The following is a 63648-nucleotide window of genomic DNA, read 5'->3' on the forward strand; positions in this document are numbered from 1 at the left end:
ATACCTTCCTTTTCTTGAGCTTTTTCAGCAAGGCAATATCCTTTGCTAACTCTTGAATGTCCTCTGCAGTCATTTTGGGAGCTTTCCTCTTGGTGCCTGCAGCTTTTGCTCTTTGCCTTTTTTCCCTCATCTCCTTCTTCCTCACCTTCCTATCCTCACGTTTAAGTTTACTCTCTGACCACGATTGAGTTTGTTTACTCCTCGTACCATCTTTATTCTTTGTGGGCCATTTTCCAGTTTTCTCAAAATGTCTCAACTTCTCCTGTCTTGCCTCTTCTCTTCTCTTGTCCCTAAAAAAAAAGAACATATTCCAAAGCAATTAAGTTTATTTAAAGGTTTTGAAAAATCAAAAAGACCTTGTGAAAGAAGGATATGTATATCATGCTTGCCATTGTAAAATACATGATGGTTTAGAGTTACACCCATAATTTAACAAATTTTACTAATAATAAACACTTTAATTTTAAAGAAAAGTAGATAATTTTTTCTTTCACTAAGACACTTCCCAAAATGAGAAATGCTTGAGTGATGGCATGGGAAAAAAACATGAGTAATTGAAAGTTTGAATATGGAAAAGGTGTATTTCAGTCATAGAGCCAACCATAAAGTTTAAATAAATATGAAACAAATTAAACAAGGAAAATGTCACTACTTTATGTAAGAAAAAATGCATGTAGGAACATTGAAAATTATTGTCATTATAGAAATAAAGTTCCTTCAGTTTAATAAATGGCAATGCCTATTAACATGACTCACTAAGATAAATACCAACTTCTCTTTTTAGTCTGAAATATTAACTTCATGCCAAGCAAGACAAGATTACATTAACTGCATTCCAAATTGTTGCAGGTTATTGTGATGAAACTGGCCCATAAAGTGGGACTGGGGGAGAAACAAAGGCACATGGAAATATAATTACAACAACTATTGACTAACAACTACATATGAATTAAAGGGATGGAAAGGACAGAGGAGACATGTGGCCATATACATTCCACATGAGCTGCCTCATGGCATTCTCTTTTGTCTCGTCAATGTCAATAACTTCATGCAGCAATTGCAGGAAACTTGCTCCAAGCTGCAAACGATAAGCCAGGTTTTTTAAAAAAAGGTCATGACTGGAGGTGAGTCATGGATACTATGACCCTGAAACAAAAGCTGTCTTCTGAACAGTTGGTTAACGAGATAAAAGCAAATGCGACGAGGTAGCTGATGACAATTCCAAAATTGCTGATTGTCTTGAAGGGTGAGAGAGAGTACTTCCAAGGGGACTAAGGCCTCATTGCCCGAGGTCGGCTATTTTTCTCAAAATATTGCACAGCTGGATCCTTTCCAGATAGACCTCGTGTTTGGAGGAAATGATAAAAGTGGCATTAAGATCCTTTAAATTAATTAATTAAAGAAAATTAAGATCCTAATCTTCATACGAGGTCTGTTCAAAAAGTATCATGACTTTTTTGTTTTTTCAAAAATTATTTATTCATTCATGAATATCTATTTTTTCCCCTTCAAAGTTATCCCCATTAGATATTATACACTCGCAAATACGTTTTTTCCAATCCTCAAAGCACTTCAAAATATCAATTTCTGTGATCTTGTTTAGCTCCTCCCCTGATGCAGTTTTTATCTTGTCTATCATAGCATAGCGTCGTCCTTTAATGGGCCTCTTTTAAGTTTTGGGAACAAAAAAAAGTCACTGAGGGCCAAGTCTAGGGAATACGGTGGCTGCAGCATCATTGGTGTGCTGTTTTTGGCCAAACATTTGCACACAAGTAACGATGTGTGAGCAATGGTGTTGTTATGGTGCAAAAGCCAATATTTGTTCTTCCACAAATCCAGGCTTTTGTGGCGGATTGCTTCGGACAAATTGCGCATAACTTACAGGTAATATTCCTTATTTACCATTCTACCCTGTGGCAAGAACTTATGATGCACCACACCCCAGCAATTGAAGAAAACTGTTAGCAAAACTTTCACATTCGACCAAACTTGGTGCTCTTTTTTCCTTCTTGGCTGGTGCTGCAGCTTCCATTGGGATAATTGAGCTTTAATTTCCACGTCATAACCATAAAACCATGATTCCTCACCAGTTATGACCCACTGGAGCAAATTTGGGTCATCGTGGATAGAATTATTAGCAATGTTTATGCGTTGCTGTTTTGGCCGAAATACAGCAATTTTGGTACAAATTTTGCGGCGACCCGTGTAATGCCCAAATCATTGGTAAAAATTGAATGGCACAAGCCAATCGATATGTTTAGGCCCTCAGCAACTTCTCTCACGGTGATTTGACGATTGGCCAATACTATTTTCTTCACTTCATCAATGTTTTCATTTGTCGTTGACGTGCTCGGGCATCCGGCACACTCTTCGTCGTTCACATCTTCTCGCTCTTCTGAGAACATTTTGTACCACCAATAAACGTTGCTTCGGTCCATTGTTGCTTCTCCATATGCCACAGTCAACATTCGGAATGAATCCGTGCACTTAGTGTCGTTTTTCACAGAAAAATTTGATAGATTCTTTGATCCATTTTTTGGAACAGGCACAAATCAAAGACAAGCCATAACACATCAGAGCTAAAAATATGCCTAAAATTAACATAACATTCAAAACGGCCAAACTTTTCGGCATAAGGAAGAGACATAAGTACCATGCATAACACCACAAAAAAATCAAAAATACAAAACCCGCGGAAATTCAAATTTTGCGATACTTATTGAACAGACCTCATACACTTAATTCAATATGCAAAAGTCAATAATAACTTCCCAAGTATGCCAATAGGTGATCAAAAATAGCTTTATTGAGCATCATAATTACTGCTCATAGAAAAACTCTGAAAGTTTGACTTCAGTCCTATGCATATATGGTCACCAATAGATTGCAAAGCAGAGGTAATTCAATTATTAAATAATCCACCATTAGTGAACCCAACCACAATTTCATCTCTTCACATTCTTATTTACCTGGTTGCTAGCTTAGAGTGACAACATGAATTCAAGGTGGTTATAATATAATAAGCATTTTAATTTTGAATTCATAGATATTAAATGGCGAAACATTATAACCGACATTAATCCCATTTTACACAAAAACAAAACTTCTACTCTGACATTTTATAAAAGCAGGTGATTTGTCATGACACTGGAAATCATACAATAACCCATGCAGGTAATTTATCATGTAGTATCTCGGTTTTTGGCTAAATGAGGATAAGATTAAGTACCCATCGATTGACCATTAACAACCCATATACCTAATCTTAACACATGCACAAATTCCTGCACACCAAATTTGCCTCCATTACTTGAATTCACATCAAATGAAAAATTTGTTCAACTGCATGTCTGATAGGAAAATCTTTGAAAACATGCGTTATTGTTTTACCTGTAGGCAATGCTGTTAGATTGAATGTCGACAGGTGTGAAGCCTGATACATCTTTATTCTTTAACTCTGGCATTTTTGGTAGATGCAACAATCCATAGCTTGTAGCCATTTTTCCAATATCCAAGTCTGTTAATAGAGAAAAACAAATGTAAAAATAAAGAAAACATGCATTACACAAAAAAGGGTTTTTGAATCCATTATTATAATGTTATTTCAATTGGGAGCTTCAATGAATAACCATTTATTACACACAGAAATGGAATAATTCTATGGCCAATTCTATGGAAACCTGTGATCATTAAGACAACGAAATTGTCACTATAGAAGGTTGTGTGAGTGTGAGACAATTGATTCTGATCAAAAATTGAAGGCAGAAGACATGCAACCATGGGAGAATGATGAGATTAAAGCTCCTCTCTGCACCAGATAAAGTGAATTCTTGGCAGCACAAATACAAAGGGCCCAGAATCCTGGATTCCCCAACCAAAAAACCTGGTGGGACTGCACCTCATAGTAGATATTAATCACTTCAAATTTTGTCCGTGAAAATCTATTGCAAAATAACACTGCATTTCATCAACATGGTGGAGAAAAATTAGCAAATGCTGTTTAATTTCAAGTAAAATCAACATACAGGGTCCGTACAATGAGAATCAGCCCTGGTTTGGTGTAGCCTCAAAGGAGCGATGGATGGGGGTCTGACCAGTCGGCTTGGTAGAGGGGTCCCCCAACACTCAGGTGCACTTTAGTTCAGTCACCTCCGGGCATGCGTTGAGACAGGACGTGGATTTTCGTGATGTGTGATTGATTGTGGTGTCGTTGCGCCAGCATGGAGAGCACCGTCAAGCAACGCCACACTGTGCAGTTTTGTGTTCAACTCGGGAAATCCATGTCGGAGACCCTTGAACTCATTAAACAGGCTTATAGGGATGATGCCTTAAGCTGCACAAGAGTTTTTGATTGGCACAAAATGTTTAAGGAAGGCCGGGAGCTCGTCGAAGACAAGCACCGCATTGGATGCCCGACGACCGCTCGAACCCATGCTCAAGTGGCTAAAGTGAAAAAAGTTTTGGACTCTGACAGGTGTTTAACCATCGCTCTCATCAGTGAGGAGACCGGCCTTTCAGTCGGAACCGTCCAAGCCATTGTAACAGAGGATCTTGCGATGAGGAAAGTGTGCGCGAAGCTGGTGCCGAAAGTCTTGAGCGAGGAACAAAAACTGTCGCAGGTGAATATTTCACAAGAAATTTTGGACTGCATCCAGGAAGATGAAGATTTTCTCGACAATGTTATTATCTCAAAAGATAGTTCAAAAGGCGCTCAAAGGATATTGGTTCAACCCCATTGAGGCGGTTCAAGCAGCGACGACGAAGGCTCTTAACAGTATTCCGGAAACCAACTGCCAGTGGGCTTTTTAAGGAGTGGCAGACGTGCCGAACTAAGTGTATCGATACAGGAGGGATGTATTTTGAAGATTATTAAGTAATTGTAATTATAACTGCAATAAATTTTGATTTTTGGAACCAGTCCCGATAATTATTGTACGGACTCTGAATGCATTAAAGCCTCATTATTTCAGAACTCCAGGGACTGAAAAAATTGGGAAACTGAAATGTTATTCACACTCAATATAAACACAGTTTGAAATATTTCTCTAAGTTTTCATTTTGATCACTAAAGTCTCAACACATTTTACCTCTCTATTACACCCAACACTAGGAAAAATTAAGCAGGAAAGGTTGTAATTTAGTTTTCTCTATACATTTGGAAAAGAAGCATCTGATGCTTTGAGTATTTAGTAAAATAATATCAAATGAACAACTATATGTAGGTTTGTATAGGCAAACTGGGGGCATCTATCCAATGGTCTAAGCTCATGAAATTAGCTTAACTACCCTTTCTACAGCAGATATAGAATAATTGACTTTCTCTTATCCTACTCTCACATCTGTTGAAGAGAGATAAGTGACAGGTTCTGCTTCTGGAACTGCAGTAAGTTTCTCTTTCATTACTACTAACAGAGGGGAATTGTCTGTGGGGTCAAAATTATGATTGTTTTTCAACATTCCCTTTAAATGTTCTCCAAGGCATGAAACTCATATTTAAATCAATATTAATGCTTCCTCCTTTTACAAGATAATATATTTTCCTTCATATATGATTTTTGCAATCCCCAGAGCAATTTGTACCACAATTATAATGGCTCAAAAAAATAAGTTCTTCATGAAATTAACATGCATCTTATGCATAATCTCATCAATAAATCAATAAAAGTGAAAAAAGTCATAGAGTAACAGTAAAGTTTTAACATTTTTTCTTTGCTGCCATTATCAAGCTAGTCATTCACATGCATTTCACAAGAAACAGTTAACTAACTTAAATGCCATATAGGATATTTTGTTGAAATCATATGGATTTTTGCTAAGAGTAAATATTGTGATAACACTATAACCTTGAAGTACACTAAAAAGACCAAAATGACTACTATGAGTACTGAGGTTTCAAATTATATGCATTATTTATTTTTCTTTCTGAAATATGCAAAGCATACTCCTTTTCCTGTGGAAGAACCCTTACATACAATTGTTGACCCTTGAGCAGAATACATTTAAAAATATTTCAGTTGTGTCACAAAAGATCTTTGAGAGGTATGGTAAGCATTTCACAACTTCAACAGTTTTTGTTGTTTACTTATTGTGTGTAGACCATTCCTTCCTCCCTTACCTCAAAAGGCTACTCAATCTTCCTTCATCAATAATCCTCCCATTGAGAATTCAGCTTCAACTGCACAATGAATCTGACCTCTCATTTGCCTACCTACCCCAAACATTGTCTGAGTGAATAAATACGGAGGGAATAAATTATTTACCCCTGTACAGCAAGTAACTATATAATTATTACAAGACCTGCCATGATACCCCATCTCTCCTTGAGAGAGGCATTGCATTAAGCTGGTTGACCAATGGCATTTCACACCACAAGCATACTAAAAATTAATAACAAGCCATTCAAGGTGTAATATATTGAATTCATTTGTGTAATATTCAATACTAATTCACCGTGACTACTGGAATACGAGAATTAATTTTCCGTTTTGGGGTGGAAGGTTTTTTTGCAAGAAAAAAAATAGCAGCAGGGTGATGTCTTCAGCATTCATAAAGTTTTACATTATGGAAATACAAATGGAATGCAATGTTTTAAGGAAATACGTAAAGGTAATGGCATGCTTTGAATTTCTTAGTAGGCATATTTCTAGACAAACATTTAACTATCAAGAACAAACTATGCTTTAGGGGACTACTTTCATTTTGAAATTCAACACATTTTAAGCAAAATCAATATAATTTTTTTCCAGAACTGAGGTTTCACAACATAAAATTGAACAAAAATAATAATCTTAAGTCCAGCTAAAACAATAAAATCACTAAAAATATACATTAAAAAAACCATTACGTAAAATATATTACCTTTGACCCTTAAAATAAGGTTACATTCATGCTTGCTGTAGGCTTGAATAGCAGACACAAATGCTCGATTGGCTAAGTCATAATTTTCTCTTTGCTCACACTGAATACGATGGCAAGTCTGCAAAACCTTTTCCAGCATTAACTTCTTGGGCATTTGAATTTCCTTCAATTTGACCTGTAAAAGTCAGAAGATACTTTTTTCAGTTTCCTATAATCCTAGGTTATTAATATGTATATTGGCTTCTTTAAACTATTTAAACATCAATATTAGTTCATCAGGGAACTATTAAAAGTAATTAAACAGAATAAATGAATGTGAAACAATTTTTTTAAGTGTCAGAGGCTATTCAAATATCCCACATTCAGTAGCAATATATTTTTTGTTATTTTTCTCACTGATCCCCAATGCATAAAAATATTTTTTTATCTCCACCACATTTGACTCTGTAAAAAAATTAATCTCTTTGGCCTAAAGTTATAATTAAATATTAAACAATAACATTAATTAATGGCATTATCTACTATAATAGGTAGCTTTAGACACACACATTTCCACACTTCAAAATTAAGGCCATCAATAGTAAACTTGAACACAAATTAAAATATATAACCACAGGTGTTCGTTTGGCATTGAATATTTATTCCATTTATTAAAATTATAAATAGATAGCGGCTTAGAACCCAAATTTTGCTCTTTTTCTCTTGAAATTTAATTGTAACATTTTCCAATATTTTATGGGGTTTTTCCATTTAATGATACAGCAAGTGTTTGTATGAATGAAATATTTTTCAAATGTGAAGGTTAATTCCCTATCCCCTCTGCACATGAACCTTAAAACTCTATTGCTTCATTATCTCTCCATATGACATTAAAATCATGTATAATTACATTTGGGCAATGAAAATTTTGCCACATTCTCTACTACCCAGGCTGTCATGGATTTTTTCTACTTTGTCAAACCAAAACAAAGAAATCCAGCAGCTAGGGTTGGAAAAAGAAATATAATTCTCTTCCAAAAGGAAAATTTTCAAGCAATTAAGGTTTTCCTTGTGAGGAAACTAGAGGATAAACCTCTGCAGGCTAAATTTAAAATATCCACACGAAAGTATAACCATTGTATATTAAAAAATTAGAGAAATATAGAAAACACATTACCCAAAAAAATTGTGAACCACCTATCCATCAGACAGAGAAGGGACTGTCGAAAAAGTTGATAAGAAGGGTCTGATAGTTCTTTTGAATGTAAATGTTAGAAGTATCATTTGTTTAAACTATTGGTTTTACATCTCCAAAAGTGGGGAGGCTAATAATCACTTTTTGAAAACACTAAGAACAATAAAATTGATAATTTTAAGTAAAATTACGGCCTTGATAAGAGACACTCCTTGTTGTACTAAATTTGGATTATTCTCAATTATCCTCTGGAATGATCCAGGTATGTATTCAGAACATGCTATTATAAGTAGAAATAATAATATTTTCCTTTCTGTAGGAAAAAATGTGGCTCAAGGATTCAAAAACCGTATGCATGCAGCACCTATTGCACCGAGCATTAGAAAATGACAGTCAATAGTTTACAAGAATTGCCAATCAAAATTTTCAAATATGAAACAATCATTCTTACCTCAAGAGTAAAAAACATACCCATGTTGCAGTTAAAAGAGCATGATGAAAATAAGCCAAAATTAAATGCAGTTCACCAAGCTAAGTTAGACAGCTGTGATGAATGCATTTCTGAATCTTTCCTAGTCATGAATCACAACTTGACCAGACACATACCCTGAATTAAAAATTATTTAAGACAAGGCATTACTTACATTTTGATTAATTTCAAGAAACTTTATGTACGTCATCTCAGATGGAAGAAGGAAAAGCAGGGCTGACCCAAAATTGCCCATTCTTGCAGTCCGGCCACATCGATGCACAAAAGCAGCAGCAGATGTGGGAGGCTCATACTGAATCACCCAATTCACCTGAGGTACATCCACACCTCGAGCCATGACATCAGTACAAATAAGGAACCCTGCAATGATGGTTAAATACATTTTTTTAGGTTATTTTTCAAGATATGACCCTCAATTGACACTTTCTCATTAATGAACTTATGGGAAGTATTTTTGTATGTCTGACTCATTGAATAAACATAGAGAAGAGAACTTAAGCAATACTCATTGAGGAAAGGAAAAAATAAAATAAAGAACTAAGAAACAAGATAGAGGCAGGGTCTGCCTAAAAAATTTGTGGAATGATTCTTTCCTACTGACATGGATGGCTGGAGTGGGAAAATTTGTGGTGTGAAAGCTGGTAGGAGGTAACGGAAAAGGAATGCCACCCGAATCAGTTGTCTGCAGACCATTACAGGGTGCAAATTGCAGCTAGATTGGACCCCCGTTCACCGTCACATCACAAATTCACGATATCATGTTCCATGGAGCAACAATACATACAAGGGTGGTTCCAGAAGTACCCAACCCAACAAAGAAAACCCAGAACTTTCGGGAAAAAATTTATTTATTTTTCAACATAATTTCCTTTCAGCTCCTGGATGTCCATCAACAACACAGTGCAACAAAAATGGGCAAAAAGTTAAAGATGTTCAATTTTCAAGATGTATTCAGAAGAGCAGAACTCATGACCAGTACCCAGCCAAAAACACAAAATAGCAATGCCGCCCCAACCATTCTATAGCCTGAATGTGGTATTGACGGACTTTTTTTCCCAAGAATAGCCAGCCATTTTGGAACACTAGATAACGTCAAAGAGGTTGTGACCAAGTCCCTGAATGAGGTTAACCATGAACTATGTTAATGAATGATCCACTGGATTTATTCACTACTGAGCTGTTTTGATCAAATATGCATATGCATTTCCCATACATATACAGGAGTGAGAAATTCAATGGTTGAAGTTAACTTTATATGATAATATTATAATAACTGGTCATAATACATGATGGTTCAGTATAAGATTGCATACCGAAGTATCCAAACATAAATATGAAATTCCCTTTAAACACGACAAGTACCTAGACCTACAAGTCAATTTGCTATTTGAAATCTTCACACACAGGATCTTCAATTGATTTTCAAGCTAATAATTTTGTGATTGCATGTTCATTGGGATGAGAAAAATTTTATTTTTAGTAATATGCTAATATGCAGAAATTAAAAAAAACTCAAAAGTGATGTTAACATTAAGCTGATAAGCTCTTATGAAAATAGGAGTGAAGTGGTGAAGAAAAACAAAATATTGGGAATGAGAATATCTTAATGACAAAAATTGATCATAATGTTTTCACAATATGACTCACTTCCACAGTAATATTAGCAAAAAAATAATATATATAGATGAGGATGATTACCTGAATCAGCTTTTCGAAATGAGTCGAACACACCAAAACGTTTCTGCTTCATTTTTCCATGAATACTGAATATTTTATTCCCTTTCATAAACCTGTGGTGACAACCAACATCATTAATGACATTGAGGAAAGAGTTCTGAAAAAAACCTTAATGTAAAACATTGAAAATAACTACTTATCAACTCATTCATTCCACGGCAAGAAAAATAAGATGTGTATGGTGAAACATACACGAGGTCTGTTCAAAAAGTATCGCGAATTTCGAATTTTCGAGGGTTGCCTATATTTGATTTTCAATTTTTCTGTGGCATTTTGTCGGCACCTATGTCTCTCACTTATGCCAAACAGTTCGGCCATTTTGAATGTTTAGTCAATTGTTGACAGCTGTTTTGCTTGGACGTGTTTTTGGCTTGTCATCAATTTTTGCCTGTTCCAAAAAATGGATCAAAGAATCTGCATTAAAATTTTGTGTGAAAAACAAAGTTAAGTGCGGGGACGCATTCCGAAGGTTACTGTGGCATATGGAGAAACTACCTTGGACCAAAGCAATGTTTATCGGCGGCAAAAAATGTTCTCTGAGGGCCGAGAAGATGTGAACAACGAAGAGCGTGCCAGACGCCCGAGCACATCAACGACAGATGAAAATATTCATCAATTAAAGGAAATAGTATTGGCCAATCGTCAAATCACCGTTAGAGAAGTTGCTGAGGACCTAAACATATCAATTGGCTCGTGCCATTCGATTTTTACCAATGATTTGGGCATTACAAGGGTTACCGCAAAATTTGTACATAATTGCTCAATTTCAACCAAAAACAGCAACACATTAACATTGCTAATGACTCCGTCTGCGATGACCCAAATTTGCTCCAAAGGGTCATAACTGGTAACGAATCATGGTTTTATGATTATGACGTGGAAACTAAAGCTCAATCATCCCAATGGAAGCTGTACTACGAGCCAAGACCAAAAAAAGCGTGTGAAGTTCGGTCAAATGTGAAAGTTTTGCTTACAGTTTTCTAAGATTGCAGGGGCATGGTGCATCATGAGTTCTTGCCACAAGGTAGAACAGTAAATAAGGAATATTACCTGCAAGTTATGCACAATCCACCACAAACACCCAGATTTGTGGAAGAACAAATATTGGCTTTTGCACCATAACAACACCCAATGACTTTTTTGTTCCCAAAACTGAAGAGGCCCATGAAAGAACAAGCTACGCTACAATTGACAAGATAAAGACCGCACTGAAGGAGGAGCTGAACAAGATCACAAAAAATGATTTTTTGAAGTGCTTCGAGGATTGGAAAAAACGTAGGCACAAGTGTACAATATCTAATTGGGATAACTTTGAAGGGGATAAAATAGATATTCATGAATAAATAAATAATTTTGAAAAAAACACAAAAGTCATAAAACTTTTTGAACAGACTTCGTACTATCAGTAGTCTAGCTCAAGGAAATACCTCCTATCATATACATACCTACACACATATATAATATATATATATATATATATATATATATATATATACATATACTACCTTGATCAAAAAGTTCCCGGAATAACCACCGTGTGGCGCTCCCATCGTTCCGATTTGAGTTCTGTTTCTTTTGTTAAATTGGTACATCTGTTGTTGATATTCCCTTTAAATCTTAGTGTCATAACTTGACATTTGCAAAAGTTACGTAGCCAAGAGTACATCTATCTCTGTGTGTGTTGGCGATTTTTTACAATTTCAGAAATGGATTTAAATTTGCAACAACGAACTTGTATTAAATTTTGCGTAAAAAACGGATTTAGTGGCGCACGGACGTTGGAAATGTTGGAAAAGTGTTTCGGCAACGATTCTCTAAAAAAAACGGTCGTTTACCAGTGGCACGAGCGGTTCAGAACTGGTCGTGAGTCAATCGAAGATGATGAACGCAGTGGCAGACCATCGACATCGAAAGTCGGTGAAAAAATTGATAAAGTAAAAGAAATGTTGGTCAATAACCGCAGATTAACCATCAGAGAAATAGCGGAGGACTTGAACATTGCCTATGGATCCGCCCAAGACATTGTGGTTAATGATTTGGGTTTCCGTCGTGTAGCATGCCAAAAGACCTCAATTTCATGCAAAAAAGAGACCGTGTTGACGTCGCAAAAGACATGATTTGCGAGGCTGAATCCGATCCCACATTCATCAAAAGGATCATTACTGGAGACGAGACGTGGGTTTATGAGTACGACACGCAATCCAGACATCAGGCAAGTGAATGGCGTTCACCAAATGAGCCGAGACCAAAAAAACCACGTCGTTTTCAGTCAAAAAAGAAGGCAATGCTGACGGTTTTCATGGATTACAACGGTGTAGTGCATCATGAATTTTTGCCAGAAGGCCAGACAGTAAACAAAGAGTATTATTTGGGCGTTATGAGACGTTTGCGTGAAGCAATTCGCCGAAAGAGACCAGAAATGTGGGCAGAAAACTCGTGGATTTTGGACCATGATAACGCACCGTCGCACAGTGCTATCATTATTCGTAATTTTTTGACGAAAAATGCAACAAACCATTTAAAAAACCATTACGGGGAACGCGTTTTAGCAGCCGAGAGGAATGGAAAAATCGCAGGAAGCACTGATGGACATACCAAAAACCGACCGTAACTTTTGCAAATGTCAAGTTATGACACTAAGATTTAAAGGGAATATCAACAACAGATGTACCAATTTAACAAAAAAAACAGAACTCAAATCGGAACGATGGGAGCGCCACACGGTGGTTATTCCGGGAACTTTTTCATCAAGGTAGTATATATATATATATATATATATATATATATATATATATATATATACATATATATATATATAAATATATATATATATACATATATATATATACATATATATATACATATACACATATATATATATATATATATATATATATATATACATATATATATATACATATATATATACATATACATATATATATATATATATATATATATACATATATATATATATATATATATATATACATATATATATATATATATATATATATATATACATATATATATATATATATATATATATATATATATATATATATATATATATATATATAAAAAAACACAGATGTAGATTTTTAGAATATAGAGACACAAAGAAAGGACACTCACAATTTGTTATTTTATGTTTCGACAGCACGGCTGTCGTCTTCAGAATCTGATTCTGAAGACGACAGCCGTGCTGTCGAAACGTAAAATAACAAATTGTGAGTGTCCTTTCTTTGTGTCTCTATATTCTAAAAATCTACATCTGTGTTTTTATATATTTGTGTGTCGCCGATGAGCGTTCCATTTCGAAGATATTATATATATATATATATATATATATATATATATATATATATATATATATATATATATAATACATATATAATATGAAATGAATATATAATTAATAAATGAACATGCTATATCCATAATTAGGCAAATCCAGAAAGCACCTAGTACTGTAACTTGAACTATTATGAACATAATACTCACTCCATAATCACTTTTGTGAAGTACTCCACACATGCACAAGTTGGAAAGAAAATTATAACTTTACAAGGACCTTTTATTCCCTTTAGAAAAGTTATTAATGTGGCTAGCTTGGCCTCAGATTCACACACTGCATAATAGTTGTCCAAGCTGGATGGCGTTCGTGTAGTTTCCTCTACTTTCCCATCTTCATGCTGTTCAAGGACGAAGAATGCATAGACATTGAGTATATGGTAAAGGAAAAACAGGTAAGGAAACAAATACAGATGATCATAAGGGATAAGTAAATTTCTATAGAAAAAATATGATATATCCAGGATCCAAACCCCCAGATTTCTCATCTGCCAGCATGGAAATATGAACGGCAAGACAAATTATGCTTAAATTTCTTTAAATTATGCTATCATCACATAAAATAACATGGACGAATAATTGACTAATTTGCAAGTTAATCATTTTAATATTGATAAATACTGCTTTAAAAAGCCTATAAGAAAATAACACTATGATAATCAAGTAGGAAGCTATATATCCTGCCACATACACATGCAACTATATGCCTTCCTATGTGAGCTGTCTTACTTCAAATTTTCAGCACCAGCTCTTTCTTATTTACATTTTCTCGGACTGATTTTATTAAAAATATTTTGTTTTCAATGATTCATGATTATATTAAATTTGTAACACATGAAAATACACTTATAAAATATTTCCCACCAACCACAATTTTACAATTTTTTTCACTGACCCCTTCAAAAAAGTAAATTAAGGGTTTCACATTATCCTGAATTAACAGTTTGTCAGCATAATTAATTCCTGAATAGTTATGAAATGCACCAACAAAATTTTACGGTCCAGAGATGAGAATGTTAGAAATCTTGAATCGCAACTTATTACTAAGTTCCTTAATGTCCACACATGATAGTCTCGAGTACATTATCTGAACTAAAATTTAGTAATCATCAAAGAATATATTACTGTCATTCTTGATGAGGTTAGGTCAATGTTCTCAATAATGACAGAATTTGCATTATTTGGGACATATCAATTGAAATATAATATATGAATAAATTAATTAAAGGGAAGCATTTTTGTCAGGTGAACCACTTTTTAAATGAGAAAACCAAGCACTGGCAGAGTGGGAATATTATGAAACTGCATTCCATTAAAAAATAAATAATGAGGATATATTTTTTTAAATTAATACTATAGTAATGCTGTCGTTTATGACATTTTTACAAATTCTCCAGCTAGAAAAATATTTTGACCCATAGCCAAATGAATACTACTGACCTCAGTTACAACACCACCTGACCAATTACTCCTTTTATCCCGAACAGTGACCTCCACTGGATTTCGCAAACCTAAGCGAATAAGTTGTCCTCCATCCTTAATGCCAGTGGCCGAGAATAGAGCAGTTCGACGAAGTCGTGGAAGCAAAGGAAGAACGGCACACACGCTTTTCTCAAGTCCACTTTCCAGCAACCTGTCTGCTTCATCCAAAATCAAAATTGCCTTCATGTGCATGAAAATAAGTATGAAAGATAAAATAGGATTAGTCAATAAAAGGATTACACAATTAAAATATTCTAACCGTAAGGTAATATAGGAGCTATTGAATGAACAAATCATACAATAATATCAGATTAATCAAAATTAATTACAGATCATTAGAGGCCATTATCCATCAGGATCAAGTTTTAAAGCAAGTTGTTTTATTCCACAATGAACAGATCCATATATTCAGGGACAGTAAATATTCCAATCACAAAAATAATATAAACCTTAATTAATAAAATTTCGTCTAAGGCACAGAAAAACAATCTGGGCACTGCTAATAAAATTATTTCATAAATTTATTTATTAAATAAATGCATTACAATACATACAGATGCTTACAGGAGGCATCGATTAATTTTTGTGAACTCAAACAAATCAGTTCATAAATCATCATATAACAGCTCATTACACTTCTTTCTTTTCCTTAAAATCATGGGGTTTGGGAAAACTGTGATTGGATTGCAATAAAACAAGGGTATAAAAAAAGCAAAAAATTGCATGCAATAACTATGCAAAAACTGCTTCAATTATCATCCCCTGATACTTCAATGAAATCATCAAAACAAATCCTGCTTCACATGAAGACTTGTACAACTTTTGGTGCCAAGAAAATTTAGTCTCCTCGACAAACGCAGGAAATTTTGCCATGCAGGGGAAACAGAAAAAGGGTTAAAGGCAAAACTCGGGCAGGTTGGTTCTGGCCATAAACCCAACAAATGGTTATGATATTTGGCTCGTAGATTAAATCCATTTTTTGTAATTATCCTGTTTCATTGAATTTATGATGGTTTGAAAATGCCATGTACATAATAATAACTTAATTTTTCAAAATAAGCCAGTTTCATTTTTCAATAGAGCCTCCTTTAATTTCTCGTCTTCCTTGTTTATTCATTTTGAATCTGATGATACACTTCATCACTACTAAATTATAACAAGTGAGCATTAAACATCAGTTTATAAAAATGCAGCATGCAACAAAACTGATGTTTTGGATAATCCTATCAGTTTTAAAAAGAACTATTTTTTAGTTTTAGCTATTGATACTCCATTCAGTGGAACATTGTGACGTTTTATTTCAAACAATGCAAAAAATAAGAAAATAACTTTAAAACTTTTACAGAAGGTAAAGGGCATATTTCATGTATTCTGGGAGCTTATGGAAATGTTCTCCTCTCAGAAAACCAGCTCTAAGAAAGTAAATTCGAAAATCTCAAAGGAGGGGACAGAAAGACTATAAACAGAGGGCTTATGAAAAATTGGAAGCTGTGTCATAGCATTTCTAATAAATACAGCAATGCTCTTATACTGAAATTGTTTAGCTTTTCAGTTCAAACAAAATTGCAACAATTTTAATTATTTTTTTCACACTGGCATTATCTTCCTTAGAAAAGCTATAGGAACTTTTCACTCGAAGTATTTGATAAGTGAACTTTTAAATCCTAACTATTCTTGTATTATGTGCACATTAACTGCTAACTGTACTTATAATATTCACACAGATCCTTTAAATCAGTACTGAACTGACAAGTCTCACCAGCTCTTTAACAGCTGAAGGCAGGCCACTAATATTTCCATGATTTATCAGCAGATCCTCCAGACGCCCAGGAGTGGCAACAAGAATATTGCAACCTGTACCCTCCTGCAACCGCTTGGCATCTGCCATCACTGAAGCCTCACCCCCTGCCCCACCACCAACCAACAGACTATGCGATGGCTTTCTTGCAGTAGAAGGAAGACTATCTAAAAATTTGGAAAGGACTTCCCATGTTTGGGTGGCCAGCTCTCTCGTTGGTGATATTATAATAGAAAAGACTTCTTTAGGTCGCAAGTCCGCAGTCCTCTTCTGAAATAGAATTAAAGAAAAATTCTCTATACGCCTGCTTTCATGACAACTTGCGTAAATCCAGAGTATAATAGCTTTTAAGATGTACTTACAATACACATCAAATCACCCTTGTGAGAATAATTACAAGGAAATTCTAAGATTCTAATTCTAAGATAAACAATTCTAAGATTATTACATAAGGTATCTAGAGCGCAAATAATTTGCAATATATTGTTGTGAAAAAAATTGCTGCACGATAAAAAAACTATTCCCATATTATTAGTCGAAGGTAATGCAATTCAAGAAACTAGACTATACTCCAATGCCTTACCTGAATCATTTCAAGTAGTGGTATGAGAAAGGCCAGGGTTTTACCAGAGCCTGTGACTGCTTCTACAGTTACATCTTTGCGCTGAAGGATCAACGGGATGCAAGCCGCCTGTAAGAAAATTAAATAAGGACCACTTACGTGAGAGAAAACTAAGCCAATGCCATTAAAAAAGTGAACACAACGTTAACATCACGCGAAAAAAGTAGGATAACATTAAAGAATAATAATTGTTGATGATTCCATTAATATGGATGTATGTCATTCATACGAAGTAGACAGTGACAAAATATGCGCGAAAACTATTTGCATACTTGACACAAAAAAATTCATGTGACGAAGAAATTCAAACCTGAACTGGAGTTACTGATGGTAAACCCATATGATGTAGAGCCTTCAGAATTGGAGGACTTAGCTTCACTCGTAAATCTTCCCATTTTATTGTCAATTTACCCACAACGGAATAGTCTGCCATTTCTTACAATTCTTTCAACCAAAAAATGCGATGAGTCCAGAACGCATTTCTCATAACATATTATAGAATTCCAATTAACAGATAACTTCAAAAGTCATTATTTCCAGAATGATAACTTTGTCTCACAGCCACACGCCCCATGGCCATGTGAGTTTTGTTGTTGATAGTCGTATTTCAGATTTTTCATTTTGAAGAAATGTCCGTTATCGCCAGTAGATGCCAGTAGATTCGCTCATAGCGTAAGTGCTAGGTGGGATTCAAATTACGGAAAAAATCAACCAAAATCAATTCATCATTCAGACCTATTTTAACCGGCTCATGCAAGTCGTATTACAAAGAATTTGTTAAATACTACGAGATATAATAATTTTTAAATTCAATAGTTAACGTTTTCAGTGATACCATAAAGTTACTCATGCAACGTGTCGTGTGGAATTCACACATAAGCGTATGAGGGCTAGTTTCTTTCCCTGTTTTGCCTGTTGTCTCCCAATAAGATCTGGTACCCGAAAATTCACATAGCTTTGGTGAATCTGAGTGTGCCCAGAGGTACCCTCTGGAATCGAACCCGAGGCTCCCAGTCAGTCTCTCTACTCACTAAACTACCACGTCCCTCTTGACCCTAAGGAAAAAATTGGTGCATTTCTCGAATTAAATTCGAATAATATATCATTCCTTCCATTACATAAAAAATATTCAATGAGAAAATGTTTTGAACTGGGAGGGAAGTGTTCTCTGTAACATTAAAATATTTAGTATAGATTAGATAAACATTGTTGGGACGCGGTAGTTCAAACTTATAGAGTTGGGCTATTGATCGGTGGGTCTGGGTTCGATTCCTGGCCGCCTCTGGCCCCTCCTGGCCTCCTGGCCCCTCAACTTAATCCAAGTTCCGTGATTTTTCGGGTATCAGAATTTTCTGGAAAACCATACGTTGCTCAGGGAAAGAAACTAGCTCTCCCACCCTGATGTGTAAATTTCCAGGCAAAATAATAGACAAATGAGTTATTTAGGTTATAAACTGCAGACTTCGCTCATTTAACTTGAAATTAGATTCTTTCCAACTTTAAATGGTATTTCGCCAGCAAAAACTTTCTGACAAATACAATTTGTGTCCAGAAAGTAATGCCATTTTTGTATTCAACGTATTTATTGAATGTATCATTGCAAACGTTTGATATTCTTCGAAGTAGTTCCCTTGGGCATCCACACACTTTTTCCAGAGATTCTGCCACGCACGGTACTCATCCTGGAAGGTTTCAATGGGCTTCACTCCGCCCAAAACAGATTCCTTTCAGGACGGTCTTGATCTTCGAGAAGAGAAAGAAGTCGGCCGGAGCCATGTCCAATTTCTCGGTCACCACTTCGTGTGCGTTTATTTTGGGCGCACTGATAGTTCCTGCAATCATCCGGGCACTCAACTGACGGTCAAAATATTGTATATCAGATCGCGCACACGGGCCAAAATTTTGTGGATCATACTGGTTGACGGCCTTCCAGCGAGTGATTAGTTGACCACCTCTTCCCGATCTTCCTTAAACGCTTTCAACCACTTCGAAACTTTCGAATATGATAAATCACAGTCGTCGTAAGCTTGTACAATCCATTCTTGGGTCTCCGCAAGATATTTGTTCAATTTCGAACATAATTCTATCTCATAACGTTGATCGAGAGACGATTCTGTCACGTTTCGTGACACAGGCACTAAAAAGGGGTGCGCAGAGAGAGTAATCCTGACACCCCTACTGCTCGAAGAAGACTGGCGAAGGCATCGCTTTGAAGCTGAGAGTCCTCACCACCAAATCCAATCGCTCGGAACGCTCCGCGACCATTTTAAGTACCAGTACAAAATAATTGCGTTACTTTCCGGACACACCTTGCATTGATGACGATCAGCAGCTGATAAATTTAGATCATCCATTCGGAAGTACTTAGTTAGCATAGAAGCCACCAGATGCCATTGATCATTAGTGTCATATACATCTCAACAACCGTGAAGCTCATCATTTTTCTGCGACACGAGCAACAAGGCGATCCCAAGTGTCAATTGTGTCAGGTAAGTAATAGTGACCCCCCTTAATATGACAATAACCGTGGTAATTTCATCATTCAATGCTAAATTAATAATTGGACAAAATACATTTCATTGGCTGCGATTGTTCCATTGCAAGGAGACTTCATTTTCGGATAAATGACCACCGATATTTGATCGATAGATCTGACTTAACGTGGTGAGAATCATGACAGTTTATACACGTATGATATTTTTAATTGAAAATCGCCAAAGAGATTTCTTGTTAAAATTCAAATCACAGCATTTGAGTTTTTTGGGAAGGCATATCAATCCGCCTTTCGAAAAATCTATTTATTAAAACCAAAACCTTGTATCACGTTGTCTGTCTTGACGAAATGTTTTCCTGCTCTGGCTTTTGTCGGCTTGCAGTAATGTGCTGGAGTTGTTCATATCTACCAGGTTAGAGCGTCAATTTGTGCCAATTTTAATATTCTATTAAATAGAACCATGGGTGATTTCCAGTGAAAATATTGCATCATAAAATGAAAGCAAAAACTACTGTTAACGACCCGGGTGAATTCAGTGACATATGCTAGCTAACTTCCGTTCGCTCCAGAATAAATGCTCCGTCGGGGGATAGTCGCCATGGAAATCAGATACAATTGATAAGGCTTTCAAGATTATGGACACACCCAATTCCTTTTATTCTTTGAGCGCTGCAGCGCTAAAGTGCGCTTTATTCATGCCCTGTTTCAGGCTATACATGTATGCTACCCATTTTCTAACATAATCAAAAATTACTCAGGGAAAATCAATAGTGGTTATTTTAATATTATTTGCATAATACACGTGTAACATTATTAACACATTCTTTATGTTAGCTTTTTTTTTACATTACGTACTCTCTATATGAATAATGGAATCTATACTCAAAAATACGTTTTTCGGGGTGGTCAAAATGCATATTTTTAGGTTCATTGATCGAAGATTCTAGATTTCAATTCGAACTCATTTGCTAATGACTAATATATCACGCGAATAATAGTTGGAATAGTGGGCCCTATAGATGGGCTTATTGACATAATATTTTAAATTAATTCATCATTGCATGAAAAAAATATCTACTACGGCACAAAAACATTACTTACCTTTATTGAAACTTTGGCACCTGATTAGGTTTCGCTAGTTTTTTAATGTTTGTTGTTAAATTTGTCACTGAAAGCAGCGGAAAGTTCTTTAAATTTGAGTCAGTTATTCATGGGCTTGTTTTAATTTTAACCAATTTCATGGATGAAAATGCTTGTTCACATCAGTATGTCGTTCCAAAGCTACATTTGTAATTTTGCATAATTTCTTAGCTCTTGGAAATGCTCACTGAGTAATAAATGCCAGAAATTAATTATATCAGAAGCATTTTGGTCTGGAAAAAGCTCATCAAATTTCATTTTCAAGAGTGATTTCATCAGTTCTATTAGTATGTTATTAGACATCTGCATTACGTTTTGTTCACCAAGTGAAAATGGGTTTATAAATATGAGCATGCAGTCTTCTCCGTTAGTAAAATCATGAAAACGACTTTCAAAGGATTCTTGCAACATCTTGATTTTTTTTCAACACATTTAGTCAAACTGCTATTATCCGCAGCACATTCACTGAGATCTTTCAAATGTGGAAATTGACTTAATCCTTATTTTTTTAACTGAGAGATGAACAGTTTTAATTTCGTTTTAAATGAACTGGTGCTATTTACTAGGTTAGGAAATAATTTATCCATACCTTATAGTTTTAAATTTAGATCATTGAGATGGCTAGTAACATCAATTATAAATTCGAAATCAAACAGCCAGTTATTGTCAATTAATAGGGTTCTTTCATTTTCCTATTCCAAAAAATTAGAAACGGCATTTTTTAAATTTCCAAAATCTACCCATAATCTGACCTCTGGAAAGTGACGGCACTTCACAAGGATGGATAAGTACACCATGTTCCAAATCTAACTATTCACAGTATTCTCTGAATTCTCGTCTGTGCACGCTCTTGCTCAAATTTTGTCCACAAATTTCACAACGGGCAACATGACGCGCAGCATATTTTAAGTTTTCCCATAGAGTGCTTCCTGGTGCATAATGCAGTAATATTTCAGTACAGGACGATTTAAAAAAATTTCACGCAACGTTATATTTTACCATTGATTTTGCTTATCATTGATAGCGCTTCGTCAGGACACACACTGATAAAATTATCATCAATTCTTCTTATGAAAATATTTAACTGGGCAACATCACATATGTCCGTTGATTCATCCAAAACTAAAAAAAAGGAAGTACGAGAAAAAAAGTACAAGGATGGACAAGGTCTTCCAGTTGCTGAGATATATATCCTGAGAGAGTTCCTCGATACGTCTTGTAACCCTCTGCCTTGATATAGCAATTTCGTCTTCTTTCCTTCCAAAAACGTTATTATTAAGATGACGTGCAAATATGTGTCAAGGCTTAGCAATTTCTTCTCCATCAGAAAATGGGTTCTTTTTTTTGCCAAAGATAAATCAATTTCATATTACGCTTCTGTCATCGCCAAGTCTTCATTACTTACATTCAAACTTTATTTTGTCTTTTTCTGATTCCTTCCTTTTTTGTTGCTATACTCTTTTCGTAACTTAGACCAGATAAAAAATTTCATTTTTTCTTCCATATTATTCTGATTCTGTGTTTTATGCTTGTATTTTATATTGATAATTTATATTATACTTTATGTTTTCTCTTAAGATCACGTTTTCTATTATATGAATGAGTACTTTCACAAACAATGCAAAACGGTTTTCCTGATGAACTTCCTATAATTAGCAACACATTTTCCCACTGTTCATTGAATATGCGCTTACAATCACTTTCTTGGCTTATTTTGCTCATTTTTTTACTGCAATGGAGAATAAGAATTTAGGCATAGAAAATTATAATGCTAAAAAAAGTGAACAGGAACAAATGGATCACAAGTCCGAACTTCGTATCACACAGAATATCAATTATGAGGAATTTGAATTATAGGTTCGCAAGTAGAAAGAAAGTAGTTGCGCTCTTATTTGATAAACATATGATACATTTAATCTTAAATCTGCCTTCCAATCATCCTCAATACGAAAACCACGCCATTATACTCAATAAAACTGTGCTTCAAACTCCGCGCCATGGTGGCTCACTCAGAACTGACAGACTATCGAACGCTCGCCGCTCATTTGCACGTGATTTCAAACTAATGATGTGTGGCTAGTGCGCGGTGTTTGCGATCGTTTGAGCAGGAACGTGTAATGGTAACACCGGCTAAAATATTCGCACGTTTGTAAACCCGCTTAAAGTAGCATCTCACAAAATCCATTCTATGTTTCAGACACCGAGAGGTGAAACATTACCGAAGGCAGTACGAATTCAACTGAGATTACTTTGGTGTCGGAAATATTAAGATGGATACAGTTATGACATCTATAAAAAAATAAGGAGGCACAAGGATGCGATGCACCGCTTGTAATAATTCAATGTGCGACTTTTGGCGCATGCGACACGGTTTGGCCACCCCTGTTTTAATGTATACGCATGTGGGGCTAGAATAATTTTTTTTACTTCTATTTTAAAATCCACTCACCACAAATCAATCACTAATATTTTTATACAACTTATCCAAAAACAGTGAAAACCACTTGACTGGAACGGCAGGGACGGTCCACTCCTACTCCTGTATGTTCAATGTTTATTTATCCCTTTCAGACGAAATGTTTTCCACGAAAAGATTTACTAATCCTCAGAAAATAAATCCCTACAATTTTTGTGGATAACACTAGATCTTTGCTGAATCAATTTCATATTACGTTATTCAAGAATTTGCCCGGAATCACAATTCAGCGAGTTTCTCTACCACAAATTACTTCTAAATACACCCTAAAACCACCATTGAGAATTTCTATTAGCATATCAGAAATTGCTTACTACTTCAACAATATCATTTCATGATTTTAAATGGTTTAGTATGCGCGGTGAATAAATTAGGTGATTTTACTGGTTTCATAAATTACTACTTTTATACTAGCAATATTTTCATATATAGATACCAAGAGGACGATATTTATTCCCAAGTAACTCAAAGAGGCTGAAGACTTACAAAAATTTAACTCGTTTGGCATGAAATGTTTGGACTGATCCCCTGAATTTCACAGAAACGGGCTTCCACTATATTTTACTTTGCAAACTATTCAGACTTTACATCGATACCTCACGAGCGGGCATTGTCAAATGTTTTGTGTATTTCATAAGTACCAAACATTTGCATGCACGCAAAAATTCTGAAGTTCCGAAAGATTTTGCAGTGGCCCCATCCATTTCACTCTTCTCAAGTTGCGCTGAAACAATGCGAAGCAGAAGAAGAGAAAGGAGAGAGGAGAACAAAGCGAGCGAAGAGAACGCGCTATCAATAGATAAGTTGAAATTCAAATTCTGCAGAATGAGAATGTTACTTTTTTGATAATTTTGGTAACTTGCATCCACACTATATAAATATTTTCTTGGAAAAAATTGCTTGGGGTTGGGTATTAATTTTATTACGAAAGAGATCGTTTCGTACGGTCAGTGAAATATCTATGGTAAATATGCCGAATTAATTATATATATTTTAGCAAAAGGTTTCCACAGTCTTATTAAATAAAAACAAATTTACTTTAGGCATCCTGAATTTGACAAATACGAATTATATTAGGGAGAAATCACTGATAATATATGTGAATTTATGAATCCTCAGAGTTATCTTCTGCCACTGCCCTCAGCTTTATTCTTAATTTTATCTCTATATTTCGAAACCTTTTTTATCATTTTTGATAGTCGTGATGTTTACTGCGATTGCCTTATGAATTCCTTTAAATTTTTACGCATTATTTTTTCAGGTTATCAATGTGACGTTGATCTTGAATGTGGAGCTGGGCATTGGACGCCAAAAGGAAAAAGTTAGGCCCTTCAAGAGTGAGACGGCACTTCAAGAAAACGGTTAGGTAGGGCGGTCCACATCTGAATCAATCGATGATATTGAAGGTGAAATAGCTTCAAGTACTTAGCGCCTCGTTGCCGCAGTTAAAATTAAAATTTTGAACTTTCGCCAGAAAATAGATATAGCTGCTGCGTTTTTGCTTAGGAGAAATAGTAGTAAGCTTATACAAAAATAACATATTGAAGGCTACGGTCATATTAATTTTTCGGGTCAAGTCAAAAGCTTAGCCAACATAACTGTTGCTCCAGCGTTTGCATGCCTCATTTTGCAAAATTCGGACTATTTATCACATGATTCGGATGATTTTCATTTTCCCCAATAATATTCGACGCTTGGAGCAAAAAAACTGTCAGAAAAGAATCGGAGAGACATTTGATAGGAGTTATTAAATTCTGCGCTCCATTATTGCGGTTGAAACTGTCGTCACACCCATTAAAAGTTAATGACTTTTTGATTGAATTCAATTTTTTCAACAAATGATACAAAAAAATTCTCTAGTTCTTTTCCTTCCTTTTCTCATTTCGGCATTATAATTAATCCGAATAATCTTCGCAATGAACGCAATCCAAATACGAGTACTTTGTAGACAATGGAGGGAGGAATTCAGGAAATGGGAGAATTGTAGAAACTGGATATTAACGAAGTTGGAAAAAATCCAACAGGGAATTTCCCAATCAATTGATACAATGAAAAACGAAGAGAAAAAGAAGAAGGTGGAGACGCTAATCCATGAGTTGGGGGAAATAATAGAGGAAGCTAGGTTGGCTACAGAATCAGAGTCACTTCCTTTCCAAGTTCTCGGAAAAATTGTTAATTTAAATTTTGGATATTTTGCTGATGCCTTGGTGGAAAATATTCACAAAGTCATACAGGATGAGGATAAAACATTTCTCCTCAATGAGACTTACATCCGAGCACTAGGAGAAGCTGTCTGTAGAAGTGAATTCAATTTTCCCTTAGAATGTAAACTTTACAAATTATATAAAACTATTGTTGGTAACGCTGTTCAATGTTCCTTGCCGGCTGGAAATAATGAATCCAGAACAATTTCAGGGGAGGATTCGATTATCACCAATGTATATCATGTTCACCAGTATGAGGCCATTAGAAGGCTGTTGCCACAAATGCAGCGTCTCATGACCATCGCTGTCCCACCTTATCACCTTAAGAAGCTAGTTCTGAAAGTTGGATTGTTGATATTGGTCGAAAACTACCAGTTCACCCACAAAAGTTTCGCGGACTATTTCCTGAGTGAGTGGCTAATTGAGAATTTCACAAGACAAGATGTTCAAAAAATTTTACTCCAAAGAATCTTCGCGAATACGAAAGAATTTAAAACAGTCAGAATATTCCTAAATTCCTACTTGGAGAGCAAAAGGCTCACAGGAAAACTATCCGTAGATATTTTAAAGGAGACGAATTACTTGACTGATTGTGAGGAAGATTTAGGTTCAAATATCCATCGTCTTTCCAAAGAGAAATTAACAGCTGTACTGAGTTTGTTTACGGATCAAGTCAACGTATTACCGGTTACAATTACCAAAGCCATGCTAAGGACAGACACGAATAGGCGCAACGTGCTTCATTTGGCATGCAAAGCAGGTTCTCGAAGCACAGTGGAGATGCTACTTGAATTCGCCGAGAAAAACATGTCCCTATTCGATATGAAAGGATTCCTTTATCAAGATGATTTGGATGGATTAATACCCCTTCACTTGGCCATCAAGAATGAGAAAATCAACTGTCTGAAATCTTTTTTTTCACACAACTATCTCAAGTGTGGAAACAAGATCAAGGGTATCTTCCTGAACGAACTGAAATTGTTCAACAAGACTCCACTAACGTGGACAGCTCAGAATAACTTCCTTAGGAGCTTCAGGGCACTGGTCTGCCTGATGCAGGATTATCTCGGCGAGAGCAGACTCGAGCAGGTGTTCATGGGGCCCCATGATAGTATCCAATCGATCCTGCATGTAGCCGTATCCAAGTGTCATGAGGACGTCACCCGCGAGATATGGACAGTCGCGCGCAACGTCTTGGGAGAAACTGCCTTAAGGAATTTCCTTCTCATGAAAAACGAAATGAACCGCACAGTTTTGCAGATCGCCATTGCTGGGGGTTCAATGGCCGTTGTGGCACAAGTTTGGACGCTAGCAACGTCCATACTTGCAGAAACGGAACTCAAAGAGTTTATATTGACATCGAATGATTGCGCATTCGAAAATTCGGTACTTCACGATGCTGCCCTTCAGAATAACATTGAACTTTTGGAATACATCATTGAACTAATGAAAGCACATCTGACACGCCGTCAGATAAGGAATCTACTGCTGAGGGCCAATCTAGCAGGAGAGACAATTTTTCACTCGTCAGTTTCAGAAGGCAGTTTCGACGTTTTCAAGAAGATGTGGACCCTTGTCAATAGAAATTTGGATTCATTGTGCCGAGAAGATCTTATGAAGAAAAATGACAAGAGCGGCTCCAACTTTCTTCTTACAGCAGCAAAAGCAATGAGCTCAGAATTATTGATGAAAGTGTTCTCTTATGCCAAAGCTGCTTTGGGCGAAGATTCTTTGTATGCTCTCCTCTTTGATATGAACTGCTACCGCGAAAACGTGTTTCAAGTGTCCATCCTGAAAGGGAACATAGAGTTGCTCACCAAGTCTTGGTCTCTGCTCTACAAGATATTGCCCGTGGGTGAAATTGAACATATTTTCTCCAGCCAAATGGAGATGGAAATACCATTTTTCATTTATCGGCGATGTGCGGCACAATTGAAGTACTGGAGAACATTTTAAACTTTGCCAACTCAGTACTCGGCACGATTTCGTTCCGAAATTTCTTGACCAAACAAAACATTCAAGGAATGACTTGCCTGCAAATCGCTAAATCTGAAGGAAAAACAGAATTTGCAAATCAGTTAATAAATTATTGCAATACATATAACTACGATTTATTTTAGTACAGAAAATCTGTGCAAAATAGTTTTTCACACAATTCTTACGTCTTATTAAATATACATGAGATCAGGAGACACCCACACAATGTATCGGTTAAAATAGTTTTATCACATGAGATAGGAGAAGTTCCAGATGCAGATTAAGTCTTTGTAAAATACCCAAAATTAATGTCGCTTTCGTTCAAAAAATCCTAAATTAAAGTAACAACCACTATGTTTTACCTGCGTATGAATAGTCATAGTCATGTCAGAGAGCAACAATAATGCGAAATATAGCAGAGTTAATTTGCCGCTAAATAATTACAATAACAAAAATATGTAGTCATAATTATATTGTACAATTAAATGTCTAAGTCACCCTTCCGAGCTCTTGCTCAATATCAATTGAGTAAAAGTGGTCCCTCTATCTTGATCAATTTGCTCTTGAAGGTCTTTAAGTAGATACTTTATTACCCATATTAAAATTGAAACACCTTTGCCCCTGCTTGTATTGCAATTTTGTAAAGGTGCTTTTTGTGAGGCATAATAAAAACTAACAAAAATTAAAATTATTCTTATTAAATAAACGACTTGCAACCTGTGCTAAATGTCATATTTCCGAATTATGTTAGGTGAAATTTGCAAAAGAGGAAAAGAAATATTAAATGGGCAGTTTTCGTGATTTCTCATTTGCTAACGCTCATATGTGAGTTGGTGGCTGAGGAGAAAGTCATCTGAAAGTACTATATGTATCAGACCAAGCATTCGACCCGAATTAAAACCTACTTTTCGGAGTAATTGACCATTTTTAGCACATTAGAATGTGAGGTGTAGGCACAGGTGATCCACATAACGTGTTCAAGTTATAAAAATTATTAATTTTTACGAATATCTTAGAAATGACTAGTGTACGTTTTGTTTTGAAGTTGAAAAATACTAATGCATTTTTGCAGTGAGTACAATAGGATTTTTGCATAGAATTCGGTCGAATACTCATTGTTCTAATAAACAGATGTTTTAAAATTCGTGGGCCATATCCTCAACTTGGCAACATCGTTGAAGAAACAAAATAACAATGATATGTCGAGGCAGTGTCTGCAAGTTATGCGTTGTGTCTAGAATTGATTCAAAAACTGACTGCAAGTCTGACTGTGTCAGCGAGTGTCTATTTATTTCAAGTGGGTGCGTGTGGTCCTCCTATCAGCGATGTTTAATCGTAAAAGAAGGCATTCAGAGGATAATGAAGACTCTCAGTACGAACAACTTGTCTCGAGCAATTCAGAAGGTAAGCCACCTATTGCACTTTTACCGGATAAGCTGTGTTCTACCTGAAAGAGTCCTTGTCTTAGACATTTTAATGCACAATATTTTGGGAGATTCAAATTAACGGTCCGTTTATTCTCCATTTTTAACTTGGAATTGGTTATTCAAATTGCCGGGGAAACATGATTCAATTCAATTTTTGCTCTCAATCGCTATTTTTTACTAAATAGATGGTTAACTATTTTATTTCTTCAATCACCACAAAATAGCCAAAGAAAAAAAACGTGGTTTTCTGTTGTGGATAAATTATTAAATGTATGAAATGGCTTCAGGCAAACTTCACTTGTCAGTTCCCGTCCATCAACCGTGTTCCTTTTCTGAATTAAAACAGAAGTTTTTTTTGAACAGCAAACTAGTATATCGATTTCTGTGATAAAATGCCAGAAATTATTTATTTTTTGGTATTCTCTCTTTAAATTATTCGGAAAAATTGCAACTGAGTATTTGCAGTTTGCCTCTTTCTGCCCTTGGTAGACGGGGAAATGTGCCCCTGCCTCACCTCACTCTTGTTACGGCTCTTTATAAAATTGCCTCTATGTTGTAAACTTACCCTAACACCATATTTTATCTTGTAGTATTTATTTCTTTTCCTGTTTTTCTATCCTTAATCAACATAAGTCAACTCCACTCTCCTCCATGTTGCTACCTTACTTAATTCGGTCAGCAATACGTCTGTCTCCTTGTGCTCTATTATCAACCTATATGCTTTAATTACTTAATGCCTTCCAGTAACTGCCGAATCTTTTTGAATGATTATACCAACAATGGTCAAACGGTGGACTGCACTCTTGCTAGCTAAGACCATTTCATCAAATCGTTTCATTATGTTAGTATTTTGTTTACCCTCCCAGTTTTGTCACACTGTGTCTAACCTCTTTCCCACTCACCCTGTCTCCCCCCTTGTCATCACTTCCAAAGTAATCTTATGAGGATGTACTCAGATGATAATGTATCTAAACATGTCTTTAACTGAACATTAAGTTCCCACCTCAAGCCGTTGTCCTCCCCCTCAAATTGTTTCTTTCCTGATTTTTTGAAAATTAGAGTATTTCTTATACTTGGTAGTACTTTCCTGATTTTCATGGAAGTTGTGGTGCCTCAAATCTTCAGCTATCATTTTGACATAATTCTACATGCAAATATAGGCATTATATTTTGAAAATCTCTTTCAAATTTAGAACGTGCCTATATTCTAATTTGGTTACAGATTTGTGTTAGTTCTCTTGTGCCGCAGTCACACACTGTCTTTAAGTATCTTCCTGAAACTGAAAGTCCCCGTAGAATTACTTTTTAATTTTGGTAACAGTTTTATATTTTCATTGTACTTAACCCTTTTGGTGATTGTGAAATGGTACATCTGGTTTTGGGTATTCAATTCTGACTGCTTGAAATATTTTTTAGATGGATATAATAAAATCTATTTAATTAAGTAATATTTGACAATGGAAATAAAAGTTAGTATATTTTTCATACAACCATGGTTTCAATGTTTATTCATCATCATCAGTTTCAGTAAAACAGAAAAACGACTTCCTTGTATACAACGCATTTTCTGTATGATGGAAAGGGAGAAGGTGATGAGGAAAATGGATTTATTTTATCGCAGCTGAATAAATGTAGTTATACACTGGAAACAAACATTTGTTGATAAGAGCAATCTCAAGGACATGGCTTCTTTTAAAAATATCTAGCTTTTCTGAAGCATTGAGCTCATGTTGGGTATTTGAAAAGGCAATGAATTAACATTAAAATTACTCAAGTGATCATATGATAAAAGATATATGCTGAAGTTACTCTTTATCTTCATGACTATTTTTAAAAGCTCTACCACCTTCTTATGTCAAAGTATTGAAATTTCTACTTGCTTGTCCTCCTTACACACCATCACAACTTTTATGGTACTGTTCATAAATGCTTTAATTCATAGGCTCCACATAATCTTAGCATCTACAAAAATTTCTCGGAGTAATTGATGTTTGGAAACACTAAATTCTTCCATTGGCAATTTGCAAGAAAACTTGTTATTAATATGGCCCTAATGACAAATAGGACACCACTTTTTCTTTTCCTTAGTTCTGTGTACATCACGACAATCAATTTTATTATATTTTAATTGTGTTTTGGGTGATCAATTTATGAGCAAAATTGGGGGAATAACCATGAGTAGAGACTATCTGTTTAATTATTCCTACTTTTCTATAAAATTCCCTTTTGAGGCACTTTATTCAAAGTAGAGTATTCTGAGATATCGTTTTGAAGGAAAATTTAAAAAATGAGGTAGGTAGAATGGAAAACAAAGATACTCTAGGCATGATAAAGGAAGAAAGAAGGTAGATGGGAGAAATTCATAGGAGATGGTAAAAATAAATCCTAGCCATAGTGAGAGGCAATGGTATGTTGGATACTGAAATAGGGATCAATTTTGGGTATGTGGGAGAGTGGAAGAGGGAGGAAAAGATGAGGAATATTGGATGAAATGAGGGAGATACAAATTATATGGAGTTTAAGTAATATTTTATTGAAGTGTAGAGCATGCCATGCCATAATGTGGGTCTATTGTGTGGCAGTGCTATTTCTTTTGGTCCATAAAGAAATCCTATCTTTTAAGAGTATACTGTTATCAGTATAAATGATGTATGACTTGTGTGGTACTTGTCATTATGTGTAGTCATGTTTCTGATGATATATTAATCCATTTTGTGTAGTACATATTTGAATATGAAAATTTGGACTCTATCAATCACTGATATATAAAGTACTGAAATCAATCACTGATATATAAAGTACTGAAATCAATCACTGATATACCGGTATAAAGTACTGAAGTATCAATTTCTTTCAAGATGAAGAAATTCTGAAATTCTAAATTAGCAAGAATGCATTTCACATCATTTGAATATACAGTGGTATCCCTATTAAGTAGCAAAACACCCTAATTCTTTATTGCTGAGTTCATTTCATATTTGAAATGTTCACCTTGGTAAAGCATGCAGTGTATAACTACATATCATGCCACAACATGGAACTTTGTTCTTGATTTGAGTGTCATTGCTTTTATTTGTTGTTATTCATCAATATCTTAATTTTTTAATGTTCTGAAATTTTGATGCCATGTGTATGACTCTTTAAATTCTTATTCCAGTGGCTGATAGTGTGGTGCCCAAGGCATTGGAGGTGATCAGATGTGAATTCAAAAATGAATTGAAAAGAAGGGAATGGGAATTGGATGAGATTGATTGCAGATTGAAAGAGGCTTTGAGGATTCAACACCTGTTAAGATATGCAGTTGTCACATCTTATTATAATGTGCGAACATCCATGGCAAGTATTTGATTGTATAGTGAAAATATGAAGTCTAAAATTTAAGATTACCTGATTAATAATAGTTCCATGGAATTATTACATTTTAATGTCAAAGTTGCCAGCCTGACTAGCCTTATAGGTAATATGCGTGCAGTGATTGGCATCTTTTCTTCGACGGAAGCTTTTAAGCATACCTTAGGTGTGTTTGGTCAGGTACTGAATGCTGCCATGAACAGAGTCTTTGCTGCATATTTCCATCAATGAAGAAAACGATAATGATCTAAATTTTATCTTATTTCTCAAATCCCATTATAAGTCAGTTCAATTTCACATGATAATATAAAAATGCCCAATCTGAATTCATCATTTTCAGCTAGCATTACTTATGCTAAGTGCTCCACCTAATGTCCACTGTGATGCTTTTTTTTAGCCAATCAGTTATATTGCATGGATTCAGTGCCGGAGATGTTTGCAGTTTTTTCTTTTGAAGGTTGGGTGTAGTAGTTCATGTAGCTCTTGTTTAATTAGAGGGTGTTTCTAATTGGTGTTGGTTAATTGGCACCAAAAATCCTGAGAGTAGTTTCACTGCTGAGAGGAAGTAATTTAAAACTGGGAGAAAAAAATGTAAAATAGAATTAGGGACTTTTAGTCACATTCCACCCAAACAATCAACGCCGGTAGTCAAGCAAAAGGGGTATTTGGTTAGATAATAATGTTTGGGGAATAGGTTGGTGCAGTGGCTAATGTACAGTCTTCCCGCCATGAGGGTCTGGGTTCGAATCCCAAAGGTGGCAGATTTTTTCAGTAGTATCTGGATGCCTACTGTAGGTGCTTTGTGGAGAGCATTTTGAGTGAGTGCAACATCTGTTGGATGGAAAGTTATTCTGGACCCCTTGGTGCCTTTTTACAAAAGTAGGCTAACGCCAGATTACTCTCCATCATTCCTTTCCTACCCATCCCTAATGGCGCAAATGACCTTAGCTGTGGGTCGCCTCCCCTATAACTACTACTAATTAATGTTCCTATTTTTTAACATAACTTCACTTAAAGAAATCTAAGCATTACAGCGCCTTTTGTTACACATTTGTTGTGTGATTTCACTTTCAATGATTTGCATTGAAATCCTTGGGAGCATGTTTTACCAATGTGATAAGCTGATATTAACCATTCAGCCCCATTGATGTCATGTGGCTTCCCCGCAGCATTTCTAGTTTCCTGTCATGTATTCTTGCTGCTGCAACCTTTTATTGTTGAACGTATTCTAACAAATGCATATTTTAACTTATAGTGGGACAACTGCAGATTTATCAGTTGTGTCTCACTTTTTTTTTGTTTTGGCAATAAAATATTTTGAGAAAACTACCCTTTGTGACTGAAAATTTGATATTACAATTTATTTTATATGCATCCAGTTGTAATGATTATTATGCCTGATTATCATTTTGGAATTGGGTGAAAGAAATGCTATTTCAATGGCTTATTAATATTATAAAATTATGTAGTCTCTTGTTTGTATTTTCAGGGTGAATGGCACCAAATTAAAAATTCATTTCAGGCAAATTTTTTCAATGTAGACGACAAAAACTTGCAAAAAAAAGCTAGTTATTTTTTAAATAAAATTATTGTTCTCAGCCTATAAAAATGATGGGGCTGTATTATATGGATAACAATATCTAGATATCCCTTTGATAAATATTGATTTGCAATGTCCCCAAGACTGCTGTGGTAGCAGAAAATTACATTGCTCTTTAATATCTAAAATACCTTTTAATATGTAAAGGGAGAGTGGCCTGATGCATCCAATAGTAGGCAGATACCTCACCCTGCTGTAGCTGGACTCAGCAGGAAGAAAAAGCCCAATAAAAGAATCGAGGAGAGAGTGGCAGAGATAGAGGCCTGTGATTCTGATGGACAACTTGAAGACAAGGGAAACATTGAAGATGACTCAAATGGCCCCACCAAAATTCCTTGCTACATTCCCCCAGCAACCAAAAAAGTGGCTAATGAAACTACTAGCCCTACGAGAGGATTTCACACAAAAACTAAATACTGGTTTGTTCATGTGCTTATTTGTTCATTGTAAAGTTAAGGCTTAATTTAAGTTTTATAAATAGTAGTTTTTTCAAGGAGACAAGAGAATTGTAACTTATTGTTGGCATAATACATGTAATTTTATGAAATTAGTGTTCAATTTTTATTTTTCTTGTGGTTTAATTTTTATACTCCGAGTGGAGTATAGTACAGTATCCATACATATTGTGTGTGAGAGGTGGAAACTTTGAATGACTTGCTAGCAGTTTGTTTCTTTCCGTCATGAAATAATCATACCTCTGATGGCAATTGATACTATAATGGTTGGACACATTTTCAAAATTTTTCTGATAATGATCACGAATAGCCCCATCTAAGAAAAACAGTGAATCAATACAAAGAAATTAAAAATGAAGTAGAATTGGTACAAAAATTCAAAATGTGCACCTATATGCACAAATCCACAAAAAAAATCAAAGAGAATTCCTAAATATGTATAAATCTGGTTAAATATACCCAGTTAATTTGGAAAATTACAGATAGATCTGCAATGAAAAATGTAGCCGGACATTCACATTTTCCATTTAAAACAAGCCTATTTATTAGGGATAACTTTAATTCAAAATTTCATCGATTCCAAATGTTTTCTTTCTCAATCTCCACTCCCAAAACTTGAATCCTCCTTTTTTTCCTTTTTAATTTCAAGTTCTCATGTTATTAGGTATTTGACTTGGGTCCAAATTCAGTTATATTTGTGAATAATATTTTTAATCCATTAGTGGTGTTTTTTCTATTTCCCTCCCGGGCAAATTAACATTTTTGTGATTAAATAATATAAGTGACTTGTGATTTAAATTTTAAAACAATATTATGAATTCATAAATGTTAAATGTAATATTATTGTTTGCTTTTTTTCACATTTTTAACTGTAATTCAGATGGTATTCTTGTTTGGCATACTCGACAATACAAACTACAGCATACTCTGAAATATAATATGTACCTTAATGTTGACTAATTGAAATCTTATCTATTGTATGTTTTGAAATGCCTCTTTATCAGATATTATTATCGAAGTTTAATGACTAACATTTGATGCAAAAATGTTGACCAAAAACTGCCAGATATAGAGATATTTACGCTCTCAAGGGTGATTTTAAATTATTTGTGTGTGCACGGTGGTTTTGCTTGTGGGAGAGCCAACCATCTAAAAACTGGTGATTATCACATGGAGATGTGATGCATTTCATCTCAAAAGACTAAATACCATCACCACTGCAGTTATGAACCTGTAGGTTGTTTTGAAAAGTGAGTGTAGAGCTCACCTAGAATTAAGCCCATTGGCATCAGGCTAGGGGTGCCAGTTCCTTTCCTTGTGCAGCCTATGGTTTCCCAGGAGGATGTGGTTACGAAATAATCTCACAGCTTGGAAGAAGTAGAGGGTGCCCAAAGGTGTCCCTGGGAATTAAAACCCAGGTCTTCCGGTCATTAGCCCAGAGCTCTACCCTCTGAACTACCATTATAGTGTCACAACATTAATTTTGTGTGGCTGTAATGACGCATTTTTGGACATAGGTTCCCATGGTCATAGAGCCGTGATATTTGAAGATTTGAAATGTTCGAAGGTCCGGCTTTTATGGTTAAAGCAGTCATGGTTTTCGCCTCTTTGAATTACCGAAATGAAAAAAATCATGACTGCCTTTAAATTTAGTTCAACCACTACTCATACGCAAGTAACTAAGATTCAATCAAAATGAAATAACGGCATATTTTAATATTTAACATATTGAGGTTCATTAATTTTTCCAGAAAATTTATGGTTACCTTATCCTTTATTTTCAGTGGTGTCTTTTCACCCTGAGAAAATTTATTTGAGGAGTTTCCAAAAAAACTCAAATTGTTAATTGATATTAATCGTACTACAGTGCACATTACTCCATTTAATACAAATTTTTGGTGACACTATTTTTTCTGTTAAAAGTTCAACTGAAATTGGCAGTTAGAAGTTATTAGCAATTAGAAACCTATTGCATATAAGTGTCTATTTTTTATTGCTCAGGTTCTCCTATTTTAATCATTTCTTCAATTTTTTTTCCGCATATGTCTCTACCTGACGTCTTCAGTATTATTGTGGGTAATGTGTCTCAGTGGATCCCTGTTGACAGTCGAGAGGATGGAGCCAGCCATAAATGGATGGTGTATGCACGAACACCCCCCACTGCACCTCCCATCGCTCAATTTGTCAGCAAAGTGAGGTTCTTCCTGCACTCAAGCTACCGTCCATTTGATGTTGTTGAAGTTGTGTACGTACTTCCTTAGATTTTAATATGTAGAACTGTGATCCTCTTCACAGTTGCCAATTACTTTCTGCTTTTGTGATAGATATCATAAATGTTTTATACTATTGGTTTTTTTTGAGAATGTCGCTCACGCTCACAATTATGGATCAAGCTTCTTTTTTTACCATATAAGTGAATTAAACATTTCGTATCACCCCACCATACTGACTATATTCTTATTAAATTTCCTGATGTAGAATTTGTGTTATAATGTAATTGTTTTTGGGAAACAAGTATGAAATCTTTTCTCAAAAGAATACAAAATTCCAGTGTTTGTTATTAAGTATTAATGTGGTGTATTGGGTAGTTTAATTGTTTTCATAGGTTAGGTTACTTTTTAATTTAATTTGTGCTTTAAACTTATTAATGAAACATTGGCAAAAGTGCACTCATGTGTTTTCTTATGGCAATGTCCTGCAGAATTGTATAATTGTTCATTGAAATGATTTACTATTGATAAGCATTTCAACAAAGTAAATTAACTGTTCATATGTTTTGTATGTTTACTATTGCTTTTCTCATAGTTTTGAGCAGAATAAGGCTTTGAAATCCTGTGAAGTTTTCTCAGTCAACTTGAACTAGTTCATTGTCATTGAAACAGGATCACTGATGGTTACAAGATTGGTTTTAAGATTCAGTATTAAGTTTTTTTGATGTCAGCATTGGTGCAGTAGAAACTTTTTTTGTAAGTGATTTATAACAACTTACTTCATGAGAATGAATTTTTGTTGAAACGTATAAAATTTATATGGGCATTTTTGTGGATATTTGATATAATAAAATGTGAATTACTCAATTTAAAACCAAAATTATAGTATTTATAAAGGTACAAAAGCAAAGCTTGGTGTAGTGAATTTGTGCAAACTTCATACAAGTTGCAGTTTTGATTCTCTGCTCCAATATATGTAGTGTGAAATTGCCAGAAAGTACCATTTAAGGGGTTAACCCTCTTAGTGCGGTGGGGATTCCAGGGGTACTAGTGAGAAGTGCGAAGGGTAATTTCAGAAAATGTATCACCTTAGGAAAAAAAAAAACATTACGAAGTTATTTGTTTAGATATCCATATGCAGTTTTTTTATTTTAAAATATAATATTGTAGTTGATAATGATGTAATACATTTACATCATCTGAAATATAAATGTAATTATTACAGTATCATAAATTTGAAGAATATTTTTTTTAGCAATAATATTTCGATTTTTTGACACAAAACTAATATTTTTAAAAAAACATTTTTCAATAAAACAACGATATTTAAATATAATAAGGAATCAAAAAGACATGAAGAAAATATTATTAATAAATAAAGAAAAACCAGTGAATTGTAAATTTTTTTGTCAGCCTCTGCATAGTTCGATTTTGTTGAAAAGGCTGATCTCACTGAGTCAAATTGGGATTTTTCCCCTTTCCTTGAGACTGCGGCAATGTGCTTACAATTTAAAGGCAGAAAAAACCAAGTTCTAACTCACAGAGAACTGCTGACAATGTAATCCATTACACAGGGCGCAATTGAGTAGATAGGATGGATGGCAAGAGAAACCAAAATGATTACAAAGCAGTGCTCTCATTTCCATCGTCTAAACAAAGTCTGAATAGGCAGCTATATATCAACACCATGACACCACAACACATTCAAGAGATTACAGATGAAAACAGATTAGTAGCCTTTCAGTGGCTTTTCATAGTGGATAGACCACTCAGAAAAAAAAACGAGCAAGCAATTAGGCTGAGTTTCCCGCCATGTACAAAACTGAACAAAAAATTATAGTACAAATTATAATTTTTGAAAAGCATTTAAAATTGGTAATAAAAAATTTTAAAAATAGTTACGTCATTCTATGGAATTCAACCTATCGATAGCAAAGAAACCATAAATTATTAAAGAAAAAACCATAAGTTACAACGACTTAAACAATAGCCTACCCAAGAGCCGATATATCGGCCCTCCGCACTTTTCGCCAGGGATACGAAAGCCGATTTATCGGCCCGCCGCACTAAGAGGGTTAATGTATTCATATTATCATGATATCCATTAGCCTTTTTTGTTTTTTTGGCCATGTAATTGTGTGCAAGAAATGAGGACATTATGTCGCTTGATTCCAATTCATCTCAAGATGTATAAAATATTCAAGAAATTATTATGCAAAGGAACTAACCAATTCTTTATGTTATCCTGCTAACAAATTTGGATACTTGGTGAATGAAATACACCACTTGTGCTTTAAACTAGTCCTTGAATCAGACTTTATTGCCTCAGCCATCGACCCACTCTCTATATCAAACTCTACTGTTATGGCTACTTGAATGAGCAAGAATGTGATTTGAGTGTGCGAGTGATGGAGTTGTTTCGAAATTAATCATCATCATCGTTGGATTATGAATTGGAGGATTGGTTTGTTGGAACTCTCCATGTTATTTTGTTGTCTGCCTATTTTTTCATTTGTGCCTATTTCCTTGTATTGATTTATTCCATCAACTAATTATTGTAATCCATTCCTGACCTTCCTCTGCAATTTTGCACAATATTTACCTAATCTTAATCAAGAGAAGTACTTGAAATTAATGGAAGCAAACTTATGATAACCTTATATTTTATAATATACCACTTTTAGAAAATGTTTTGCTACATCAAGTTTCATAGTAACACTGCCATTGGCATCTTTCAGATGACATAGTTGGTGCAACCACAAGCATGAAATTTAAACAGAATTAAAAAGTAATTAATCTTAATGCAAAAAGTTTATTATAATAAACACCACATCCCAAAAAGCAATGTTCAGGCTTGCATAAAAGGTAGTGCGATTTGCATCTAAAATGCATTAAATCAGCCAATCAATAAGGCTCTGCTAGGCAGTCAATCAGGCAATCAATAAGGCTCTGCTAGGCAGTCAATCAGGCAATCAATAAGGCTCAATTATTTCATAATTCCTTAATAAATAATAGCTTAATTTTATTGTTTGTGATCATATAAAACATGCATTTTTGTGATTTTTTAAAATATTTATTCAAGCAATTAAGTTTTGAAATCTGTAGGTATTTTAATTTTAAAGTGTTTTAATAATGGTGATTTAACCCTCTAGTTGACTTGACCTCTTAGGATTATGTAAGTTGTAAACTTAGTTGTGCATATGTCATTACTTTTTTCAATAGTGACTGTAAAGAGTCTATTAATCAATATGATTTCTGTTTGCTAAATAAAGTATGTTTAATTTCAGGTCTCCACCATTTCGACTTTCCCGTTGTGGCTGGGGAGAGTTTCCTATCAGAGTGCAGGTGCACTTTTGCAACCCTCTGAACAAACCTATCGACATCATTCACCATCTAGTTCTTGATAGAACAAAATCAGGATTACAGGCCCTTGGTTAGTTTTTAATCTCTTGATATATTATAATTAACTGATTCCTACCCCAATTTTGTTCCCCCTACTTCCTACAAATCCCATCTTAACTTTTTTAGGCCTGATTTTATGAATAACTTTATTGTTAGACAAATGTATATCATGTGTGTATGTGAAATGAGTACAAGGGATGTTTTTTGTTGAAATTGATAAAATGGTTTGGCAAAATGGCCAGGAGTTGTTAATAGTGTACCTTGCAGTTGGGGCATGAACTTGGTTGAATTATAGATGCAATGAAAGTGAGACAATTGTCTCCTTGATTGTTCTGGGTTCATATGAAAGTTGTTATACAAAGATTTAATTTGTAGCTCTCTATACACTAGTGGGTATCAAGTCTGGAAGCATGAAGGATGATTTTGAAAGACATTTTGAATGAGTGTGACCCTGGTGAAGGATTAATAACATTAGGATAATATAAATTGTTGAATTACGTGCAGAGAGAATTACTTAAAAAGTGGCAGGGGTATTGGCAACATGCCAAGTGAATGAGAATGGAGAAAATTTGTGATATGCACCCTTGGAAAAAGGATTGTTTGGAATAAGTGATGTACACATAAATCTATTCATTTGTTTACATGGCAAAATGATGATTTTGGAGCATTATTGATCTTATTGCCTATGGCAAAAGGCTGAGAGTATTAGAGTGTAAAGACATGAGAGCGGTGAGAGTTCCTCATTGCAAAACATATCACTATTTAGTGGGAAGCAAGGAATATTTGGAATGTAAATTGGGAGTAAAAGTTGAAAAACCTTAAGAAAAATATGTGGCAGTATGGGTAGTATTTTTCATGTCTGAGGATAAGTTGAACTTCAGTAAGTTGGAATGGGAAAAGTATAGTTTGAAATTGGAAATGGTAGTAATGCTTGGTAGTTAAAAAAAAAATTGTTATTGAATACAGATTGAAAGATTCCGATTAAAAGGTGAGGGAAAGATAGTGGTGGCTCACTTACCCCTGCTATTCAACATTTCATTTTCTATTCCACCCAAGGCATTGAAAATTCCTTTGCCTAGTTTGAATCCTATCTAAGGACCATAGTATTAATTGCAATGGCAGTTTCATCTGTCATCCTTTATCACCCTGCTGTGAGGTTAAGTTCTTGTTTACCCTGATCAGACTGTTTTTCCATTCTGAATTTGGTCCATCATAGTAGCCTAGTGGGAGGAAAGTTAAGCTGCTGTTTGAAGGGACCCAGTTTCAAATCTGGGTGTCACCTCAGGTACCTTCCACTTTAGCTGAAGCTTTGCAATGTTCTAGGGGTAACAGAGCTTTGTGAGAAACTTCTGGTGCCACAGGGAAAGTAATTAGTTCTGATACTTTGAATGTAGGAATTTCATAAACCTTTGATGTGCTGTTAGCTGTTCAGTCACCTCTCGAATAAACCTTTGATTTGAACAACTTTTTCGTAGTTTTCAGTTTTTATCTGCAATGGAAAATTTGTATGAAATATTCCTGTCAAAATTTTCATGAAGCATGCTTGGCTGGCATCTGGGAGAGCTGGTTACAGACATTTTGAAAAACATCGCGACTAAAAATGGCAATGGGGAGTTTTTTTATATCATAAGTCAGGTATACACCAATTAGATGTTTGTATTCACCGTGTAAATTTCTTCATGTCCATAAACTTCGACAATTTTCCTGGAGACAGTTTAAGTTAAGGGTTGACCTCTATTATAGTAGATACAGTAATCATGCAACCTAACTGCTTAAGTTAGGTTGCATGATTTTCAGCATGTATGCATGCATTATTTAACATGTATGCATTTGCTGCTATGGAAAATATTAAAAAATATTCTTCTGGTATAATTGTGCCATGGCTCATATTTTCCTTCTAACATCAAATGTGAACATTTAAATTGCAGGTGCAGAAACGGTTGTTGAGGGATGGCTGTTGGCTGACAGTGAGCTGAGAAACAAGTGTGAGGACGACATTGATGGACACTGTAGCAGCAGAACTTGGGAAGAGAACTCCCAGGGCCCTGCTGATGGTTGTTCATCTGACACAGCTCAGGGAAGTGAAAGTGGATCCATGGAAGGGAACAGTTGTAGTCGAATGTTTTCGAGAGAGAAAAGAGGAAGGTGCTATAGCTCATCTTGGGCTTCTCAGAATGTACCTAGCGTGTTCAATGAGTGTACTTTAATGAGTGAAGAGGATATTAAGAAGGAGAACGTTGAGGAAGAAAGTAATTCTTCTGATGATGACCTTGAAGGTTCAGCAAGAAATCATCCCAGTGATGTAAAGGGTGCAGGTGTTGGAATAGAAACTTCTGAAGTTGTACAGAATTTTGAGGACGAAAAAGTTTTGTTAGGTCAGGTAGCCATCAAAGAAGAGCCTATTGAGGAACAGGATGATGCAGAAGAGTTACTCCCTGGAAGCCCAGTGGACAAGGAAGAGATTGTTTTATGTGACGTCAACCAAGACTGTTCAGCTGTCAAAGAAGAAATTGTCATTGAAGACGGGTGTTTTCCTAGGCCAAGTGAAGAAGAATGCATTGTTGACATGACATCATTTCATACAATTGGTTGTGCTTCAGATGTGGGTGGGGACATTAAAGTCATGCCCAACTCTGGAGGACAAATAGAACGATCCCAAGTGCCTCTGCTCAAAGTTCAAAATACTGTTAATAATTTTGGTGGCAGACTCAGTTTGCTGACACCTGAACCAGCTAGTCTAAGGTTGTCGAAATCAATTGTTCAGGGTGAAAATATATCATCTCATAAACCAGGAAGTATGTCAATTGCTAAGGTGAGAATTAATGTAATTTTTGAAATATTATATTTTAACTTACCCTATCATATATAGTTACATCCTTTTGCTACACCAAATGCAGTCTAGAGAATGGCAGTAAAAGATACATACACAAATGTTATTGACTTCCCATTGCATATTATTTCTTTCTACATTAGGTATAGAGTAAATGTTTATTTACTGACTTTTCAAAGTTGCAAAAAAATTTATTAAGTATTCATTTAACATGTTATTCATACATGGATGAAATCAAGCCTTATAATAAATTCTGTAAATAGCTGCTGACAATTTTGTATTGATCTTTACAAAGAATGTGATAGAGGTGAGAGACATTCAGGTCATTTTGCTCACCAAATTTCTTGGACATTGTAGTGTAATCATGGCGTAGTACAATTATCTAGTATGATGTTTGATGCATTTGGAAAAGTTGTTATTTTTTCAGGCAATATTTTGAAGACATTACATTGCAAAGATGGCTTGGCATCAGTTTTAGTATTAAAATTGTTGCACAAAATTGCCAAATTGTTCTCATGTCATAGTGATCTCTCCACTGATCTTGGTTAATGCAAATGTTGATCCAGGAAAGAGCATTTTAATATGCATATCAAATGTAAATGGAAAAATACTTGATATTTTTTTTAAGTGCAAACATTTGTTAAATGAATAATATTTACTTCTGTTGAATTCTAGCCAGGACCTCCAAAAGGGGCTTCATTGCTCAAAAATCTCAGCATTCGTCCAGGGACTAGTGTCTTAATACAAAATCCCAGCTTGGCAAGTGCTTCTAGGACCATTCAGCCATCTAATCAATTGGCATTCAAGTCAACCCATCTCAACCTTCAACCAGTCAACAAGCCAGCAATAGATCCAAAAACGGCCACTTTAATAAGAAATTTTAGGTAATTATATTTCTAAAATATTACGGTTGAGATACTGCCCATAGAGAAAATGAACCAAATAAAAGTTGCCTTAAATTTAATTATCTGATCCTGAATTTTTTCTTGATGCATCTGCAGTGAAATTTTAGATTCTACTATTACATTTTGCAGGCCTCTCATAATTTGATGAATCTAGTTACATTTTTTCAATGTTGCTTTGACCATAAAAATATTCCCTATTATACGTCATTAAAGGGAGTGGCACTAACTCTAGTGACCAGTTCCAATTCCCAGTGAATAATGACAATATGAACCCATAGTTATGACTTATGATGGGAAATATGCATACTATGTACAGAAAATTACAGTGTGCTTTCCATCATACTAATCAGGAATCCACATTTTCATTGACATGATGCTTGCATGAACATGCACGCTTCATGCCAATGCATGAACATGCGTATACATTGTGAATTTGTAAGAAAAGTATGCAGGGAAGTGGAGTTATGATGCAACAATTCCCCTCCATTTAACAATGTAAAGCAATCCATTTTTTAGCATTTTGTAGAAATAATTCATGTCAATGGTGTAAAAATTATTTTGCCTGGACTGGGACTCAAACTCAGATGCTCACTTCTTAATGTTTTGAAAATGCCATAAAAGTTTTAAAAAATATATAATTTATTTTGCAATATATGTTTTAATTTTTTGAAATTAGATATAAATGATCATTATTGCATCAATCCATGCTATGGTAATTGCAATAGGCCTATCATTTTGTTAAATGTTTTTGAAAAAATTGTGTATTAGGGATAACTTACCCAAAAAATGTTAGGAATTGGTACAGTATAACTATGACTGATTTTTAAATTTCAGCAAACTAAAAAATCGTGTTCATGATAACCAAGAGGCAGCAACCAGCCATCTACTCAAAGCTCTTCCTATTATCTCACCCAATGCTTCAGATCCAGCTTACAGAGCATTACACCTTTATGCTGCTAATTCTTTGGATGAATTTTTTAGTTGGCCAGTTGCAAAGCAAAGAGCTGCAGAGGTGAGTAAGAAATCTTCTCTTTTAATCGATGAAGAAATCCATGTTGAAGAAACTTGAAATTTGAATATTGTTTGGTCTGGATCTCTCATTGAGCAGTTTGTTTTGTAAAATGGCTTTAGCCCCTCCCATGGACCTTGATTTGGTGGAAGCTTATGCATTCCGATGACCCCTAGAGCTGTGCTGGCGGGAGTAATAATAATTGCTCCTGATAGGGTCACCCATGCCAGATAGGTCGGAGGTTAGGAGCCAGACAAAAGGTAGTCACGCAACGTCGGTTCCTCAGGGAGGTTGCTGCAAAGGCATCTGACTCCAGTGGGGTGACCAGTAAGTGATGGTGTCAGTTAAAAACACTATTGAGGAAGGCAATGGGAAGCCACCTCAATTATCATTCCCAAGATTGATAATGATGGACACTAGAGAGAATATGAGTCCTGTCAACTACAGGGCTCGGCCCAATTGGCTGTGTGTTGTGCCCGGCAGCGGGGGATACAAGGCTTCCGCAGTCGTCATCCCACAAAACCCTTGCAAGGGAAAAGTGACAACAGCAGGACAGAAGACGCAGAAGAAGAAGACCAGTTTAGTTATAATAGGAACTTGGAATGTTTGGATGATGTTGAGGAAGGGAAAATCAGAGAATCTTAAGCAAGAGATGGATAGGAGAAATGTAGATATTTTAGGTCTATGCGAGGTGAGATGGAAGGATAACAGGGATTAGTGGAGTGATAATTATAGAATAATATACAGCGGCAGGGACGAGAGCCAACGAGGGATTGCCATAATATTAAATAAATAGGTAGGAAGAAGCGTAGTCAACATAGAACAGTTAACGGATAGAATATTACTAATAGAGATAAAAGCAGAACGGATGAATTTGGTTATTATTCAGGTATACATGCCACTGAGCAACCATACGGAGAAAGAGGTTGATAGGATATACAATCAGTTAGAGGACATAATCGCGTGTGTCCCTTCGGAAACATTTGATAGTGATGGGGGATTGGAATGCGATGGTAGGCAAAGGAAGAGATGGTGATGAGGTTGGGCACAACAGTTTAGGCACAAGGAATGACCGCGGGGAGAAAGCAGTTGAGTTCTGCTGGAGACAGGGGTTAGTCATCACCAACACTTTGTTTAGACACCACAAAAGGTGCAGGTATACATGGAAAATGCCAGGTGACTCAGAAAGGTATCAGTTCATATATTCTGGTTAGGCACAGATTTAGGAACAGTGCCCTCAATTCATACAGTTTCCCAGGAGCAGATGTGGACTTAGATAACAATTTACTACTCGTGAAGTGTAGCATTCGATTCACAGAGATAAGGTAGGGGCAGCAAGTTAGGGAATGGAATTTAGAAGCATTAGCTAGGATGACAAGGAAGGAGTATCAGCAGGCTGTAGAGAAAATCTTGAGTGAGGGAAAAGAGCTGAGTACTATCAAGGGAAAATGGAAATATATCAAAAGAGGGATATCTGAACCTGCACACAAAACTATAGGAAAAGTTCAAGGTTAATAGGAAAAGGTCAAGGAAACCATGGATCATGGAAATTGATGATTAGAAAGATAGATCAGAGAAGTAAATTGAAGAATGCAAGTACAGTATTTGGTAGAAGGAAGTAGAAATAGTTAAATAATTAATTGAGATGCATAACAAATAGAGCAAAAAAGCTGTGGTGGAAAAGACAGTGCAAGGATATGGAAAATTTGAAGAGGAAGGGTGAAATTGGTGCGCTATACAAGATGGTTGAAACACTTTCTGGAAATAAGAAGGGAAGATCTGGGATAACAGTTAAAGATAAGTTGAATGAGATAATAGTTGACAGAGAATAGTTCCAAGAGAGATTGAAGGAATATATAGAAGAACTGTATGGTAAAGGACTGAGGCCAAAAAGCTTAGGCACAGAAAGAACATGACATAGATGAAGATAGGTTTGGTCCAGGCATACTTGACAATGAGATAAAGGGCATTAAGGGAAATGAAATCAAATGAGACCATGGGGGTAAACAACATTCCTGCAGACCTACTATAAGGTTTAAGAACATGTTTGAGGAAGAGTCAATATGGATTGATTCGTCGATAGTGTCAATTAGGAAAGAATCTGGCTGAAAGACTTCCTATTCCAAAAAAGGTAAAGGCTTCATAATGGAAGGACTACAGAACAATACATTTGACTTTCCACGAAGTTTAAGTGGTTCTAAAGATTATCAACAAAAGGATAGAGAGTTTGGCAAATGATTACTTAGGGGAAGATCAGTTTGGATTTAGGAAGGGGAGAGGTACACGTGATGCCATTGCAGTAATGAGATCACTAATCGAGAGGAATATAGAATACAGCGTATTTGCCTGTTTCGTAGATTCCGAAAAATCATTTGAAAGGTTAATTAGGAAAACTTGATGAGTATATTGAAGAAAATAGTAATAGATTGGAGGGACAGGAGGCTAATCCGCAACCTGTTCATGTCTCAGACTGCTCAGGTGTGGGTGGGGAACGGGGAGTCGGGATGGGCAGTGTTAGGAAGAAGTGTAAGGCAGGGTTGCCCATTATCACCATTGTTGTTCAACATATATGTGGAGGAAATGATTAAAGAGGCATGGGAAGAACTAGAGGTAGAAATGTAAGTCTTAAGGGATTTTGTAAAATCAGTTAGGTTTGCTGTTGACCAAGCTCTAATTTGTCAGTCAGACAAGGGGTTGCTACCATTGCTGAGTGAATTGGAAATTCAGTGTGATAGATATGGGATGAGAATCAATATAATTAAACAAAGGTTATGCGATTTTCCAGGAAGAGAAAGACCAAGCTTAACACTAAAATAGGAGGGTAAAAACTAGAACAGATGGAACAGTTTGCATATCTTAGAAGTTTTTTGGACCAAAATGGTCAAAGTAGTAGGGATGGAAAGAGCAGAATTGTGCTAGGGAAAGAGGCTTTTGCAAGAAGGAGGGAATTGATGGCAGGGAAGTTGCATGAGGATGGTAAATAAAGGCTCGTCATAACTTTGATGTGGAGCATAGTTATTTATCAGTCAAGAGCATGGTCACTAAAGCAGGATGATAGACGTAGATTGGAGGCTTTTAATAGGTGGGATTGGAGAAGGTTGGAGATGGTGAAGTGGACAGAATAGAAAAGAAATGAGAAAGTGCCAGAAATGCTGGGGAAGGAGAGGGGATTGTTGAGAGAAATCATAAGGAGGCAGGAAAAATGGATGAAAAGTTTATTGATTGGCAGTTTTGGTGAAGCAGTGTGCTTCAATTGGTGATGGGATGTTGATGACTGTATGAGGGGAGAATGTTTGGCTAATGCGGAAAGGACAGGAATAGGATAGGATGGGTTGGACAGGATGAAGGTAGGAAGGAAGTACCCAAAGATGAAGAGGGTCCTGTTGTAGAGTAGGATGTTGGTTTGTGTTTTGTGAGGAGAAACAAAATATTTATTTGGTAGTTGTGTCCATTCAAAACCTTCCTTAACCAGAAGATTACCTAATATGCCTTTACATTGTGAAATTTAAGATGAAGAGGGTCCTGTTGTAGAGTAGGATGTTGGTTTGTGTTTTGTGAGGAGAAATCAAATATTTATTTGGTAGTTGTGTCCATCCAAAGCCTTCCTTAACTAGAAGATTATCTAATATGCCTTTACGTTGTCAAATTTTTTAACCTTTGCTTTTTATTGTGTCAATATTCAAGTAAGAGAATCCATGTTTGTATGTCCTGAAAATGTCAGATGGTATCTGTTTCATATATGGAAAGCTGTCAAGAATTTCATTTTCAGACAAAATCCCATTAATATTGCACTAATTGGCAAATGCTGTTCAAATCAAAGGTATATTAATGTTGAAGGTAGGTTTTCGATTGTCCTTAACAATTATTATGTATGATTCCATGGACTTGTTTGGTCAGAATTATTTCCTTCTTCAGTTCTTTATGACATTCTACCCGCCTGCATATCATCCAAATTACCTATTCCCTTAATGCCTATGTCCTACTTTCCTATCATTCTTCCTTCAATCAGGTATGACCTTTAGCATCCCTCTGCCCTTTAATAGTTCCTTCAATTACTTTCTGTCTCCTTCATATTTCACCTATATGCTTCCTCCCTTTTCCCAACACATTTAAAACTGCTGTTAGCCTTCCTCTCCATCTTATTTTCTCAACTATATACCATACCCAAGTCTAATATACCTCTAATATATGCTCATCCTCATAATTCAAAGACCAGTTTCCAGATCCATATGGCTCTCCAATCCATATTGATGTCTTCACTAATTTTTTCTTTGCATTTTTAGGTAGCATATCTGCCATCGATGCCTTCCTTCTGTAAATGCTTCTTTCGCCAGTGTTAGTCTTCTCTCAATATTCCTATGCCCCTTTCCCTTCAATTTACTTCCCAAATATTTGAACTGCTCTGCATGTTGTAGTATATTTCATTTAACTTAATAATTTAACTTAGCCCCCATACTTCTTGCATAATCATGACTCTCATTTTCATCCCTCACCTCTTACAATGCTCCTGTACAGCGCAGTTAAATAACTGCTCTGTCTTGATGATCTAATTAATTATGTATTGCTTCATAATTTTTAAACTTTACTGACGTACTCATCTCACTACTCATTTTGATTCCCAGCTCAAGGTTTTTCTATGTCACCCTTTACATTTCCACAGTGTATTCCTAAGTTATAAAGCACCAGTAATATTGAAAGACCCTAACTTACTCTCCTGTTTATCACTGCTCATCCTGATTCTCCCTCCTCTACCCTTATCTTTGCTTTGTGCAACACTATTCTGTCAAAATTCTCCTTAAAATCCAAGAAGCATACATAGACATCCTAATTGCTTTCTCTATTTCTTTCTATTAATGCTCTCATCATCACATTGGTGTCCTTTCCTTCCCTTTGTGTGCCTAAATTGGTTTTTACCTAGTTTGTTGTGCTATTAGTAATTGTAATTAAACATTTTCCATACAAAAATTTGCAGAAAAAGTAGGAAGGACCTTCAGTTAGAGGGATTTCATGACTGGAGGTGGCTTTGCAATGCTAGATTACTACGTGCCAAAGCGAGATCATCTGCATATTATTGTCTAAAAAGTTGATATGCTTTTTACTCTTTTAAATGCCACTTATATGTACAGAAAATGCAATACGGTACACTTTCACCTTGCACATGTTCTATCACTCATTTGGTAGTAATAATAGTTTTTGGGGAGGCAACTGACAGCTGAGGTCATTTGCGCCATTAGGGATGGATGGGAAAGGAGGAAGGCCAAAAACAATTGGCGTCAGTATTATCTTACTCTTAATGATAGGCGCCAAGGGGTCTGCAGTTAAACGTCCCATCCAGTGGACGGCGTACTCACTCAAAGTGCTCTGTACAAAGTATCTTTAGTAGGCATCAGGATACCATTGAAAGTTATCTGCCAACGCCAAGATTTGAACCTGGGCCCTCTCGGTGGGAAGCCAGTACGTAAGCCACCGCACCATCATGTTCCCCTCATTAATTTGGTCTTACTTGAGGAAAAGGTGATCATTACTTATAAGAATTCCAATATTCTTTTGTCCTTGACATATTTCTGGCTAATGTTGTTTCCACCTTCACAGGTTTGACTCAGGGCATAAACTCTGTTCACAGTGCTCTATCTTGCTAAACATTGTGCAGTTATTGTGATTATCTTGAGTATGTATATATTTGAATATTCAATTTCATTTGTTAGTGGATACGTGCTGGTGAAGTGAGGAAACTCCTTACAGACCAGGGATTTTCAATGGAGGAAGAGAATGCGTGGACCAATAAGGATATAATGATGTGGGCAAGGTTACGGGGCTACACACCACTGAGTCCCAAAGTCCCACATGCACCACTTCACTTCAGTCCGAATGAAGGTAGTAACAGGAGAGAGAAATAATCATAACGGTAGTGATAATTGTGCCTTTCAGGTCTGTCTTGATTGAAATGAGATCAAATTTAAGTTTTGAAGTTTTTGCTGTCTTTTTAATTCTTGTCATATGGGTGATCTGTACCATGTTGCTCAATGTGTGACGCAAAGGCAAATGTAATAATCTGATTGATAGTACAGTATTTGTAAAACTATGTATTATATTACCAATTTGCATTGAACATGAGAGGTAGGTTGTTAATTTCCAGCTTTCATTAATCATAGTAAGCTAAAATAACCAGCTAAAAGCTAACCAACATTTGGGTACACCTTATACCAATCTATACTGTGTCTGCTAGAAAGGAAGTAAGAAATTATGTTTCTCAATGAATAGTTAAACACTCTGATCTATTTTATTTTTTGTATCTCATTCCTAGGAGTACATTAGGTACAATGAAGCCAGTTCAATTAAGTGTTCATTCATAATCAGTGCCATAGTTTTAACCTTCTGGAACTAAGTTGATGAAGTAATTCAAACTTAAAAATGTCTTGCTGCAAATTAGTGTAAGCACCTCATTCATGCATGATAAAAGATGGTCTCATTGTCTCATGAGTCTTAGCTATTCATTATATGTGTCATGCCATCATGAAATAATGTCTAGGGATGAAGTAACCTGTTTATTTAAGTGGTAATATGGCATATGGCTTCTTTATAGACAATCTCATGGGGTTTTTTTTATAAAAAAAAAGCTGTATCTTGATGAATCCTTCTTGAATCTTTGCTTCCAATTTTTCAGAGTACTCGGATATGGCCTTGAACCTTACCACCACATTTTCAGAGCCAAAAATTGTAAATGAGTGGCTGTCTTCATTTGAAGGTGAGAAATTCAGTCCAGTGAATGAAAATAATGCTGAGGAAATCGATGTGGTGAATGTTGGAGGTCCACCTAAAAGTGAGTACGAAGGTCTTAATAAAGGGCCTCAAGGATTTCACCTCAGTTTGAATTTATCTCAAGGCATAATGAATAAGTTTTTCATTCCTGCACCATGTATTTGTAATGAAGTATTCAAATTGCACACTAGCTGTAGATGCATGAATTATTTCTCCAGAAAGCAGAGTTGAAAGTAAAGTTATCAAATTTTACTGTCGTTACTCAGGGTGTAGTGTACCTTGGTTCAGGAAACCACAGATTTATTTCCACAGTGGGATGATCTATCTCAAGGAAACTAATGAATGACTGGGACATTTATTCAGCCTAAAATATTCAAAACTGTGTCAAAAGTTTGATTGAACCTAAAGAGTTTGTGCCGTTGAATATTTGGGATTGCCTGTATTTAGTTGTAAAAATGTATTAGTACCAATTTAAACCTTGCTAAGTAATTCTCTTGATCCTGTTAGGGCCAAATTCCAGTGGAAATCAAAGGGTTGGACTTGGTGCTCGTGCGGCAGGGGGCCACAAAGTGATATTGTTAGGGATGGAGCCCTCTCTAGCAGACCTGTCACGCTTGATTGATGAATTTTCACGGAAAATTGGTGTAATTGCATCTTGCCCTGAAGAAATTGCACCTTGTGTATTTTATCCAGCCACCCAGCGGGTACTTGTTGAGGTAATACGATTGTGTGGAAGTAGTGAAAGACATAAATTTAATGTATGAAACTTTCTCATCAAATGATTGTGTGGTATCCTTTTTCTAAAACATTCTGTCATATAAAGGAGATAACTTCAGGCGTCACTTTGTGGAAACGATACATATTGCAAAAGAAACACTTGGTTTTTCCACATAAAATATTTATTCACGACCTAGGTTTCGACGCTCAGCGTCATCATCAGGTGAAATACCTTTCTTGTATTTCACCTGATGATGACGCTGAGCGTCGAAACCTAGGTCGTGAATAAATATTTTATGTGGAAAAACCAAGTGTTTCTTTTGCAATTCTGTCATATGTTTTTCTTACAACATGCAACTGTCACTATGGGAAAAACATCCATCTTTAATAATCATATATTTTTGCTTCTAAGACTAGAGCTATAAATAGTTTCATCTCACAGATGGATATATTCCCTAAACTTAATGTTGATTTATTCTATGACTGTTCTAGATATTTTGATCAGGACTTCACACAATTTTTTTGCAAAAAAAGATAGTTTTACTGGGTTTTATTTTATTCACCAATATTTATGTTCTCAAAGAGTAAAGAATCCTTGACCATGTATGAGTGTACATGAAAGTGTATAAGAGGATATGACTGAAACTTCCTTAAAATAATGCATTTCTTGTATTTCTGTTGAACTAGAGTTCAGACTGTGGCACCAAAAACATGAATTATCTTGTATATCTGCTGGTTATTTAGAATCAAGAGTGGGTAGAGTGCTTGATTTCAATGACCATATAGCTTTGGTGAAATCTGGGTACACTATGCTATACCCCCAATTAATTTTAAGTTGTATGATTCTTTGGTACTAGATTTTTCTGGTTTTCTGCAGATGGGTGGTACATGAAAAGAAATTATCCTCATCCATTCCGTTCTGGTTTCTGAATTTCTAAAGCTGTTAGACATGGTACAATGTGAGCTCTTCCTGTACATGCCATACCAAACTTGATTGCTGTGGTTTTTTATTATTAATTCATGTGACATAACCTTTTAGTAATTCATGTGATAAAATGTCGTTCAAAATTATACATGAATTGATATGTCCCAGATGGTAACTTTTGCCTATAGTTTATACCAGGTGCACAAGTATGAAATGCCAATTTCAGATGCCAGATGGTGCACCAATGTGATTGGTGGTACAGATTGTATTAATATTTGACCCGTATGCCATTTTTTTGCGCCATCAACAAGTGTCAGATGCGCACAAGTGATAAATTGAAAAAGTGCTTGCATAGTGTTGTGGTGCTGTGTTCAATATGTCGAAATTTATACAAAAAAAACAGCATTCGCGGACAGCATTATTATTTTTGTTTTCATTTGAAGAAAACTGCAGCGGAACCATGATTACTGTGAGAAGCTTATGGTGAACATGCTCCATCGCAAGATATGTGTGAACGATGGTTTTGGTGTTTCAAAAGTGGTGACTTTGATGTTGCGGACAAGGAACACGGGAAACTGCCAAATAGGAATGAAAATGTGGACTTGCGAGTATTATTGGATGAAGATTATTCACTAACACAAAAAAACCCACTGCGCAATTGAGTGTTAGTCAACAAGCTCTTGATAATCACCTACGAGAGATGAGAAAGATTCAGAAGACACGCAGATGGGTCCCACATGAGTTGAATGACAGGCAGATGGAGAGGTGCAAAATAATATTCAAAATTTTGCTCGCTTGATGCAAAAGGAAGTTGTTTTTGCATCGTATCATTATTTGGGATGAAAAGTGGATTTATTTTGAGAATCCCTAGTGCAATAAATCATGGGTAAACCCAGGCGCAGCATCCACGAAATTGCTTTGGCAGAAGATGCTCTGTGTTTGGTGGGACCAGAAGGGTGTGGTTTATTATGAGCAGTTAAAATCTGGTGAAAAAGTTGATACGGAATGCTACCAACAACAGTTTTTTGATTTGAACCATCAATGCTCCATCACATACGGCACAACCAGTTTGCGATACTTTGGAAGCACTCAGCTCAGAAGTTCTATCCCATGCAGCCTACTCACCAGACTTGACTCCTGCCAATTACCACTGGTTTACATCGATGGACCACATACTTGCTGAGCAGTGCTTTGGTTTGTTTGAAGATTTGAAAAAATGGTTCACGGGAAAAAGGAAAGATTTTTACTAGCGTGGTATTCACTAATTGCCCAAAATATGGGGAAAATGTCTGACTAGCAATGGCGTATACTTTAAATAATGCTCTTTTTATCATTCTTCTGATTTTTTTAATCCTCATTTCATAATTGTACACCTGGTAAATGATATTCACTGAAGGATAAGAACTCAGTACTATAAAACCTTGGAGTTTTAATGGTGATTGGCCAGCATTTATGCTAGCATAGTTTTTTTATTGAATTTAATTTATCATTTATTTATATTTAATTTTGATTAACTATTCATAGGTATCAGTCTGATTGCTGATTACATGTTTCCCTTTCTCAGTTAATTTTGGAGATGAATCATTCTTATTTGCCTTCATCAATTTTTCTTCACATAGGCAACTTGAGAAAAAGGATATTTTTAAGTGGCAAGTTTACTTTGAAATTTATTTATCTTTCTCTCATTAGTGAACTCTCTCTTTCTTTATAGGTTGTTAAATCATTTATGAATGATTTGTTGCGAGGGTCATACAGTTATGCCCTAAGGAGAACCTCAAAAAGGTGAGTCCATAATTAGCAATCGTCATTTTAGTGTAATTGAGTCATTTACTTCAGTGATGTGTTTGTCTAGGATAAGGTCATGGTCATAACTGAATTTGGTAAAAGTGTGAATCTGGATTTGGGTAGGACCTTGTGGTTCCACTTAGAAATAAATTATAGAAAATTTTAAATGCAGAAAAAGTGGCAAGTTTTGTAATTAATTCAATTCAAAGCCTGCTATGAGTAAAATACAAATAGTTTGTATCTTTTGACATAGATCCCAGATAAAACTCTGGAATGCTGGACTAGACTTTTTGTTTATTTTATTAATTTTGTTGTATAAAATGTAGATTTTGCTCAATAGGTAACCTGTGTTAAAAATCTTGTGAGCTTGGTTTTATTTGAGGATGTCATGTGTATACACACAATGATATTTCCATGGTGACCAAAGAATTTTTGTAGATGTTTCTTCTGATAGTTACATCTATTCCAAATTTTTTATGTGGATGTTGAGTGAATTTCTTGACGATCAAGCACTTTGTGTTCAATGTTAAGCACTGGAGATATTCATTGCTATTTCAGAAAGCCATATTTGTACCTGACGTTAAAATTTGATCGAGGCATTGGCACCTATTTCATAGTTAGGTATGCGGAACATTTGTGATCATGACTAAGCAAAAGAATATTATCAGGGATGTCAGTAACCCACGAATTCATGAAAACTGCTGTCAGTAGCATTCTTTTAAGTATCTGCATTGAATGGAAAAACTTGAGACAATTTTTAAGTACTTTTGAAAGCAAAAGGCCATAAATCAACTGTTTCATTTTTAGGTGGAAATGTCGCTATGATTTTTCTCTGAAATGTAACTGTCCACTCACAAAAAATATAAGCTATTATGATTTATTATCCACATTTGAACATGGTCAATACATATGATGAAAGTGCATCACAGTATTTAATTAGAATGTGTGCACTATGGTAGAGGATGATGGATACAAATCCAGGTGCAAAGTTGCTGAACACCAGTGATTTAATGGGAACTGGCATTACAACATGGCCCGGTACTTTCCAATAAAATGATTATGAAGTTCTAATATTTATGATAATTTGTGTGATTTTTCTTTGTTCTTAGAAATGAGCATTGTTTAGGCAGTAGATGTTCCTTTTATTGAATTGCCATAGGAATTTTCACCCCCCAGTTCAGCTATCATTCAATATATGAATGAGAAAACTAGAATTTTAACAAGTTGGAATTTTTTTGTTCATTTTGAGGGTAAAATGGGAATGAAATGTTTATTGAATAAAATTAGAATTTTAAATAGTGTGGAATATTTGGCCAGTTGTTAACATAAAGCTAAATTTTACAGACCTGACTCTTCAATGGTGATCAAGGTTGAAGATATACGAAATGCTGTGTTCAACAGACAAGAATTTGATATCCTAACAAATGAAGGACTCAGTGCTGAACCAGATGACTCCATGAAGTGGGATGGCCCAATGTAGACTTCCTACTGCTTTTCAGTATTTTTGCAATGACCTTCTCTCCAAGAGCAGTTAATAATAAGGAACTAATTTCATCATCAAATTTGTTTGTGCCTTCTGTGATAATGTTGTAAATTCTTTTCTTTTAATGAGAAACCTTAATGCAAAAAGTCATTTATGTGATTAACTGCTGAGGTTTTAATGCCGTAGCATTTTATGAGCAATCGCCAAGACAAAGGACTTGTATTAATGTATAATTCATTGTTAATCACTCTAATTTTGTACTAGAAAGATTTGGCACCAGATTTTTTATTGAAGTTGAGTTTTGTATAAGATAAAATATTTTAGAAGAGATTTTTATTACATTTTATCTTTGGTAGTTGACAGTCACAGTGAATTACCCCCTTATTCGATCATTTACCATACATAATTCAGTGATTGAGTTGGATCGTAATTTGATTTTTTCAACAATTCTTCAAAGCATAGATATTTGACATACCTTCTTTTGGCATTGTCAATGCTTATCATCAAGAGTTGTTTTGAACAATTTTTACGTCAATTTTTGTATAAAATTACAATTTATCGGATAAATTACATAGGTGTTGACTTTGTCATATTTTCCTGTACCTTTTAACATAGAGTAAAACGTTTTCTTTACTCTGTGCTAAGAGTATGTCCTAATTTGTTGAAGTGTAGTTATAATGCTTAAGAATGTTATCATTCTTCAATTTAGTTTACTTAACCTTGATTTCTTTATCTCTTTATTCTTTACTACCAAAGAAGGTATAGATCCATTGCAATTTTGAATTCCTGGTGTGTACTCGTTTTGGAGTGGAGTTTTATGATTAATTGAAAATTTTATCTATGGCCAATTACTTAAAAATTAAGTATCTTAGTGCTTCTGAATAAATTATAATTAAGCTTACATTGAATTTCAGATTCCTATTTTGCAAACAGAGTCATGATGAAAAAAATGTGATATTCATTAAAGGCACTAATTTGATACTGTCAGCTCAATTTTCCTACCAATAATACATACAAGTAACTTAAGTGTTAATTGCAGCAAAATATTAATACTTAAAAAAATGTATTTAATGCAACTTCTGTGATAAACTATTTAATTGATCAACAGCTTCAAATGTATATAAGGTTACTGTCTTTGAATAATACCTATAATCTTGTTTTATATATTTATTCAGTAACAGGTTCTATATATGGATGCCCATGTCATATGATCCCCAATAAGTATAGATTAATTACTTACAGTAATTTGCACATGTCATTAAAACAGAATCACTTTAATAAATTTATTAATTTCTACATAAATGTTCCTTATGTAACTCGTTTATATTTTTTTCAATTTGAAACATGATAATGGGTAGGAAGTCAAAAATATTGCCGTGATCTAGTATTTTAAGTTATGCAGTGACCACACAATGTGTGAATTTTATTTTATATATCTTATGGGTTCAATTAAATGTACATTATTATTATAGGTATACCATTGTTCAACCTGGACACAGCATAAAAAATTCTACAACAATGCATTTACATCCATCTCTTAACAAAAAACACAACCTGAAATCAAGGACTACAGTAAGTCCATCTTCAATCCTGCAGGCTTCTTTCCTCCCTTCATTCCATCCAATATGTCTCTCCTATTCCTTCCCCTTCCTCATTTGCCCATTGTTTTGCACTGTCTTGAATATCATTCCAAAGATTAATATGATGGACACTTGAGAGAATATGAGTCCTAGCAACTACGGGGCTCAGTGTAATCGGCTGTGTGTTGTGCCCGGCAGCGGGGGATTCCGCAGTTGTGTTCCCACGAAACCCTTGCAAGAGAAAAGTGACGACAGCAGGACAGAAGACACAGAAGAAGAAGACCAGTTTAGTTAGAATGGGAATTTGGAATGTTAGGACGATGTTGAGGACAGGAAAATTGGAGAATATTAAGCGAGAGATGGAAAGGATAAATGTAGATATTTTAGGTCTATGCGAGGTGAGATGGAAGCATAGCGGGGGTTGCTGGAGTGATAATAATAGAATAATATGCAGTGGCGGGGATGAGAGCCAACGAGGTGTTGCCATAATATTAAATAAAGAGATAGGAAGAAGGGTAGTCAACACAGAACAAGCAAAGGATAGAATAATACTAGTAGAGATAAAAGCAGAACCGACGAACTTGGCCATTGTTCAGGTATACGAATGACCGCAGGGAGAAAGCAATTGAATTCTGCAGGAGACAGGGATTATTCATCATCAACACTTGGTTTGGATACCACAAAAGGTGCAGGTATACATGGAAAATGCCAGGTGACTCAGAAAGGTATCAGTTAGATTATATACTGGTTAGACACAGGTTTAAGAACAGTGATAAATTCGCAGTTTCCCGGGAGTGGATGCGGACTCTGACCACAATTTAGTTGTTATGAATTGTAGCATCTGTTTCAAAAAGATAAGGCAGGGTCGGCAGGCTAGAAAATGGAATATAGAAGCATTAACTGGATTGACGAAGAAGGAGTACCAGCAGGTTTTAGAGAAAATCATGGAGGATGGTAAAGAGCGAAGTACTATCGAAAAAAAATCGGAATGTATCAAGAAAGGGTTATCGAAAGCTGCAAAAGACATTAGCAGCATAAATCTGTCATCAATTCCTTCAATTCGCGCTGTCATTCATCCTATTGTAATCTGCATTTGTAATTGTAAACTATATCCCTTTTCCCCTAAACTTCTTATGGGAAATTTCAGTTTAACGTTCTACATTAGTGAATTAAAATTGCTCATTATTTATTCACGAGGTGAGAGGCATAAAGGTGGATGATTCCTGGAATGAGAACATTTATGCAGGATGTCTGTCTAATAGGGAAAACTCTGGTATTGTTGCATATGTTATAGAACTATTGGTATTTTATATGGTGAAGTACCCTGCCTGCCATTTTGGAATGCATTTAAGTAACACTAATAATTCAAGGGCTGTGAAGAAGAAAGGGTTGCTCAAGGTCTTCCATTGGTTCTTCACAGCCTTTGCCATTCTTGATCCTCCATCAAGGTTGAACAAATTAATGTCGTAGTCCATTAGTTCAATAGTTTCAGCCTCAACTTTGTGGAAGTTCATTTTAATAAATGAAAAAGAAACACTTTGTTCCAATCCACCACTTTTGTGGTGTGTTTCTTTTTCATTTATTGTCGTAGTCCATCTTAATGGGAGAATTAGGGGTTAGACAAATGTTTTATTTTTTGACAGTGTTATGTTCATTTTTGCTCTAGTGGCTGATTTTTTCATCTAGATGAGAAGTTTCTTCTTCCTCAACCATCTAGTTGCCAAGAAGTGGTTTTGAGGGGTCCTGTTTTTACATTGTGAATGATCATAAATTTTTAATGCAACTGAAATAATACTGACCTTGCCACTAATTTCATTCTATATCTGGTGTACTGCTTCAGTGAAATAGTTCATTTCTATTTTCTTCAGAATTTTGTCTTAATTGTAAAAGAAATACATGTTACTTTGAGGGAAGGTCTGCAGTCATTAACTTGTGATTACGAGAGAATTTCCTATCAGGATGGTGAAGTCACTAGATATTTTTAGTGTATTCATGTACTTCATATACAAACAGCAGGATATTATGTTTTGCATCTGATCCCACATTGAAAATACCAACCATTGCTTGGCATGCATGACATACTGGTAAACTGAAAATACTCAATTTAAAGCATAGGGAATCCCTTGGTAGTTAAATAGCGGACACAAAAACAGAGTGAAGAATAAAGAAAAATGTTTCATCAGTAATAGCATATTCCAAATAAATGCCCAAATAAATTTGGGCATTGGTGGAAATAAGGAGAGAAAGGTAAGTGCAATGAAGTGCAAATGTTATGGCATTAAATTGATGAGGAAAAAAATAAACTTCATTGCTGAAAATGAATTGCCCAGTGAATAAATTACCCTGGTGCCTGAAAGACAGTTGTCCAAGACATTTGATAGGTATCAAAATCTTCAGTGAATTGTTTATGAGCAGTGTCAGATGGAAAAAATAAAGTGATCAAAACTACTTTTGATTGTAAATTCCTTCATAAATACTGACCCAAACAGACATTTCAAAATAATATTTGTAACGTGCTGATTTTATTGAGTAAAACTACTAAGGGAAATTCGTATTTTGTTTTTTTAAGCTATTCTACTGGTCATGGTCAGTTCTTAATGGATCCAGGCCCAGCAGTTGCATAGCATGACACAAATTCTATCCTATAATAAATCATTTTTGAACTCATAATTCTTACTGCCTCCTTTTATTACACCCTATGTACTTAATCTTTTCCTCCTCCTCCCTCCCTCTCCAATGACCAATTTTTCTACCATACAAACTAAGTTCCATATCCAAGGGTTCAGAAATATTTTCTTTGCATTCAGGCTTTAAATGTTTGTATTAATTGTTCCTCATTTTAAAAGCTTCTGCACCTGATGCCATTCTCATTTTAATATCCTTTCTTTTTTTGTTCATCTTTATCTCAAAAACTCGAGAGATAAACTGTTCTACATGTAGTTAAAGCCCAGCTACCAATGTGTATTCCAACATTCCTATTTTTTTAGAATCTCATTTATTTTGCTTTCCTATCATTGAGTATCATCCTATATCTGTTTTAATGGTTCTAAAGTGTGCCCATCAATCATTGCAATCCTTTGACTGATTGGCTTAATATCCTCTACTCTATCCTTGATTTCTTTGACTTGACTGTTTGCAGATCTGAGTGGATGAGTTATCCACCTACTTTTGTTACTGCCTTCAAGTATCTGGTAGTTCTATTCCTATTTTTTCTGTTGGCCTCATGGTGCAAAGGTGTTATTAGATGATGACTACAGGAGCCTTGCCTTCCCTGCCACTGAGCATCACCCCTGTTGCTATGAGCTAAGTCCTCTGCAGCATCAATTTCCAATTATGTACAGTTCATTTACTCTCACAAATAAAATATTGACCATAACACTGACCTGATTTCCAATGATGGCAATGTTCCTACATTTTTCTGCTAAACTAAATTAAGTGCATAATGATTTTGAACTGTCTATACTAACATTTTTCTAAATTTTCCAACATGATATTATTTAGTGGACATAGAAAAGGTAATTTGTCATTCTTATTATATTGAAAATATTGCTGGTTCTTTTAAAACATCACTCAATATTTCTAGCGAATAAACAGTTATTTAATTCACAATTTTTATAATGAAGCAAAAAAATAAGTGTTTTCATTGAGCCATATTCTATCTTTATATATTGAAACAATTTTGGAAGTGTTTGTTGAAAATGACATTATACTCTCAACAATAATTTGAGATTGAGAGAAAATTAACAACCAGGAACAAAATGGTAATGTTTCATCTGTGTATTAATCTTATGATAATTTACTACTGGCAGATACATGAACTAAGAGTAAAACTAAGCAGCCAAATACAGAAAACTCATTGGTCCCGATCAAATAAGTATATTGGTATGGATAATAATTATGTATGTAATATTCATGTAACCCTTTAATGGTCTTATTTATAATATAGCGTGGGGCAACATAAATTCCTTTTTTATAAAGCAAAACACCTTTAAAAAAGGAAGTTATATTGCCACACCCTGTGTTATATTCTCTTTGTACAATATATCTTAAATTACCCATAAAATATTTATTATATTCCCCTTGTAATCAGTACATTAAAATATCATTTATGTTGATTATATGAATTGAGTAACTAACAGGGTATTCTGTTACTAATGTTGATAATTCTTTTGATGGTAACCAATAATAACCTGAGTTTCGTAATACATTTCTCAATATGTAAGAAAGCAGATGGTTTCAAAAATAAAGGCTACCTACACATGTAAAATGTAATTGCTTCTTACATTTCTAATAATTTTACTTTGAAGTGCAACAAAAAGAGCAATATTAAGGACATTTATTAGGATATTTGTAATATCTATGTACTATATGTTTATAAAATAAGGTTAATCGATGAAATTACACAATAAAATTTGACACTTTTTGCGTCTGGAAATTTTGTAACAACATAAAAATATCAATCATTTTTCCTGCTTTTTTATAAACTATATGTATTGATTTGCTGTTATTTCCCTCCTCAAAAATTACTTTTGTATTTGGTACATGCCCAAATATTTTCCTGTATGTATTAAAAATACAAATAAAGTGTGAAAATTCAATAAAAATTGAATGTGATGTTCTTCTCTAATTAATACCACCCTTATCACCAATATTTCCAATAATTTTCTCCTGCAACCAGTGCAATGAGAAATTTTAAATTCAGACTACCAAATTTTAAAGAATCAAGAGGGCAGTGTTCATTTGTTAAGAATAAAATGTAATGCTTAAGAAAAATAATCTAATTAATTTCCATCTACTGCCCACAGAAATATATTTAGAGAAGTAATATGACTATAAATAGCCACCAATGTGGAAATTTGGCTTTATCTTACGTTTATTATATTGATCATATTTTACCTGTATTATATTACCTTTATCTTAACCTTTATTATCATAAATAGCATACATAGATTACTATTTAAATAAATGAATGTTGTAAGATATGAGATATAATTGCATAAGCTTACCTAGCGAAAATCTTTTATTAGAATTATTACGTGGGCAAATTCCACCATTCACTTTAGTATCTCTTGTCGAAATTTAGTACATAATAGAATTGGAGAAATCGAGTAATCTTTCTAGGACAGGGCGCAATATTTATTTCAAAGACTATATCATTCTTAAATCATCATAAATGCGTTGCAGAATCATCCTAATCCATACTCGAGAGGTACACGTATACACGGTCTTGTACGCGATCGCTTTCGGCGAAAAAGCGGCATCCCGCTTCGAAGATACCGCCTCGGGTATCAGCGCCAAAGAGTACCCCACGTGACTGCGGTGGAAATCGGCTTCAATTTACCCGCGAAACCGTAACCCTTTGGGCCCTTTTTAACCCTTTACCCGAATCGAACGAAAAACTCGG

At 35.2% G+C, this 63648-nt stretch overlaps 2 protein-coding genes across 2 annotated transcripts in view; one reads left to right on the forward strand and one right to left on the reverse strand.

The window, feature by feature from the left end:
• Window positions 1–18101, reverse strand: part of LOC139694711 (ATP-dependent RNA helicase DDX55) — a 22003-nt gene extending 3902 nt beyond the window's left edge. Inside the window, exons 1-10 of the mRNA XM_071593210.1 lie at window positions 17826–18101; window positions 17477–17584; window positions 16855–17163; window positions 15054–15275; window positions 13764–13954; window positions 10221–10312; window positions 8677–8882; window positions 6859–7033; window positions 3391–3517; window positions 5–290 (exon numbers count right to left, since the gene is read on the reverse strand). Coding sequence (XP_071449311.1) covers window positions 5–290; window positions 3391–3517; window positions 6859–7033; window positions 8677–8882; window positions 10221–10312; window positions 13764–13954; window positions 15054–15275; window positions 16855–17163; window positions 17477–17584; window positions 17826–17948 — 1839 coding nt within the window. The 5' untranslated portion in view covers window positions 17949–18101. The remainder of the gene's footprint in view (window positions 1–4; window positions 291–3390; window positions 3518–6858; window positions 7034–8676; window positions 8883–10220; window positions 10313–13763; window positions 13955–15053; window positions 15276–16854; window positions 17164–17476; window positions 17585–17825) is intronic.
• A 10925-nt stretch (window positions 18102–29026) lies between these two features.
• D12 (YEATS domain containing 2 homolog D12) lies at window positions 29027–57923 on the forward strand. The gene is made up of 13 exons (XM_071593211.1): window positions 29027–29210; window positions 32391–32573; window positions 34336–34603; window positions 36705–36884; window positions 40137–40282; window positions 42180–43063; window positions 43757–43965; window positions 44821–44998; window positions 50701–50869; window positions 51660–51815; window positions 52262–52470; window positions 55108–55178; window positions 56526–57923. The coding sequence occupies exons 1-13, from the start codon at window positions 29132–29134 to the stop codon at window positions 56659–56661; spliced, it is 2868 nt and encodes a 955-aa protein (XP_071449312.1). The 5' UTR covers window positions 29027–29131; the 3' UTR covers window positions 56662–57923.
• Window positions 57924–63648: the final 5725 nt, after the last annotated feature.

The sequence above is a fragment of the Hetaerina americana genome, unplaced genomic scaffold (assembly GCF_022747635.1).
Source record: "Hetaerina americana unplaced genomic scaffold, ioHetAmer1.1.p SCAF_53, whole genome shotgun sequence".
Classification (NCBI taxonomy): Eukaryota; Metazoa; Arthropoda; class Insecta; order Odonata; family Calopterygidae; genus Hetaerina; species Hetaerina americana.

Bases quoted from the DNA above. Each gene is read 5' to 3' on its own strand.
- D12 (XM_071593211.1), top strand. From the start codon at position 29,132: ATGTTTAATCGTAAAAGAAGGCATTCAGAGGATAATGAAGACTCTCAG. The intron at 51,816-52,261 runs GTGAGTACGAAG...TGATCCTGTTAG, and splicing joins TGTTGGAGGTCCACCTAAAA to GGCCAAATTCCAGTGGAAAT. The intron at 52,471-55,107 runs GTAATACGATTG...CTTTCTTTATAG, and splicing joins CCCAGCGGGTACTTGTTGAG to GTTGTTAAATCATTTATGAA.